This window comes from Sminthopsis crassicaudata, chromosome 3 (assembly GCF_048593235.1).
Source record: "Sminthopsis crassicaudata isolate SCR6 chromosome 3, ASM4859323v1, whole genome shotgun sequence".
Classification (NCBI taxonomy): Eukaryota; Metazoa; Chordata; class Mammalia; order Dasyuromorphia; family Dasyuridae; genus Sminthopsis; species Sminthopsis crassicaudata.
The window spans coordinates 397,017,637-397,089,725 of record NC_133619.1 but is presented as its reverse complement, the minus strand read 5'-3'; the positions used below and the strand labels follow the sequence as shown (position 1 = coordinate 397,089,725).

Genomic DNA, 72,089 nt, shown 5'->3' with positions numbered 1-72,089 from the left:
CTTGGCTACTGACAAGATATGTGGACTGAAAGAGACTTATAAGTCAAGGTTAGCACCAGAGTTGAAGGAGAGTGATACTCTGGACAGTAACAGGAAATTTTGACAAAAGGGCTGTGGTTTTTTTTGGGGGGAAGTAGTTTTTTTTTTTTATACTGTGCTTTGGACATGTTAAGTTTGAGATATCTTCCAGTTTGAAATAGTCAATAGGTAGTTGTAAGACTAAAGTGAAGTCTTTTGTGGTGGCAAAGAATTAGAAACTGAGGAGATGTCTATCAACTGGGGAATGACTGAACAAATCATGGTATAATGTGCTATAAGAAATGATAAACAGGAGAATTTAAGATCTCAGATCTGTGGAGAAGGAAGGAATTTGTGGCCAAAGAAGAACTGGAATACATTATTGAATACCAAATGGATAATTATGATTTTATTAAGTTAAAAAGATTTTGTACTAACAAAACCAATGCAGACAAGATTAAAAGGGAAGCAATAAACTGAGGAAAATTTTTTTACATTCAAGGGTTCTGGTAAAGCCTCATTTCTAAAATACATAGAGAATTGACTTTAATTTATAAGAATTCAAGCCATTCTCCAATTGATAAATGGCTAAAGGACATGAACAGACAATTTTTCTCTGAGGCAATTGGGGTTAAGTGACTTGCCCAGGGTCACACAGCTAAGAAGTATTAAATATTGTAGACCAGATTTGAACTCAGGTTCTCCTGACTTCAGGGCTGATACTCTATCCACTGCACCACCCAGCTACCCCCAAACAGATCATTTTCAGATGAAAATATTAAACTATTTCTTGTTATATGAAAAGGAGCTCAAAATCACTATTGATCAGAGAAATAAATAATTAAGACAATGCTGACGTACCATTATATACCTCTCAGATTGACTAAGATGACAGGAAAAGATAATGAAGAATGTTGGAGGAAAACAGATATTATACATTGTTGGTGGAGTTGTGAACTGATTCAACCATTCTGGAGAGCAATTTGAAACTATGCCCAAAGGGTTATCAAACTGTGCGCATACTCTTTGATCCAGCTCTCTACTGGGCTTGTATTCCAAAAAGAGCACAAAGAAGTGAAAGGTACCCACCTGTGCAAAAATGTTTATGGCAGCCCTCTTTGTAATGACAAGAAACTGGAAACTGAGTGGATTCCCATCAGTTAGAGAATAGCTGAATAAGTTATGGTGTATGAATATTATGGAATATTATTGTTCTGTTTTAAAAAATGATCAGCAGGATGATTTCAGAGAGGCCTGGAGAGACTTACAAGATCTGATGATAAGTGAAATGAGCAGAATTAGGAGATCATTATACATGGCAGCGTAAGATTATATGATGATCAATTCTGATGGACATGACTCTCTTCAACAATGAGATGATTCAGGCCAGTTGCAATGGTCTTGTGATAAAAAGAGCCAACTGCACCCAGAGATGGGACTGTAGGAACTGAATGTATATTTCTCTCTTTTTGGTTTTTTTGCTTACTTTTTTTTTCTTTCTCATTTTTTTTCCTTTTGGATCTGATTTTTGTTGTGAAGCATGATAATTGTGAAAATATGTATAGAAGAACTACTCATTTCTAACATATATTGGATTACTTGTCACCTAGGGGCGAATAGGGGGGAAAGGAGGGAAAAAATTTAGAACATAAGATTTTGTAAGGGTGATTGTTGAAAATTATCCATGTATATATTTTGAAAAAAAAAAGCTTTAACTAAAAAAATTGATCATATAAATTTGTAGTGAACTCAGTCAGCACAGTTGTATTACTATCTCCAGCTCTACTCAATAATCCATGAACAGCAGGCTGACAGTGGAAGTTATTTAGCCCTGGGGTTTGGCAATCATTAACCCAAAGCTAAGGGCAACTGGGTAACACAGTGGATAGAGCACTAGGTCTAGAGTCAGAAAGATTCATTTTCTTGAATTCAAATCCAGCCTCAGATACTTACTAGTTGTAGGACTCTGAGCAAGTCATTTAACCTTGTTTGCCTCCATTCCTCATTTATAAAATACACTGGAGAAAGAAATGGCAAACTAGTATCTTTGCCAAGAAAATCCCACATGGAGTCACAAATCATTAGACCGAACAACAACCCAAAATTAACACTGTCCTGGGCTATACTGGAAGGCCTGGTATCTACAGATATAATTGCTCCATTCATCTCTGCCTTGATAAGGCAATATCTGGACCACTGTGCTAAGTTTTGAGCACCATATTCTAGGAAAGGCACAGGCAAGGTAGACAACTTTCATAGGAAAGTGTTCAAGTAGTAAATGACCAAAGAAAGATGGAAAGAAGGAACTGGAGGTATTTAGCCTAAAGAAGGCAAGGTGAGAAATGGAAGGGAAGGGGAGGAACACAACAAAAATTTTAGGAAGTTGTCCTATGAAAGAGAGAGTTGAACTTGAGACAGATTTAGGATCATCACAAAGCAAAATTTTCAAATAGAGCTATTTGAAGTTGGCAGGCCAAGATGGCAGTCAGTGAACCTTTCATTAGAGGTCTCTTAAAGCAGACATTGCAGGGCCACTTGTTGAGAATATTGTTGAGAGGACTTTTAGTTAAGTCTTATTTAGACAGAGAGAGTCTTTAGTCATGTTTGGGACTGGGATTCAGTGATGGTCATCCTCTACATTCAGGAGGATAACAAAGAATGGTTGATTAGCAGGCTCAATGTGGCCCCCAGGAGAGTGTTCCCTTCCTTCCTTCCCATTTCTACTTGCCTCTGAGGGAAATTGTATGTTCCCTGTGTAGCTACAGAACAAAAAGTAAGAATCTGGACCCCTACAAACTCTGCCCAAGAGCTCAATTTATACCAGGAACTAGCTGCTAAGTAACACAACAAATAAAGTAAGGGAGCTTGAATAGAGATAGATTTGAGTTCAATCCATCTTTAGATATTTCCTAGCTTTGTGATCCTGAGCAAGTCTCTTAATTGTTGCCAAATGTAAAATAGAATCTCCTCCCTAAGGTTTTTGTGAGGATCAAATATTTGTAAAGTGCTTAACATAATGCCAAGAACTTGGTAAGCACAATATACATGCCTGCCTTTTATGTGCTAATGGGTACCAAGGGGCTAGTCCCATCCATAGTCTACCATATGACATTGGTGAACATGGAGACCTCATGGAGAATAACTGTGATCCAAAAACTGATAACTTCCTAGCAATCATCAGACCTTCATTTGCTTATTCAACAAGCATTAATAAAGTGCCTACCATATGAGAGAATATTTGATAATAGCATCTTCCAGGCTGTTTCCCCAGTGAAGTTCATAAGCCAGTCTTAGGGATTACAGGCAGTACTCCCCTTTTTTGATGATAGCCCCCAGAAAATGAGAGGTTTTGTAGGTCAGGTATATGGTAACATTATGAGATCTCACAGATATGTAGCCTCTTAAGGTTTGCAAAGCATTTTTTCTCACACCAACCCTATGGGGTAGATAGTGTGTATTTATTTCTTCTCATTTTATAGATAAGATCACTGAGGCTAAGGATTTCAAGGTTTTTTTTACTTTAGACAGAAGAGATGTTTAAAAGTAGGGGGCCTTCCTCCCCATATAGCAACAAATCAAAAAGCTCCAATGTATAAAAATCAGTCTTATATGTGTCAAATCGCTGGATCCTTGAAGGTGGAGTCACACTGCATGTCTAGAAAGAATTTCTCTAAAGGTATTTTCATCATGCCTTACACACACACACACACACACACACACACACACACACACACACACATACACACACACACATCCCACCCACCAGAGGAGGAATTTCCCCCAATCTCCAGGCCAGATCCTTTCATAAGGTTTGTGGCTGTCAACCATATTCCCATGCCCTACTCTGGCCATACTGAGAACATAATAATGAACTGCATAAAAACTTCAGAAGCAGACTCTGGGTTTGATGTCAGGAAAACCTTCCCAAGAATTAGGGAGACACTATAATGCAATAGACAGTGCACTTGATTTGGAGTGAGGAAAATGTCAAATCTTGATTTAGACATTTAGTAGTTGTATTTATCCTGGATAAATCACTTAACCTTTCTCAATTTCAGTTTCCCCATCTATAAAATGGAGATAAATAAGTACCTACTTCCTGAGTCTGACGTGAAGATCAGATGAGATAGTATAAGCAATGCACTTTCCAAGCCTTAAAATGCTACCTAAGTATTAGTTGTTTTTATTATTGCTGTTGTTGTCTATGGTTATTGTTGTGATCTATAAGTGTGATAGGTTGCTTCAAGAAGTAGTGACCTCCCTCTGATTGCAGATATTCAAACAGAAATTGGATGAAGGATTTCATGATCAAATATATATTGCATTGCTGAGATCCCTTCCACTTCAGGGAATTAGAATTCCATCTCAAGAAAAAGAAATGAAATGATTGTCTAAGGTTACATCACAAGTAAGTAGTAATGTCTGGACTTAAACCCAGGTGTCCCAATTGAGAATGTAATGCTATTTCTACTGAACACTGCATTACAGATAATGCTGGCTGAAGAAAATAGTGGCTGGTAGAACACTACAGAAAGACCAAGTATAAGAACGCCTGGCATTCATCCATTCATCCACTCAACAAATATTCATTGAGTGTTGTACTCTCACTAAGTTTCTGGCACTGTCTTCCTGATCTCTCTTCTCCTTTTGGAAGACAGTGATACTACTTCCAGCCCCATTGTTGAGTCTTCAATCCAGTAAGTGGAGACTTTTATCTGGCATTAATATGGTAGCCAGATAAGAAAATGGATAGATAATTTGAGAATTTGTTTTGTCTGATTGTGTACGAATATTATAAGAGCTTTGTTTTGTTTTCAGTGAGGTAGGGAAGTGAGAAAGAATATAAATGCTTAGAAATTAAAATAAAATAATTACTTTTTTAAAGTAAAAACAGGCAGTGGGATAAACTCATGTGTGGCTAGGCAAATCAATTCACCTGGGCCTCAGTTTCCTCATCTGTAAAATAAAAGGCCTGTATTTTCTTTTACAGCATGACTAATATGGAAATCTGTTTTGCCTGACTACACATGTATAACTTTTATCAAATTGTTTGCCTTCTCGGGTCAGCTAGGTGGTACAGTGGATAGAGCACCAGCCCTGAATTCAGGAGGACCGGAGTTAAAATCTGGTCTCAGACACTTAACACTTCCTAGCTGTGTGACCCTGGGCAAGTCACTTAACCCCAGCCTGGGGGGGGGAAGGGGGGAATTGTTTGCCTTCTCAATGAGGAGTATGGAGATAGAGTGTAGGAGAGGATTTGAAATATAAAAAATAAAGGTTAAAAAATTTTACATGTAATTTAAAAAGCAAAACATTAAAATAATACGGTTTTGTAAGTATACTTATTTTAATGCCAGAAAATTCAATTCTCCAGAGCACAAATCAGGATTCACAGGTATCCTGTGTAAATCACTGGTAAAAATTCAAGTCCTTTAATGGGATACACAATACACAATAAGGTATAGCTTTCAGACCCTCCCTAGGACACCCAAATACTTTGTTCAGGCTCTGATTACAATAATATAATGCAATACAACAAGAATTTTTTATTGACAATCTGATCAACAAAATTGAAAAGAATTCAGGGCTGACAGAGCCAAACAGCAGGATTTTTTAAAGGAGGTTAGAAAAGACAGCTGTTGAACATAAAGGCAAATGACTTGGGTTTACATCCTGCCTCAGATATTTACTAGCTCTGTGATTATGGGCATGTCATTAACCTCTCCGAGTTTCCATTTTCTTATATCCAAAATGAAAATGATAACATGTGTAACACCTCTCTTCTTCCCTCTCAAACTTGGGAGGAAAAAGCTTTAAAGCATTATGGAAGTTCGAGTTGTCATTATTCCATTTGGGGCACATTTAGTAGTGTATTGGAGCCAGCTCAAACTCACTTGTAACAGCTGATTGCTAAATTTTCAGGATGATGGAAATTGTCAAATATTACAAATCAGAGCTTAATTTGATTTTTTTGTTAATCACTTAAAGTGATAATGAAAATATTAATGATGCAGATTAAACTTTAAAATGTGTCCAATGTACATTCTTTTAAAGAGGGCTGCTTATAAAACATTCACCAGCTCAGTCCTGAGCACATCTTATCCTTTGAGGATACCAGTTGTGTTGGATATTCCCTCCTATCCATTTCCTTCATCTTCCATCTCCCTGTCAAAAGCAGAGCCCTGGGCTGGATAGACAGGGAGGACACAAATGCATCAGCCACCAGGATAGGCAGGGAATCCACAGAGGACAGGCAGCAAAGCTGCTGTCTCAGCCTCTGACCCTGGGTGAAGCAGAAGGCTTGCCGGGTGGGAATGAATGCATGTGCAATTGCAGGGCTGTGGGATGAGCTCATGGCTCTTTCTAAAGCCCTTATCTTGTGGTCTGATCTGGCCCTCTCTGCTCAGCTCCCAGTTGCTGTTCTGGAGGGGGAGGATTTGCTGGATGGAGATGGAGGTGAAAGGGATGGGCGAAGGGTGTGAGCTGATATGGCTTACACCTAGGGCTGCTCCTGGTTTAGCTCTCAGAGGTGCTGCTGCAGAGACCACGGGGGAGGAAGTGTCTGTGACTCCCACCCAGAATTAGCTCAGTACTGAAAAGGGAGCATCATTGATGCTGCTGAATATATTCAAAGTGAAACCTTTACCAGGCAGAAAGATGCACGGGGAGCATGCTGGACTGGCAGTCGGAAGCTCTGGCCTTTATTACAGGACCTTGAACCCTGTTGCTGTTGTTTGCCTTTGGAGCTTCAGTTTCCTCATTTGTGAAATGAGAACACTGGACTAGATGATCTCTTCCCTTTCACTTCCAAATCCTAAGGACTTTTCCAGGCAGCCCAGGATGCTGTGGTAAAGCAGAGCTTGCTGAGAGGAGACAGAGACTAAGACATGAGAGCTGGGGGTGCAAAAAAGAGGGAAAGTGATCTGCAAGACAGGAGTCAGAGAGGGTGGGACAATAATCATAATGATGTTATCTCTCATTTTTAATTGTGCTTTGTGTTGTATAAAGCCATCTCTCACTCCTATATGGCTGGTTTTAGGGGTTTTCAGTAGAGCCCAAGCAATCCTGTCAGCAAGCATGCAAGAAGTTCATGAAACTCAGACTTTGGGCCAAGAAACATCTGGGATGAAAGCAAGTGATATACCCCTCACTCCACAGCTACATTCCCAAAACCCCCTGCCACCAAGAGCATCCCAGTAAGAGTGCAGGGAATGGGGGCAAGCCCAACTGAACTGAACAGAGCAAGGTTCACAGGAAGTCCTCCTATATAGTTTTGGGCCTTTTCCTGTCCCAAAACTTTCAATGGATCACCATTGGTCACAGGATTGAATAATAAGTTCATAAGATCCAAAAATAGATAAATATGATGAATTTTCATAAAATCATAAGATCTAAAAGGGGCTATCTAATCTGATCCTCTTTATTTTATAGATAAAGAAACGGGCTTATTGATTTGCTCAAGTTAATATAGACAGAAGACTAGGCCTGGAGTCAGTAAGACTCATCTTCCAAAGTTCAAATCTGGCCTCAGACACTTATAAGCAAGTCACCTAACACTGTTTGCCTCAGTTTACTTATCTGTCAAATGAGCTGAAGAGGAAATGGCAAATGACTCCAGTATCTTTACCAAGAAAATCCCAAGTAGGGTCCTGAAGAACCTGAAAAAATTAAATAATACTAACAATAAAAAGTGAAAAGAATCAGAGGTAGTATTTGAAACCAAGACTTCTGACTATGGAGGCAAAAGGCTTTCTTTCCCCTGTGCTAAATTTTCACCATTCTTATTTTGGTATTTAAAGTTCTTGATTATCTAGTTCTAATTTTCATTTCTACCTTTATTTTCTCTGTAAATAAAACTGCTCCAACTAGAGTCCTCATTGTTTCCTGAATGTTGCTGTTCTTCAGTCATATGATCCCATTTGAGGCTTTCTTGATGGCTTGCTGTTTTCTTCTCCAGCTCTTTTGACATATGGGGAAACCGAGGCAAGCAGAGTAAGGTGACTTGCTCAGGGTTAGACAGCTAATAAGCATCTGAAGTTAGATTTGAACTTAAATCTTCTTGACACCAAACCCAGTAATCTATCTATGGTGCCACCTAGCTGCCCTATTTCCTGAATATATGTTGTTCATTCCTGCCTCTACCTTTGCTCACTGCATTCTATCTACCTGAACTGAGCTCTCAGGTCCTCTCCACCATTTCCATCCTATTCTCTCTTCTAAGTCCAGGACCTCCTTCCTCCCCACTCTGGCCTGCCTCAAGTAATCTTCCCTGATTATCTAAGTCCAGAGAACTCCTGTGCTTCCTCTATACTCCTGTGTGTGTTTTATCTGGCCCACCAATATACTATGTCATTTTGTGTATATGCTCTGTAAGTTCCTTGAGGACAAAAATTATGTTTAATTCACCTTTTGTATGAAGAAGAAGTTGGATATAATGCCCCAAACATATATATATAATCACACTAGAATGTAAGCACATTGAAGCTAAGGACTGTTCTGTTTTGTTTTGTCTTTGTATCTCAGCATTTAGGTGACACAGTAGGTAAAGTTCAGGGCCTGGAATCCGGATGATCTGAATTCATATCTGTTCTCAGATAATTATAGCTGTGATCCTCTACCCTTGTCTATCTCAATCCCTCATCTATAAAATGAATTGGAAAAGAAAATGGCAAACCACTTGAGTATAATTGCCAAGAAAACCCCAAATAGGGTTAAAAAGTCAGACATGACTAATCAATTAAACAACATGTCTTTGTATACCAAGCTCTCAGAACAGTACCTTGAATTAACTAATATTTGTTCACTTTATTAAGAATCCTGAATCTGAGGGTAGAAAATCTGGATCTGGATCCACTTAAGCAGACAAGACACATTTATTAAATGCTTATCATGTGCCAAGCATTGTGCCAATAACTGGAATAAAAAGAGGAGCACAGAGAAAGATAGTCCCTGCCCCCCAAGGAGTTTACATTCTAATGGGGAAAGACAATACTTCAAGAGAACTGAAAAGCAGGGAAGTCCTCAAGGGGATTTTCAGGATGTCTGAACCAGAAAGAGAACCACTTTGTACAATTCTCTTCTATTTTCTGGGCTTCTTTCTCTGTGTAATGAGAAAGCCTCAGGTCTCTTACTGCTCTTACAGTACAGTACAGTACTCTGAGTGCTCTCCATACTTGAACATTTTACAATCATTCTATGACTCTACCTGTTCTGCCGGTGGAACCGTCATGATGTCAGGCAGTGCTCATCTATGCACAGGTTGTACCCACAGGCTGGCCGGGGCAAGGACAGGCCCAGTCCATGTCCAATGGCCTAGTACAGAACAGCAGAAGCCAGAGCATGTTTATGAGCTGACTGACTGACTGGCTCTAGTCTGTGTCAGCAGCAGTGTGTACACTTTGATATGATCAGCTCACCTGGAAGGTGCTAATTGAGCTGATTAATTGAGCCAATTACCCTGGACTCCCAGGAGTGCTGTTAGCTCCTTCTGGCTCCAGGGGGCCAGGTGTGGAGGCTGCTCTCCCATCTGGCAAAGGGCCCTGTGCTCAGGCTCTTGTGGGACAGCAGGGACCTGAACTTCTCTCAGAGCCCAGGAAGTTAACATTCACTGATGATGGAGTCAAAGGAGAAATAGGAAGGAGATATGGGGTAGAGAAGCTTCTGCTGGGCTTGGGCAGCCAAGTGCCCCTTCCCTCCGAGAAGCTGGGAGGGACAAGGGAATGAAACATGTCTTCAAATGTGGGTGGGAGAGTTTTGAGTCTGATGAGGTCTTGAATGGCACCGAGCAGCTGTTCCTATTAGGGGGTGCCCAACTAAGGGTTCCCCCTTTTCTGAATGTGTGCGTATGAATATGTAACCGAATATGCATGAGTGAGCTTGAAAATGAGTGTGCCTAAGAATAAGTGTTTATGAATGTAAAAGAATGCGAGTGAGTACTGCATCTGAATTTGAATGTGAACACAGAGCACCTCCACACTCAATATTCCATCTCCTGCCTCCACACCTTTGCAAAGGCTGTTCCTCGCCCTCCTCCATGCTAAGAAGGCTCTCCTTATTCACCTCCATGTTTTGGAATCTCTTCAAAGCTTGGCTCAATTGTCACCTGCTGCATACAAGAGGTCTTTCTAAATTCCCCATGTGTTAGTGATCCATGCCTCCAAATGATTTTGTTCTCATTTTGTAGATATCTTGTATTATCTAAGTTCATATCATGTTTCCCAGCAGAAGAGACTGTTTTTGTCTTAATTTCTCTAACACCTAACACAGTGGCTCGTACATAGTTGTGCTTAAGAATTACTGTTGAGTTGAGTTAAATATAAACGAGCCTGAACCTGAGTGTATGAGCTTTAGTGTATATTCTCCTTTTATTAATCCCTTCCCTTAAACTGTCTTCCTGCCCTGGTCCAAGTTCCTGGGAACTGTCCGTAACCTCTCCAGGGAGATCCTGACTCTGCTCCTTAATAGTTCTGTGGCCTTAGGCTTCTTCACATCTCTGGGTTTCTGTTTCCTCATCTGTAAAATGAGAGCATTGGACTGGATGAGATCTAGGGCCTCTTCCAACTTTAAAGTTCTGTGATGCTACAATTTGCACCAAATACAGGGAAAAGAGCAAGTAGAGCCCATGTGTACTGGGGGGGGGGGGGCAGAAAAAGGCAGAGTCCTAGTCTGTGGAATGCTCCTCTTGCCCCATGGTGAGGACAAGGGAGCCTCCAGCCTCTGGAGTGTAGAGCCGAGTTTCTGAGTAGCCTGCCAGCCCAGAGCAATGACTCAGCCTCCAGGATCCTCTGCCACAGAGGGAGGAAAGGGGATGACTCATCAGCAGAGACACAGGGAAATCGGAAAGAAAAATGCAAGACCAGCAGATTCTCAACCTTTTGTCAGCATTTGGTACAAATGTTCTGACCCCTAATGAGCAGGGGGTAGCACTTAGAGGCTTGCAGTGCCTGGAAAAGTACTCTGGTCTGGGACCTGGTATACATCAAAGCCAATCATCCCTGTCCCTGAAAAGGGATCATCTTGTCTATGCCCCTGCCTCTGTCACTGTGGTCCTCAGAACAGAAGAAAGGCAGGGGAAGAAATGCAGTCTTGGGACATCTGTGATCAGGAAGTCTGCTCACTCTCTGCACTCTCCAAACACTCCCCTGATTGATGGGAGCATAATCTAATTAACAGGACCAGCCCAGGAACCCTGCTTCGTCCCATGCTATTTAAATCTACAGCATGATTTTCCTGCTGTGTCCCAAGAACATCCCTTGCCTATTCTTTCTCACTTCATCTTTTATTCTGGGGATGGGACTCAAATCAATGTCACCATTGCTGTAGCAATGATCCTAAGGCCAATAGTCAGTCAATTAGCATTTATTAGGCACCTACTATGTGCTAGGCAAAAAAAAAAAAAAAAAAAAAAAAAAAAAATTCCTTTCCCTCAAGGTGCTTATCCTTTAATGGGAGGGACAATATGTAAACAGCTATGTTGTTTGCAGATAAGATACATGCAGAAGGAATTAGATAATTGAAAGGCACTAATATTAAGGGAGTGTTAGGAAAAGTAGAACTTTATATGAGGCTTGAAGGAAGCCAAGAGGGAGAGTGATCACAGGGATTGCCCTATAGTGCCACCTGCCACCCTGGTGACTTCCCAGGCCCCTTTCTAGCTGCCATTTCCCTAATTGTACTGCCTGTCCCTTTAATTTAAATCCCTTGAGGACAGAGACTAGTTTTTGGTTTTGGGTCCCCAAGATTTGATAAATACTTAATAATTGATTGATTGATTGGCTCTGTGCCTATTACATTGTGTGTAATAGACATATTTTCATTCATTTATCCTATTTTAGCAAAACAGAGAAGGAAAGAATTAGAAACACTAAGTTAAAACTAAATGAACTTAAAACATACATCCTCAAGTCAGATAGTCTACAAGCATTTATTAATTGCTTCCTACTGACATGGGTGATTCTACATAATGGAGACTCAAAGAAAGACATAAATGGCCCCTTCTCTCATGTAGCTCACATTTTAATTGGGAGACAATATGTAAATAACCACGTACACATGTCACGTAGAGAGTAAATGGAATCTCAGAGGGAAGGTACTAGCAACTGGAGGGACCAGAAAAGATCTTCTCTTGAAGATGAAATTTGAGTCTTGAGGGAAGCCAGAGACAAGCCAGGACACAGAGGTGAGAATGAAGTGGCCTCCAGGCAGGGGAGACAGTGAATGAAAAAACCTAGAACTGAGATGCAGAGGTTCTTGTTGTAGGAACAGCGAGTGAGTTGTACTGTCTATGATGTCGTGTGGCTAGATCCTAGAGTGGAGAAAAGAGGCAAATGTAAGGAGACAAGACGGGTATTTAAGGAACCACGTCATAAAGGGTTTCAAAGTCAAACAGAGGAGCTTATATTTGATCATGGCAGGAGATGAGGGAGGGGAGGGAGGCAGCAATAGGGAGTTGCCAGAGGTCATTGAGCAGTGGGAAGAGGTGAAGGGGCGACACGATCAGACTTACACTTTAGGAGCATCATTTTGGCAGCTGAGTACAGAGGGTGGATTGTGGTGGAGAAAAAAGCAAAGCCGAAACCCAAGCTCTATTTCATGGATTCGAAAAACCAAGAGAATGTTTTCAATCAGCATCTCCTGACTCCAAACTCAGGGCTTTTCCCATGACACTTTTTCAGTTTATTAAATCCAATTCCAGGGTCTGAGTCGTCTCTAATATAGGAAAATTTTCCTAATTCCTGAATTTAGTTGAATTAATTCAAGTCAACAACTTTTGATTAAGCACCAGCTATGTACCCAGCATAATGCGAGGCACTATGGGAAATACAGAAACACATGATACAGTCCCTATCCTAGCTCAGAGTCACATCCAAGGGCCACTTCTAACTCAGTCTGTGAATCAACCAAAATTGACATACCTGATGCAATTAAATAGTATTCAGCCAAGCACAAGATGGAAGAGATATGACCAAACAATGGTTCATGTGAAAATGACCACATGACTCATGGGATGTAGTGAACAATAGGCCCTCTGGGAGAAAACAGTAGATATAGGATGTATGTGGAAAAAGGATCATGTGGCCTTAGGAGACCCTGTGGTACAATAAACTAAGTGTCCATCTTGGAGTCAGAGACCGAGGGTCAAACATGTCTCTGCAGTTCACTAATTATGAGGGACCTCCTCACTGTGCCTCAGTTTCTTCACCTATAAAATGGGAATAATCATGCATGTTCTACCTATCTCTCTGAGATGACTGTGAGCACTGAAAGAGTTAACATACTATATCTCTATCTTCACAGGGGAAAGGGTAATAAGTTTGAAGTCAGAAGACCTGGGTTCAAAACCTGACTCTGCTACTTAGCCATTGCGTGAACTTGGGCAAATAATTGCTCTGGGCCTCCATGGCAAATCACCCCAGTATTTTTGTCAAGAAAATCCCAGATGGGGCCTGTGTCTTCATTTGTAAACAATAAGGGGCATGAACTAGATGATTTCTAAAGCTTCCTAGTCTAAATCTATGATATTATGATATGATTCCAATTGCTTGTGAACTGCCTCTTTTCTCTAAGCAATTCCTATATTGTTTCTAACATTGTTTCTAACAATCCAAAGTCCAGTCCTTTGTTGACATTTGTTATTTTTTAAAAGTTGTATTGATGTCTATTGTTTTTCATATCACAGTTCTTTCCCTAAGTACCTTTCTAAAGAATCTTCATTTGTAACAAGGTGAGTTTAAAAAAAAAAAAAAAAAAAAAAAAAAAAAAAACAACCTGTAAATGTTTTCAATATTGGATATTCTAGTCCCCTAGCCACCACACCTTACCAATAGGAATATTTCATCAGCTCTTCTCAGAGCCAGTATTAGTCATGGCCTTTCATTTGAGTTCTAATGGCCAACACTTGATGAATCATGGCTGTTCTGTAGGCAACATTCAATCAATCCTAGATCTGCCCCAGATAGAATGGGGCTCTCTCAAGTCTATGTATTTTCAAGTACAATTTCAACAAATTATTTAGCCAATATTAAAAGTACAATAAGTGGCAAGAGAGTTGTCCTATATTTTCCATGGCCAACCCTAAGATGTCCAGAGGAATCAAGGAAAGCCCCATGTTGGGACCCCTTGGGTCTGCCACAGGACAACACAGTCAAGATTTACCTGGATTGGGAGGTCACAGATCCATCTGTATAATTAAGTATGTGCAAAGCACCATGCCAAGCAAGTGGAGAAGAATAAGTCGTACTAATTTATGGAAGAGGCTCCTTGAGAGAGTAAAGACCTGGGAACTAGCAGGAGCTAAGAAGAATACTTTGGAGCTCAAGACCTGAATAAGGGAATGTGAGGTGAGAAACTTTAGGGAGCCCAAAGGGCCATATTCTAAGAGATATCCTTAGCTCGGGGCTTTCTTCTAAGGACTGTGCAGGTTTGAGGAACTCTGGTGAGCTACCATCTGGTCTCTTCAGGGTCTAGAGAACAGGAGGAGGTATCCCTACTGCTTCTTTTTTTGATCATACTACATAGCCTCATCTTAGAAGCATGAAGGAAGCTGAGGAAAATCTCTTCCCTTTGATTCACCTAGATGTTTGACCAAAGTCATCTACTTATCTTTCCCTTACCCCTTTTCCCACCACTGCACATTTGCATAGGTCAGGGCCTCATGCCTGAGTATCTTTTCCTGTCAGGGTTGTCAGCTGGACTAGTATTTTATCACAAAACTGGGAGGACACTTTTACTCATATATTACAGATGTTTGGGGGTGGGGGAGTGTTAGATATTGTTTTTGGTAATCCTATCCCCAACTCATCACCACCTGTTGAAATCCTGTTATTTCAGAATCAGCTATAGCACTTCTTTCTATAAAACTTTCTGGATCCCTACCCCTCCCACCCATTCCCCACAATGTCTTCTCTCCCTCTTTACACTTTTCTAGACAATTTTACCTCCTTTGGTCCCGATTCTATCTTACATATTGCATTTCCCCATTGTTGTTATTGTTCATTTTTCAATTATGTCTGATGAGGTCCTGGGTCTCTGAGGTGGGCAGAGAAAGCCCAAAGGACTGATAAAATTACTCCCTGAGGCAAGCAAGAAAAAATGTTGATGGGGATCAGCTCAATCTTATAGTCCCACTCTCTGTAGAGGTCATGAGTAGCCCAACACGCTGTGTCCAGTTGGAAAGTCAAGTTATGTCAAACCCTTAGGGTTAAATTTTCCCTATAAATCTGCCCATGGCCCATGACATCTTTGCTGAATCCCTTTTGGGATTAGCTCACCATGGGTTCTGTTTCATGGTGTCTTTTCACCCCTTCCTCATGCCTCATGGTATCCTTCCTCTCATCCCCCTACCATGTCTCATGTTGTCTTTCTCTTTTTTATAGCTAATTAACTCTTTAGGATGCTAAACTCCTCTATGGATCTGCCAGTCAATGGCTCCCACCTATGGATATATTCCTTTAATGGATTTTTCCAAACTCCTTCCCTTGGTAACCCTATTGCTCTCCCAAATCTATTTCATATTTACCATTCCTGGCATCTATTGTATCTCTTCATTTTGTTTGTAACCTGTTTTCCTAAATAAACCTACCTTTTGCTAAAGAGAATTCATAAGGATTATTCCTTATGAATTCTTCACGTGACCAAACCCCAACACTTAGCCTCATCATTTGGTGCTGTACTGCAAACACATCAATGTCTGGTTCTTGGGATTCCATTTGGGATTTTCTTGGCAAAAATCCTAAAATGGTTTGCCATTTCCTTCTCTAAATCATTTTACAGATGAGGGAACTGAGGCAAACAGGGTTAAATGAGTTGACCAGGGTCACACAGTTAGTGAGTTTCTGAAGCCAGTTTTGAACTCAGCTTTTTCTCACTCCAGACCTATCACTGTTCCACATAGCTACCTGAATTCTTCCTACCAGACTCTAGATATTGCATTGTTTTTCCACATTGGAGGCAGGTAGATATCACAATGAATATGGGACCTGGCTTGGAGTTAGGAAGAACTGAGTTCAAATCCTGCCTTAAACTCTTACTAGCTATGTGACCCTATTCAAGTTACTTAAACTCTGCTCAGTTTCTTCATTTTAAAAATGGGGGTAATGCCATCAGCTATTGATGTTGTGAAGGCTGTAGTGAGGATCAAAGGGGATAACAATTGTAAAGCATTTAGCACAGTGCCTCAAACATAGTAAGCACTACATAAATGTGAGTTATTGTTATTATTATTACACTTTTATGCTGAGAGCAGGGGATCTTAAACTTTTTGTGTGTCCTGTAAAGTCTGCAGATAGACCCCTTCTTATAATTCTGCTTTTAAATGCATGAAATAAAATACATAGAATTAGAAGGGAAACTAATAATATTGAAATGCATTATATATGAATTACATAAATATATTAAAAACCACATTCACAGAACCCCAGATTAAGAATCTCTATTCTAAAGAATCTAATTTAGGATTTTGCACATTATCCTAGAGGTTTAGGTCACTGATTTTGCTTGTAAAAGGAAAATTGCTTTTCCTAATGCACTTTAGAACTTTAGGGATTTTCTGGAGTACTGAGGGGTTAAGTGATTTGCCCAGAGTCATACAACCAGTGGATGTCAGAGAAGAGACTTGAACCCAGGATTTACTTAAGACTGATCTTACTTAGAGACCAGCTTTCTATGTACTGTTACAGTTTGAAGAAGAAAAAAAAATCATTGAATTGAATAAAACATGGTCTGTGACTTCATGGAATTTGAAATTGCTCAGGGCGGAACAACATACACAAATAACTATAATACAAAATAATATAGGTGTACTTTAAAAAGTGTAAACAACATGCTCTGGGAAATATGAGAGGGGAAGGACTGGTGCACTCAGCTCAAAATCCATGAAACTACAATGATGATGGGGAGGTCCAGAGAAGGCTTAATGCAGGACGTGGCATTTAGGCTGTGTTTTAAGGAAGGTGCTTTAGCCACAGAAATAGTGTGAGCAAAGACAGAGTCGGAACAGAGAAAAGCAAAAGCAAATCACTCAGTTTAGCTAGAACAAAGCACAGGAAAGGGGGAGTTGTATATGATAAGACTAGAAAGGAAGCATGTGTTATATTGGGGAGGACCTTGAATGCCAGGTTAAGGCACCTAGTCATTATTTAATAGACAACAGGGAATCATTGAACTGCTCTGAGCAGAAGGAGTGCTCACAACAATGCATTAGGAAGATTAATCTGGCAGCAGCAGTAGAGGATGGATTGATTAGAGGAGAGAAGGAAGACTGGAGGCAGGGAGACTGGCTTCAGAAAGAAGGATTTTAGCCAAAAACGCATACATATAAACCATACAAACACTCTCTGGAGGGAAAGCTATATGAATTGGGCAAGCTAAAAACACATGGATCAGAGGAAGAATGTGGGGAGTGTGAACACTTGGCAAGGGGGAAGAATTGTCTGCCTCTACCAATTAATCAGGGAGGACTCCCTGGAAAGAGGGGGGAGGGAGGGAAACCTTACCAGAAACTGTTTCCAGAAAAAAAAAAAAGGCAAAGATTCGGGGAAGATGAGCTGGGAGAATGTGGTGTTGAGTCCCCACACCAAGAACCTTTAGGCTGCCATTAAACCCCAACTTTCACATTAATGATGCCCCAGTATATACTCTATAGTCTAACTCCACTGATCTCCTTGCAGTTTCTTATTCACAATATTCCATCTCTAACTTGTGTAGCTTTGTATAAGCTGTTCCCCCATTTCTGGAAGACAAGCCCTCCTCATCTCTGCTTCCTGGAACCCCTAGGTCTCTTCGAGTTTCAGTTTAAGTGCTCCACAGGCTTTTCCAAATTCCCAGCTCTACCCATTCTGTCGTTAAAGGCTTCCCTAGCCCAATAGGACCTTAATAAATGATTGTTGAATTGAACTCCAAGAGACTGTCGTGGAATTTCTGAGCTGGTTGGGGCCTTAGTCCAAATCCTACATTTTACAAAAGAGAAGGCGGCGCCAATAAGAAAGAAAAGTGAAGGTCATTTGATTACTTTATCAAAAGCTAGAATTAGAACCCAGATGCCTTGATTACAAATTTAGTCCTTTTCCCATCTATCCCTAGACTCCCTTCTTTTCTATTTCCTTCCCCTCCTCCCCCAACCAAAAAACAAATAAGCACTAATCTCGGAATTCTGTAGCTGCAGACTCTTTCCAAGAAATCCTAGAAAGACCCAGGGTGAAGGTTCCTTTATTCAGGGCATAGTAGCCAGCCTTCATCTCCCTTTGGGCTATTCTCCCAGAAACCCTGAGAGAGTGGAGGCACTGAAGAGCCAGACCTCAAGGGCATGACTAATCTCAGATTTGAAGAATCCACGAACTTGAAGGGAGAATATTGGAAGACTTCACTACAAGGAACCTTTCATTGCTCTCAGCTGCTTCTAAGCTAATCACGGGCATGATGGTATCTGCAAAGGGCAATTCAGATCCAATTTCATGCCCCTGCTGCTATGAGAGTCCCCCACCAGCTTCCAAAGAGAATGACCAAAACACAATGTGTCCAGAGAGGAAATGTAGTTACAAGGTTTCAGATGGTTTCTATGAGACCAGGTTTAAAGTAGGGCCAGACAGAAATTCTCCCCCTAAACTTCCTATAGGCATAGGGATGTAAGATTGGAAAGGGAAAGATGACACTATAGAAAGTGTAGAGTTTAAAGAGTTTGGGGATTTGAGGTCATTTAGCCCAGAGTTTTATTTTACAGATGGGAAAACTAAGGCCCTGAAATGTGAATTTATTTTCCCAGGAACATACAGGTAATTAATCAACACAGGCTCTCTCTGGATACTGATAAGGCTTTGGGATGCAAGGATAGTAAGAGAATCAAAAATATTCATTGATGCTTCCTTTATGACCTTGAGCAAGGCATTTAACCCCTCTAAGAGTCAGTCTACTCTTTTGGAAAATGAGAGGGTTAAACTAGATGGTCTGAGAACTCCCTTCCTGATCCAGAGTTCTACCTCTATGGAGCACATCCAAAGGAGAAGCAGCACATCAGGGAATTTGAATCCATGTCACATAGGCTGCTCTGGTTCTGAAAAGAGGGGCCACTGACTTAGAGGGAGGGTGAAGTTGGGCCTTCCTTACTCTGGAGTCACTTAGAGAGAATAAATAATGAAGCTTGGAGAAAGAATAAAGTATCTTTCAAAAAAGAAGTGAAATAGTGTAGATTAAGTACCCTATCTTGGATTGGGTGGAATAGCACAAAGAAAGAGGAATTTTTAAGGCATAAATTTCCATATAGCTACGGCAGAACGAGTATACTCAACTTATTTAACCTTTCTCAAAAACTTTTTAATAGGGGCCCACCAAAAAAACAAACAAAAAAAGGGCTATTTTTAAAATTGACTCACCGTAGTATTAGATTTGTTGTTATTGAATAAGAAGTACATAGTAGAAATAAGATACAGGGATAAAGGAACACTTCTCTAGCTAGCAAAGTTTTCAAAAGTCCTTCAGGGATCAGTGGTAGGAACAGTCATTTAATATCTTGATAAATTAACTGAAGGAGGGACTGTTCAGTGAAATCTGCATCTTCACATGAGAATAAACTCTTCTAGGTAATGAAAAACTAAGCCAATGGGGAAAGATTGACAGAGAATCTTATGAGTCCATGTGAGTGGGAAGAGAAGTGGCAGATGTTTTAACGTGGGCAAGTGTAAGTGAATGTATTTAGGGATTTTAAAAAACACAAACCACCTGCATAAAATCTAAAACTCTAATCCAGAAGGACTTGATGTCTGGACCCACACAGGTGGATAAGTAGAGGACATAACTAGCATACCACTCCCTTTAGTTTCCATTCTTTGCCATCCCCAAAAAAAGCCACTATAAATATTTTCATATGGCTGCATGCTTTTCCTCTTTCTTTGACTTTGAGGGTATAGATTTATTAATAACACTGAGTTAGAAAATATGCACAGTTAGGGGCAGCTAGATGGCGCAGTAGATAGAGCGCCAGTCCTGAAATCAGGAGTTCAAATCTGACCTCAGACATTTAATACTTCCTAGCTGTGTGACCCTGGGCAAGTCACTTAATCCCAATTGCCTCAGCAAAAACAAGAAGAAAGAAAATATACACAGTTTTATAATTTTTGGAACATGGGTGAACAAAGTATAGTATATGGATACAATGAAATGCAAAAAATACAATAGTATCATAAGAACTGTTGAAATAGACAGTTTCAGGTAGATGTAAATGAATTGAACAAATCAGGAGAACAATGTATAATATAACAATAACAATAATAAAAATAAACAACTTTAAAAGACTTAAGAGCTCTGATTGATACAATGATTAGCCACGATTTGAGTCTAATGATGAAGAATTCTATCTCCAACTGAAAGAGAGGTGATGGATTAACATGCAGAATAACATACACGTTTTTGGATGTGAGCTAATGTGGGAATTTATTTTTTGACTTATTTATTTTTACTAGGTTTTTGTTTCTCTGTTGGGTAGGGAGGAGGTTGGAAGGAGGGAGAGAGAAAGAGCTAAGAAGAAGAGAAAATAAAGGCCTGTTAATTAAAAAAATAAAATTTAAATTACTAGGCCACCAATACTATGAAAGGATTTTGTTTCAGAGAACAATATTTACTGACAATTTGTGATATTCCTATCATACAGAATTTCTAATCTATCTCATGCTGACCTCTCTTTGGCATTGCTTTAGCCTCTATTTCAAATCTCCTCTTGAGTCCTCTGGATTTGTTTGTCAGTAAATTCTTTGACTTGACCATTTGTCTATTTAACCTTTCAGAGCAAAGCTTAGTCTATCCTTTTGCCCTTACTATCTTGTTCATGAACCCTGGAATCTTCCCTTGTTCATCTTCCCTTATTACCTACACAGCTCCATCCCAGACCCTTGTGAAGAGGTTGTCTAAAACTTGAGAGTTAATAAGTCATAGGAGTAGGAGATAGAAATAGCCCATCTAGCCCTATTCCCTCATTTGATCAGTAAGAAAAGCAAGGCCCAAATGGTACAGCAAATGTGGACTTCTATCTCAGGATATTTATCTTAAAGCTGGCATGTCCAACAAGACCAATAGAACATTGAGCTTTCTTGAAAAGGACATTGGAAAAAACATAAAACACAATCCTTTCCTAACACATCCTAATATGTGGGTGTGGAGGAGGAAAAAAAAGCATTAGCAAAAGAGTAGTTTACTTGTTATCATGACAAAGCTCAAGATGACAACTTCTTAATCAAAAGAACAAAAACAAAAGGTGTACATTTTCAAATACTCCTTAACAGTCCTAATGAGATTTTCAAAGTTTATATGCTACTTCTTTCTGGTTAGATATCCAAATAAATAGTAATTAACACCTGAAGCTATTCTCTTCTCCATCTAGTCCTCTTCCAAATCTCTCAGGTCTTTGTTTCTAAGATTGGTATAAACAAGTAGTCACCACACTACCTCAAGATACAATGGTGCTAAAGAAGGATAAGGAAGGAAAGATAAAATAGCTAGTCATAGAAAGAAAGGGTTGATATTTGAGAATAAACTAAAGATTATGTCTTTTCATTGTGAAAAAGGAAAGCTCAAGAAGGCATATGATCAAAATCTATTATCTCATCGATAAAAGTTCATGGACTTGCACACAGAGATTAATGAATTCATGGACTCATTATTCCAGGAGATGGTACTTGTTAAAAAAAAAAAAAAAAAAAAAAAAAGGAAGAAAGAAAGAAAAAAAGAAATTAATCCAAACAGGTTTGAATCAATTTGTGAATGAAAAGACCAAACATGGCTATAGCTTTTCACATGAGCTAAGATAGAACAACTACTATTCACATGCATTTATAGCACCTTTCTTGGGAATACAGGATCCTGACCTGGCTGAACCATAGTCTGACTCAATATGGCAGTTCCTACATTCCTAGATTTCTTTCAAGTATACCCAAGAGCTGTTGGTCCAATGAGGAAACAGACTTAGAAACTATTACCAAGCCACAAAGTCTAATCACTAAAGTCCTCTTCCAGGGGAGAGAATAAACTGCACCATATTTTCCTATAATAAATCAAGCTCTCAACTTTTTACTGGAATTACCATCTAATCTGTTTAGTCCTCATTCAACATAAACATGTTAATCAACGACTATTCAATTCAATAGTTATTAAGCTCTTACAGTAGGTAGAGCAAGATGAGAGACCTTAGGGGAGATAGAAAAATATTCCCTACCTAAGCTAAAGCAATATAAATTATACACTGCTGCCCAACCCCTAACACAGCTAACAATAATACAAAGTAATATGTGGAAAAGTGCTCAAGGGAAGAGGAAACTAAGTGCTTTGTGAAATCCCTAGGGGAGAAAAATTGGTTTTGACTGTGGAGATGGGGGGGAAAAAACTTCTTGGAGAAAGCAGCACATCATCCAGGAATAAGGAAATGATAGTTCCCATTTTGGTCAGACCACATTTGAAATACTGGATAGAGCTCCACAAGCCAAAGTGGAAGAAAAACGTTGATTAATGGAGTGCATCTCAAAGAGAGTGTCTAAGATAGTGAAGGCACTGGTGCTCATGCCATATTAAGATTTATTCAAGAAAGTAAGGTATTTAAACCTAGAGGAGATCTAGGGAGGACTTCACACCTTTCAGCATCAAGTATTCTGTGAGAGAGTGATTAACCTAAAGCAGAATTAGGAATAACTGGTTAAAAAAATTACAAGGAAGCAAATTTCTGCTTGATGTAAGGAAACACTTACTAGAGATTAGAGATACCTCAAAGTAAAAATAGGCTTATGTGGGAGGTAATGGGTTACTCTTCACTGGAGGTCTTAAAGTAGCAGTGAATGTTCACTTGTTGACTGTGTAAAAGGTATTTCTTTTCAGATATGAGTTGGTCTGCATGGGTACAAGAGTCCCTTCTAAGAAATACATGTATATAAGCTTTATACATATATATATGTGTATATATGCATATATACATATATATGTATATGTATGCATATATATACGCATACAAATACATGTATGTGTATGTGTGTCTATACATACATATTCTTTTCTATTTGTGTCCTATGGTTAAGTGGAATATCAGAAGACCTAGATTTAAACTCCATTTATGACACTATTATGTGACTTTATGTACACATTATTTCTTTTCCAAGGACCCCAATTTGCTCACCTAGAGATTTGCTCACTATCTAAGATTCTATAAGGAAGTAGTAATATTTGAGTTGGGCTTTCAAGGAAGACTAGCAACTCAATGTGTGAGATGAGGAAGGAAGGAAGGACATTCTAGAAATATAGAGTATAGCATAAACAAAAAATTGGAGGGAAAGAATAGAATTTGTATGGTGGCTGGAGAATACTTTAATGGGAAATAATAGAAATGAAGGGAAATAGTATGAGATGAATCTAAGAAAGTGAGTTTATGCCAAATTGTGGAGCGTTTAGTTTAAACTTGCCCTGGTAGACAACAAGGAAGGAAGATTAGTCAGCTAGGAGGTATCATGGATAAAAGAAAGGGACTTAGAGCCAAAAACACCATTCTACTTCAAATTTGGCCTAAGAGATTTACTAGCAGTGTTACTCAGAGAAAGTTACAACCTCTCTGACTCAAATTTTTTTAAATTAATCAAACAAGGATAACAACCCCTAGCTCAAAGAGTTGATGCAAAGATCAAATGAGATAACATATATAAAGCATTTTGCAAACCAAAAGCACTATATAGATATTAGCTTTTATTATTAGTCTTGCAAGTTATAGTGGATGATTTGGAAAATGGTAGCTGGAAGATTTGTTGAAAGGTTGTTATAATATAGTCAGATGATAAAATATGACCCTCTAAGCTGGTGTCATTGGAAATACAGAAGAAGGGACAGGTGCTAAAGCTTCTGTAGCAGTAAAATAACATTGTGTTCAAGAACACATACCAAGACCCTACTCTTATACCTTATCCTAGGATATAAGTGATAATGGGTTCTCACAGGCTGTGCCAATGGGTCACAGATTTAGAGTTGGAAGAAATTTTAGATGTCATCTAATGTAACCTCTCATTTCACAGGTGAGCAAATTGAGGTCCTTGAAACATAAACAATTATGTGCAAAGTCACCTAATAGTATCAGAAATGAGGTTTTGAACATAGATCCTCTGATGGTCTAGTCAACAATAGGACACAAATGGAAAAGTGTGTTATGTATATATACACACACATATTACATAAATTATGTGTTTGTATGTTTATCAATACATATAGTATATATATATATATTATTAACAGTATGCATGGACATGGATTTGTATATATATATATATATATATTATTGAGAGAGAAAGGAAGGAAGGAAGGAAGGAAGGAAGGAAGGAAGGAAGGAAGGAAGGAAGGAAGGAAGGAAGGAAGGAAGGAAGGAAGGAAGGAAGGAAGGAAGAGAAAGAAAAAGAAAGAAAGAGAGAGAGAGAAAGAAAGAAAGAAAGAAAGAAAGAAAGAAAGAAAGAAAGAGAGAGAGAGAGAGAGAGAGAAGAAAGAAAGAAAGAAAGAAAGAAAGAAAGAAAGAAAGAAAGAAAGAAAGAAAGAAAGAAAGAAAGAAAGAAAGAAAGAAAGAAAGAAAGAAAGAAAGAAAGAAAGAAAGAAAGAAAGAAAGAAAGAAAGAAAGAAAGAAAGAGAGAGAGAGGGAGAGAGAGAAAGAGAGAGAGAGAGAGAGAGAGAGAGAGAGGAATGAAGGAAGGAAGAAAGACAGATTTTTGTTATTTCAGTCATGTCTGACTCTTCATAACCCCATTTGGGGGTTTTCCTGGCAAAGATACTAAAGCAGTTTGCCATTTCCTTCTCCAGATTATTTTACTGATAAAGAACAGAAGCGAACAGTTAAGTGACTTGTCCAGGGTCACATAGCTAGTAAGGGACTGAGGACAGATTTGAACTCAGGAAGATGAGGCTTCCTAATTCCAAGCTATATATGTGTGTGTATATGTATATATGTGTGTGTATTTATAGATACATACTATATATACCCATAAATATATGTAGATATACTATAGATTTATATATGCAATATATGTAAATGTATCATGTATATATGAAAGGTAGCTAGGTGGAACAGTGGATAGTGCCCAACATGGAGTCAAATCTGGCTTCAGATACTTACTAGCTGTGTGAGACCCCTGGACAAGTTACTCACTTAATTCCATTTGCCTCAATTTCCTCATCTGTAAAATGAGCTGGAGAAGTAATGACAAATCACTCCAATGTCTTTGCCAATAAAATGCCAATAACATATATATATATATATATATATACACAAGCACTGACACACTCCCTTAGTAGAATTAAACTACATTAATGTGTGAATTTCTTAAGAGTAGGGATGGTTTTTTGTCTTTCTATCCCTAGCACTTACTATAATGCTTTGAAAACAGTGTTAAATAAATGTTTCATTCATTTATTGCTTTGGAGCCCAAGGATCTACATTTGAATCTCTTGCTAGATGACACAACTACTATTTTACTATTCTGTGCTTCTCTTCCCCATCTGTAAGATGAAGGGGTTAGTTCAGATGGCCTTTAAAGTCTTTTCTGGCTCTAAATCCACGACCCTGTGATCCTCATTGCTCAATCTTTCTGACCTTTCACTTTTTTCTAATCAAGCTCTTTATTTCTCCATGTGAAAAGAGTCTGCACTACCAGAGCCAGAAGATTATTGTGAATAACAAAGGAGAAAATGGTTTCAATAAAGCACATAAATGACAGCTTTTATCATTTTTTTAAGAGGAATATAAAGTGCTATGAGATCATATGGGACCATACCTGGCTCATCCAAAAGGCTGACTAGGCCTGAGCTCTGGCCTCCAAGGCTAAACACCTACATCTCTGGCTAAAATGAAGCCATTTTCTTACATCCTCCTAACCTTGTCTTATAGTTGTCATATGAGTAAGAGAATATTACTCTTTTTGTCTGCCAACCAATCTTCATTCAGCATGATTTCAGGGCTTTTCATCATCCGGGCTACCCTCAACTGGACGATAAAACTAAGATTCCCTGAACTCTGAGAGATTCCTTATTAGCCATCAGGTTAAGTTCAAACTCATTTGTCTGGCACTGCAGCACCCCCAGAGTGGTATCCTCCTAAACTTTCTATCCCCATCACTCTCTCCAACAGACAGTTGTCCCTTCATTGTCCCAGGAGACACCAGAGTAGGAGCACAGTATCCACCAGGACATCAATCTCTGTCCCATCCCCAATCCTCCCCTTGAATCACCAAGGAAGGGATGGCTGACCACCTGTGGTGTATGAGTAGGAAGGAGATACACATATGTTTCCTTATCTAATTTTGTCACTGAATTCCTAGTCCTTCAACCACAGCCATGTACAAATGTGAGTGAGCCAGAAACAGCTTTGGCAACATCTACCTCTCGGGATGATCTGCATACATGACTTCTGCTCCATTAGCATGAATAACTGAGAATTGCCAATGGTACTCTACAAACTATACCATCCCATCCTGAGAGCACCAAGAGGCTAGATCTACATCACACAAGGTATCTTGGTAAAAGTTTCAGAAAAACTCACATGCTATCATCTACATTAAACATCTGGACAGAAGCATGGCTGAACTGTTCCACATCCCTCCCAGATGTTCGGTTGTTTCAGAGCCAGAGCACAGGAGTGATGGGGACAGAGTGAGTCAGTTACTGAGGGTGTTGGCTGGTGATGGCACAGTAGGACTCATCCTCTCCGCCCTCTCAGGCTCCCCCAAACCATTGTGCAGGAATGAGAGACGTAATGTGAGCTGCCAGAGGAGGGGGAGCCAAGCCCCAGATCTCATCAGAAGCAGCATTGTTATTTTTAGTGCCGTAATCAAGAGTGGGGCCCGCCTCTGGATCGGCTCAGGCTGTCTGGGCCGTGTGGGGCTGTTATAAATGGAACAGCTCATACAGCAATCAGTAGCAGCGGGCGAGGGGGCGCAAGGCAGGGCAGGCAGCTGCCGCATCTGAAGAATTGAAGGCAGAGAGAGGGGAGAAGGAAGAGAAGGCCTGGAGGGAGCAGCCTCTCTAGATCAGGCCTGTCGATGCACCCAGAGCCCAGGTAGACTGTTGAGACATTCAGGAAAGGACAGGTTTCCTAGGGAGTCTTACTATGAGAGGAGAAGGGGATTGACCACAAGCTGCAATATCAGGGCTGCCAGGAAGGACCACTTGCCCCCAAAGCACTTCCTCTCTGTACCCATCACATTATTTGGCATTCCACCATTACAGATTCATTGAAAGAACCAGAATCAGCGGACTGGAGACCTGGATTTAAAGTCAGGAAATTTGGGGTTCAAATTTCATCCAAGGTATTAAGTAGGTGATCTTGGAAAAGTCATATAACCTTTCTTAGCCTTAATTTTCTCATTGGAAATAACCTAACCTCACAGGGTTATTACAACAATCTAATGAAATTGTATATGTCAGGTGCTTTGCAGAAATTAAATTGCCACATAAACATCAATGAAGATTTTTGTCAATTATTAGTTTCATGGAATAGGGGCTAGGGAGAGAGCCTCAGAGTCAGGAAGATTCAAGTTTCTGTCACATGCTGGCTATGATACCCTGGATAAGTCATATTACTTCTCACTTTTATAAATTAGAAAGAAGTTTCTGATTTTCATTGGTAGAGGGAGTTTCTTATTGGGAGTTCTCTAAATTGCTAAAATCACAGGTTTGCTTAAAAACAATTATTAACTAACAATAATAGCATATAAAGGCTATAAATCTATAAAGAACATGTTAAAATGTGCAAAGTGCCTTACAAATATTATTTAATTTTATCCTCACCCCAAACCATAGGAAGTAGATTCTTCTATGATCCTCATTTTACATATGAGGATACCGAGACAAAGTCTAAGTATCACAGGTTCACACTATTAATGTCTGAGGCTGCTTATGAACTCAGGCCCTGATCACAGTCCAGTAGTAGGTGACTAGTCTAGTGACTACCTATCTTTATATAATTAATAATAAGATTATAATTATTCTAGCTAGTCTGAACCCCTGAAATCTAGAACTATTTATTAGGGGCAAGTGTGACCAATTTGCCAAGGCAAAGCAAACAAGGCAGCAAGCAAGAGTTCTGTTTCATCTGAGACTTTCAAACATCAGATCTGCTAAGTAGTCTCTGCTCAGGAATACATCGGTTTAAATGACTTCTGAGATCCTCACCAACACGGTGAGTCTATGATGCTGTTATTTACCTCTTCATTACCACAATCAAGAAGGCAGTACAATTGAGCTGTGAGAACAAGAAGGCAGCAGCTGCTCACAGTAACCTAAATAAAGGTATCAGTATCACAACCATTTAGAGGCTCCCTATTAACAGGAAGAACCAAGGCCATCGGACTGCCGTCCTTAACCTGGTTTTACAATCCAACTGTGTTCAAGCGAAGGATGTTGAAAGGAAGGAAAATAAGAAAAATTAGATGAGACCGGGAGGCTATTTACCAAATGAACTTCCTTATGTTATTATAACTCTTGTGATGTCCTTGACCCTGAAGAAATTCCCACCCATTAGGATGTACTAGGATGTACTAGAAACTACTTAAAGTGTGTGTATGTGTGTGTATACACATACATACATATATGATTGTATGTATATATAAAGTTTCATAACAAACCTAATATGAAGGATGGGTAGTGATGATATTCTGCCATAAGGTCAGCAATAATAATCCTGATTTCATGCTTTGAGCCCTACTTTATTCTTGTAAGAAATCCCAGTCCCTTACCATTGGGTCAGACATCAGTGTACCCTGACCAGCTCCAGATAAATGCAACTCCCTCCTTTCTTTGTAAAGATGGAGGGCTGTTAGCATTCAAACTCCCTCATAACTGGACTCCCTCCTATCTTTTCAATTTCCTTTTACCTCACTCCCTGTTATATACTATTCAATCAGTGACTTGGTCTCTTGGCTATTCCATGAATAAAATACTCCATTTCTCAGCTCTCTCCCATATTTGGAATGTTTTCCGTTATCTCCACCAACTAAGCTTGCTGGCTTGCTTGAAGTCCCAACTAAAATCCCACCTTCTACAGAAAGCCTTTCTTAATCCTTCTTAATTCTAGAGCATTCCCTCTATTAATTATTTCCCATTTATCTTGTATGTTATTTAGTATATATTTGTTTTTAGGTTGTCTCTCCCACTGGGTTGTGGGCTCTTCAAGGGCAGGGACTATCTTTTGCCTTTTTTTCTATCCCCAGAACTTAGCACAATTTCTGGTCCATAGTAAGTGCTTAATAAATGTTGGCTGATTGGTATATTGGTTATTTTTATCTGAACTACTTTGCTTTTCTCTTTCTTTTTTAATCTCTTTAATCTCTTTTTCTAATCAAGGGGAAACAGGATTGCATTGAGAATTTTAAGCCAGACGTATTCTCTGCATAGCATAGTAGAAAGAGCCTTGAACTCCAAATCAGAAAATCTGAAGTCAAGCACTATTACTAACCTTTCCTTGCTTTATACTAGGGGCCAAGGGACTTTCTCTCTGGAACTCGTCTTTCTCATCAGTAAAACGGAAATCATAATAGCTGCACTACCTACTTCACAAGGTTATTATTGTAAGATCAGCACTTTGTAAATCTTAAAGCAATATATCATTATTTTTATTTCTTAGAACACCAGTGAAGAGCAGTACCCAGAATCCCTGGATATTCTCAATGTTCTGACTTCCAAACAATGTCTCTGGCTTATCTTGGAGAGGTCAGTATCATCATCAACAAACAGTCGGCACTCAAGCGACTATAATAAAGATGACAATACTACCTAAACTAATCTATTTATTTAGTGCTATATCAATCAGACTACCAAGAAACTATTTCAATGACCTAGAAAAATAACAACAAAATTCATATGAAAGAACGAAAGGTCAAATATTTAAAGGGAATTAATGAAAAAAAAAATCAAATGAAGGTGGCCTAGCTGTACCTGATCTAAAACTATATTATAAAGCAGTGGTCACCAAAACCATTTGGTATTGGCTAAGGAATAGACTAGTTGATCAATGGAATAGGTTAGGTTCACAGGACAAAAATAATCAATAACTATAGCAATCCAGTATTTGACAAACCCAAAGACCCCAGCTTTTGAGATAAGAATTCACCATTTGACAAAAACTGCTGGACAATATGGCAGAAACTAGGCATGGACCCACACTTAACACCATACCCCAAGATAAAATCAAAATGGATCCATGATTTAGGCATAAAGAATGAGATTATAAATAAATTAGAGGAACATAGTATAGTTTACCTCTCAGACTTGTGAAGGAGGAAGGAATTTGTGATCAAAGAACAACTAGAGATCATTATTGATCACAAAACAAAAAATTTTGATTATATCAAATTAAAAAGCCTTTGTACAAATAAAACGAATGCAAAAAAGATTAGAAGGGAAGTAACAAACTGGGAAAACATTTTTACAGTTAAAGGTTCTGATAAAGGTTTCGTTTCCAAAATATATGGAGAATTGGCTTTAATTTATAAGAAATCAAGCCATTCTCCAATTGATAAATGGTCAAAGGATATGAACAGACAATTTTCAGGTGATTAAATTGAAACTATTTCTAGTCATATGAAAGAGTGTTCCAAATCACTATTGATCAGAAAAATGCAAATTAAGACAAGTCTGAGATAGCACTACACACCTGTCAGATTGGCTAAGATGACAGGCACAAATAATGATGAATGTTGGAGGGGATGTGGGAAAACTGGGACACTGATACATTGTTGGTGGAGTTGTGAAAGAATCCAGCCATTCTGGAAAGCAATTTGGAACTATGCCCAAAAAGTTATCAAAATGTGCATACCCTTTGACCCAGCAGTGTTACTACTGGGCTTATATCCCAAGGAAATACTAAAGAAGGGAAAGGGACCTGTATGTGCCAAAATGTTTGTGGCAGCCCTTTTCATAGTGGCTAGAAGCTGGAAAATGAATGGATGTCCATCAGTTGGAGAATGGTTGGATAAATTATGGTATATGAATGTTATGGAATATTATTGTTCTGTAAGAAATGACCAACAGGAGGAATACAGAGAGGCTTGGAGAGACTTACATCAACTGACGCTGAGTGAAACGAGCAGAACTAGGAGATCATTATACACTTCAACAATGATACTGTATGAGGATGTATTCTGATGGAAGTGGATATCTTCAACATAGAGAAGAGCTAATCCAATTCCAATTGATCAATGATGGACAGAATCAGCTACATCCAGAAAAGGAACACTGGGAAATGAGTGTAAACTGTGAGCATTGTTTTGTTTTGTTTTGTTTTGTTTTTCTTCCCAGATTATTTTTAGCTTCCAAATACAATTCTTCCTTTGCAACAACAACAACAAAATTCGGTTATGCACATATATATTGTACCTAGGATATACTATAAGATATGTAATATGTATGGGAATACCTGCCACCTAGGGGAGAGAGTGGAGGGAAGGAGGGGAAAAATTTGGAACAGAAGGGAGTACAACGGATAATGTTGTAAAAAAAAATTACCTATGAATATGTACTGTCAAAGAAAATATTATAATTATAAAAAAAATTTTTTAAATTAAAAAAAAAGAAATACTAAAGAAGGGAAAGGGACCTGTATGTGCCAACATGTTTGTGGCAGCTCTTTTTGTAGTGGCTAGAAACTGGAAAATGAATGGATGTCCATCAATTGGAGAATGGTTGGATAAATTATGGTATATGAATGGTATGGAATATTATTGTTCTGTAAGAAATGACCAACAGGAGGAATACAGAGAGGCTTGGAGAGACTTACATGAACTGATGTTGAGTGAAATGAGCAGAACCAGGAGATCATTATACACTTCAACAACAATACTATAGTATACTTTTAGAAGAAGCAAGAATCAATTTCAGGTCATCTTGATCTCATTATAGTAAACTTTCTGCTAAACAATACTGTTAAATGTACCCTTCTAATAATATGATTATATTTATACATTCCTATGTGAGCAAATGAAGGATGTATTCTGATAGAAGTGGATATCTTCGTCAAAAAAGAAGATCTAATTCAGTTCCAATTGATCAGTAATGGACAGAATCAGCTACACCCACAGAAGGAACATTGAGAAATGAATGTGGACTACTTGCATTTTTGTTTTTGTTTTTCTTCCCAGGTTATTTTCCCCTTCTAAATCCAATTCTTCTTGTGCAACAAGAGAACTGTTCTACACACATATATTGTATCTAGGATATACTATAACATAGTTAACATGTATAAGACTGCCTGCCATTTAGGGGAAGGGAGGGAAGGGAAAAGTCAGAACAGAAGTGAGTGCAAGAGATGTTGTAAAAAATTACCCAGACATATATTCTTTCAATTAAAAGTTGTAATAATAAAAAAGATAAAGGAATGTTAAAAAAAAAAAAAAAAACAGTGGGCACTTGATAAGAACAGAGCACCATTCTAGACACTTGGTACCAAAAAAAAAAAAAGAATAAGCCATGATCCCTGCCTTCAACAAAAGACTGAAAAAGTTTTTAAATTCATTTTTAATTAAAGCTTATTTTATTTTCAAAACATGTGCATAGATAATTTTCAACATTCACCCTTGAAAAACCTTGTGTTCCAAGTTTTTCTCCTTCCTTTTCCCTACCCACTCTCCTAGATGGCAAGTAATCCAATATATGTTAAACATGAGAAGTTTTTCTACATATATTTCCACATTTATCATGCTGCACAAGAAAAAAATCAAAAAGGATAAGAAAGAGAAATAAAACAAAAAGCAATCAAATAGCAACAAAAAAAGGTGCATATGGCTCTCTTCATCACAAGACCATTTGAATTGGCCTGAATCACCTGGTTATTGAAAAGTCACACCCATAAGAATTGATCATTGTATAATCTTGATGCTATTTATAATGGTCTCTTTGTTTTGCTCATTTCACTACCATCAGTTCATGTAAGTCTCTCCAGGCCTCTCTGAAACCACCCTCCTGATCATTTCTTATAGAACAATAATATTCCATAACATTCATATATCATAACTTATTCAGCCATTCTCCACCTGATGGGCATCCACTCAGTTTCCCGTTTCTTGCCACTACAAAAAGGGCTGCCACAAACATTTTCACATGTACAGGTCCCTTTCTTTTTTTGATAATCTCTTTGGGATATAAGCCCAATAGAAACACTGCTAGATCAAAGGGTATGAAAAGTTTGGTAACTTTTTGAGCATAGTTCTAAATTGCTCTCCAGAATGGCTGGATCAGTTCACTAACTTCACCAACAGTACTTTAGTGTCTCAGTTTTCCCACATCCCCTCCAACATTCATTATTATCTTTTCCTGGACTTATAATAAAGTTAAGGAGATAAGATATACACATCTAAAGATTCGCCTCTTAAAATCTTGTTTCCAACCTCATTATTCCACTGAAACTGCTCTCTACAAAGTTATTAAAAATCTCTTAGGTGCCAAATCCAATAGCTTTTTCTCAATCCTTGTTCTTGTACTCTTTGCAACCTTGATATAATGATTATTTTTTCTTCCTTGGCAATTTCTTCCCTCTAGGCTTTTGGGGTACCACTTTCTCCTGGTTCTCCTACCTATCAAATTATTCCTTTTCTGTCTCCATTGATGGATCCTCCTCCAGATTATCCCCTTTAACTCCAAGTCCCTAAGGATTCTGTCCTGGGCCCTCAGCTTCTCAGCTCCCATGGATTTAATTATCTTCTTCATATTGATGTAATTACCATCTCTATGCTGATGCTTTTCTGTTGACCTCCAATCTCACATCTTCAACAGCCCTTCTAACATCTCAAACTGGATGTAATCATCTTAAAGTCAGTGTGTCCAAAATAGGACTATTATCTTTCCTCCTGGTTCCTCCAACTTCTACCTTCTCTAGTATTACAGAAGGCAACACCATCCTCCCGTCCCTCAGATTCATAACCTAGGAATAATCCCAGATTCCTCACTACTTCTCATCCCTCATAACACTGCTATCCACTCTAGTTCAAATCCTCATCACCTCACACCTGGGGGTTTTTTGCTTGTGGGTAGGGCAACTTGGCTAAAGTCTCTCCTCAATCCAATCCATCCTCTATGTAATAGCTAGAGTGATTTTCAATCATGTCATACCCCTACTCAATAAACATCAGCTTCTCCCTATTCTCCCTGGAGCTGATACAAAATGTTCTGTTTGGTATCAAAGGCCTTCATAACCTAGCCATGTCCTACCTTTGTAGTGTTCTTATACTTTACTCCCCAGTACATATTCTTCCTCCAGTCATGCTGGCCTCCTGACTGTCCCACAAATGAGACATTTCATCTCCCAAGGGTATTCATTTCTCTGGCTGTCCCCCATGTCTGGAACACTCTCCCTGCTCCACTTAGACCGCTGACCTCACTGGCTTTCTTTACATATCAGATGAATCCCTTCCTTCATCAATGCTCTTAAGTGTGCCTTCCCTCTCTAATAGCTTCATATTTATCCAATATATATCTTGAGATATATACTTATGTGTATGTGTATCAGTATGTATGTATATATACACACATATGGATATGATATCTGACACATAGGAGGTATTTAATAAATGTTTACTGATTGATTATTGATATGTTCCTTGGCTGAATTATAACTAAAGAATCCTAGAATGTTCAAATTGGGAAGGGACTAAGAGATCATGTAATCCAACAACTTCATTTGACAGATAAGGAACCACTGTCTAGAGACAGAAGTGACTCACAAAAGGTCATATTGAGCTCATACCAGGGCCAAAACTAGAATCCAGGATACTGAGGTTTTTTTACTATCCACACTGCTACCTTCCCCTTGCTCCCATGGGATGCTCTTCAGTCAGTAAAGCAGCTCCCAGAAGACTTCCTGAGTTCAAAGCTACCCCCACCCCACTTCCCCACTTCCCCACTCCCCACAAGCCACAGCTTTGCAGCAACTCCCAGAGCTCAGTTCTGGCTGCCTGCTAGTTGGGAGGGTGGAAACTGGGAATGTTTATTGAATTCGTGTACAAGCATAAATCTATGTCGACCTGCTTCAGAGCAACGTTCAGCTGCCAGACATGCTGTCTCAAGAAGCACGCTTGACTGCCCGCCCCAGAACCTTTCTAATGCACCAGTATGACAGACGCAGTCCTGACAAGCCTGACACCTTGTATGATGGGGGATCTTAAGAAGTCATTCCATCCAGTCCCCTGTCTTCCTTCCACCAAACCAGCATCCACAGCAAGTGCAGGTCTTCAGACTGGCATATTGACAAAAAAACAACAAGAATAATTGTAACATATTTATAGAGAGCTTTAAAGTTTACAAAGCATTTCACAAGTTTCACCTCACTTTATTCTTACAACAATTAGAAGGCAGGTGCTATTATTATTGTCTCTATTTTACAGATGAGGAAACTGAGACAGTCAATAAGAATTTATTAAGAGCTTATTGTGTGCCAGGCACTGTACTAAGAGTTGGGTATGTAAATAAAAGTAAAAAGAGAGACCATTCTATCCTCAAGGAGTTTATATTAAAATAGTGAAAGGGAACTGAACATAGAGATAAGACAGTGAATAAATTGGCTGGATGGGGGATGAGATGGGAGGGGGGAGAGACATGGCAGAGGAAGTCTGGTTTACAGTCCAGAGAAGAATAGGACATGACTAGCCTAGGTAGCCATCTTAAATGGAGGTTATTCAAGGAGCCATTCAATAGGAAAGAGGGGTCACAGGTATGAAGGGCATTTCCCAGGAGAAATTCCAGAGCTGAAGTGATCTTTCAAAATTTTCTGGGCTATGAGTCTGGATTGCACCCTAGTAAGAAAATGATAGGGGTTAAGCGACCAGGGTCACACAACTAATATGTATCTGAGACCAAACTTGACTCCAGGTGCAATGCTCTATCTACCCTGCTATCTAGACCACATTTGCAAGACCAGAAGCTGAAGAAGATAGAAATATTGTCTCCTTTCCATAGCACAGATATGTCTCAGCCACATGAATACAAGATAGTTCCAAAATCGCTCTCCAGAATGGCTGGAGCAGTTCACCGACTCCACCAACAGTGTTTTAGTGCCTCAGTTTTCCCACATCCCCTCCATCATTCATTATTATCTTTTCCTGGACTGATAATAAAGTTAAGGAAATAAAATATACACATCTAAAGATCCACCTCTTAAAATCTGGCTTCCAACCACATCATTCCACTGAAACTGCTCTCTACAAAGTTATTAAAGATCTCTTAAGAATTGAGGGAGAGAGAGAGAGAGAGAGAGAGAGAGAGAGAGAGAGAGAGAGAGAGAGGGAGGGAGGGAGAAAGAAAGTGTGTGTGTGTGTGGGTGGGTGTGTGGGTGTGTGGGTGTGTGTGTGGGTGTGTGGGTGTGTGGGTGTGTGGGTGTGTGTGCAGGCCCCTGAATTTTACAGTTATAAGATCACTGGTAACCTTGGGGAGAGCAATTTCACTTGTGATGAGGTCAGAATCTCAGCATCCTTACTGTGGTCAAATGTCCCTGCTCCCAAAAAGGAGGGGTTGGAAAACACATATTGACCTTTTTCTCCCCTAATCAGGTTAACCAGACAGATGTTTAACAAGGTGGCAGGTTAAGAAAAGCACCACACACATATCCACCTCCAGCTTTCAGGGTTTCCAAATTTCGTGCTCACTGAGAGCTGTCATATGGCGGAGCCATGTCATGTTGGTGTGGGCTGGAGGCACAACTCATGTTTCCCCAACACCTCAAAATGCAGAATGCTCATCTGCTGTCTGACAGTCTCAGTGTTCGTCTGCCTGCCAAGCACGCACCTAGCACGTTGCAGATGGGTCTGGGGGGAAACACTGAATCACTGCTACACTGCTGTGCAGTTTGCAGCTGCTGAACCTAAGCATTCTGGCCCCCACCACAACTAGATCTCTAGGAGGAAGGTCACCCTCAGCTATCAGATAGAGAACTAAGGCAAGGCAAGTGTGCCCCATCACATCCAGAAGGATGGCAGGATTATGATGTCATTGGTCCCCTTCAAGAACTAAGGACAGACAACAGGATTAAGCAAAGGGAAAAATAAAATGAAAAGCCAAGCCCTGTGACTTCATAGCTCTGTCACTAACACCAGTGGGCTGTGTGACTCTGAATATAGCTCATGCCTTCAGTTGGAAAAAGATGGAAGAAGCGGTCCATACATCCCTAAGCCCAGTATTCGGAGTCACAGTGACTGCTAGGAGAATTCAAAAGAGGGTTTCTTATATGTGGAGTTAAGAGGAAACTACAGGGAAGAGAGAAAGAGAAAGTAGAGTTGAGAGAGTAGAGAGTCAAGACAGAGCTTTGAGATATACTCATAATTTGGGAGGCAGTAGAGGAGGGAATTGAATGATGATCCAACAAAGGAGACTAAAAGGAAGTAAGCATGAAAAGGAGAACCAAGAAGATGGTCCACAGTGTCAAAGGCTGCAGGGAGATCAAGAAGGATGAGAATTGAGAAAAGGCCCCTGGGGCAGCTAGGTGGTGTAGTAGATACAGTTCTGACTCTGGAATTACCTGAACTGGAATTTGGTCTCAGATACTTACTAACTGTATGACCCTGGGCAAGTCACTTAAGCTGGATTGTTAAGAAGGGGAAAGAGAGAAATAGAGATGGGGTGGGGAGAGAGAGAGAGAGAGAGAGAGACAGACAGAGACAAAGAGAGGGAGAGAAAGAGAGACAAAGACAGACAGAAAAAGAAAGAAGGGGGAGAGAGAGAGAAAGAGACAGAGAAGGAGGGAGAGAGGAAGGGAAAGAGGGAAGGAGGGAGGGAGAGAGGGGGGGAGGGAGGGAGGGAGAGAGGGAGAGAGAGAGCAGGCCCCTGGATTTTACAGTTATAAGATCACTAGTAACCTTGGGGAGAGCAGTTTCACTTGTGATGAGGTCAGAAGTCAGATGAAAAGGGGTTGGAAGCAAGTGAATGGAAAGGAAGCGAAAGTAACAGAACAAGAAAGCTTTTTCTAAGAGTTTAACTGTGAACTGGAGGAGAAATATAGGACAATAGCTTGAGGGGATAATAGAATCAAGTGTGTGTCTGTTTTTGTTTTGTTTTTAAAGGGGAAAACCTGTGCATGTTCATAGGCAACAAGGAAGAAGATAGTGTATTGGGAAATATTAAAAATTAGAAGGGGGTCATGGGAGCAAAATGCTAGAGAATAATTTTTTGCCCTTGGAAGCCCTTTACCCCCTTAAAATATTGAAGAACCCCCACAAAGAATGTCAGGTCATGTAAGTTATATCTATTAATATTTATTAAGTTAGAAATTAAAACACTTTAGTATTATTATTGAAAATAATTTTGACACTGAAGACCACCTGAAGAGGTCTCAAGAATCCCAGGGGCTCTCAGACCACACTTTAAGAACTACTGCTAGAGGAAATGGGATCAAAGGTAAAAGTAGAAGGGTTGGCCTGTATGGGAAAAAGAACCATGTCATCATCAGAGACTAAAGGACACCATGATCTCCAAAGAATATTAATTACAAATGGCTGAACAAGATATCTATAGCACTATTGTGCTATAAAAAATGACAAACAAGATAATTTCAGAAAAACCTGGAAAGACTTATATGAACTGATGCAAAATAAAATAGAACTTTATATACATGGTGACAGCAATATTGTGGTCTGATCAAGTATAAATGACTTTTCTAATTCCTAAAGATTCCTAAAGAAAAAAACTGATGGAATCTGAATGAAGACAAAAACATACTATTTTCACTTTATTACATGGAGGTTTTTAATCTGTGTTTTCTTTCAAAACATGACTAACATGGAAAATATATTTTGCATGATTGCACATATATAAAATCTATCAAATTGTTTACCATCTCAGAAGAGGGAAGAAAGAGGAGAGAATTTGGAAGTAAAAATTCTTTTAAATTTCAAGCAATTGGAAAAAATTTTAATTTAAAAAATATTAATAACAGGGGACTCCATGGTGAGGATAAGCTAGCTATAGTTTATTATCAATTATCAAAAACATATGATAAGGGACTTTTAAAAAAATTATCCTTTACTTACATGCCTGAAAAAAGAGATAGGGGAGTTATGTAGCATGCAAAAGGAATAAGAGGCAACTATTTTCTAAGAAATATTAAAAGATACTCCAAAGGTCTTCATGATTTGGTATAGATGTTCTGTGATGGATTTGTAAAATGATTGGGACAAGAATGGCACACAAACATAATAATGACCAAGAGTAGAACTTTTTTAAAAAGGCTAGCAATCACTGATTTCAGACAAAATTAGATAAAATAGATTCAATCAAAAGAGAAAAAATAGGGAAACTATACTGTCAGCTATATTAATCAATATTGTTTTAGACTATTTAAAATAACTAGACAGTATAAGATTGGAATATTGCTATGGCATAGTAAATGATGAGTTGATGGAATTAGAAAAATATGGAAAGAATTGGACTTATGAAGGATTATCCAACTTTGGAGAAACACAGGACAAACAAGTTTAATAGTTTTACATAGTTTTTTATATTTGTGTGTGTGTGTGTGTGTGTGTGTGTGTGTGTGTGTGTGTGTGTGTGTATCCTGCTAAACTGTAGCCTTCTTGGGGAAGGTATAGAGGAGAAAGGGGAAAAGAAAGACAATCTACAAGGAAGCAAAAAAAAGAGGAACTGCTCTGAACACAATATGCAGTCTTTATTATATAGGCTTTCTTGAAATGGAAATTTATTGTCTCACACATTTTGAATCTTTTCTTATGTTCTGCTGTGTACATGGAAATTTTTTCTTTTTCTATTTTTTCTATCTTGAAATAAATTTTTTTAAGTTGTATAGGATGAGAATGTATCCATAAGTCATGATCTGCACCAGTGGAAGAGGTGTCTACTTATGTCACTTTGAAATATCCAAGTGTTGAAGTCTGTTTATTGTCCACACCTAAAATGTACCCCCTTATCATTTGAAAATCTCATTTGGAATCTTTCTTGGACAAGTATAGTTTGTTTTTGTTTGTTTTTTTTTAATTCATTAGCTCACTAATTTTGTATTCAAAGGACTTTGTTTCAAACTTTGTCTCTAACATTTATACAAGATCTGAGCAATCTTGGCCAAATCACTTGGCCTCTATTTATTTTTTTAATAGTATTTTAATTTTTCAAATACATGTAAAATAGTTTTCAACATTCATTTTTGTAAACCTTTGTAAAATTTTGAGATGGCCTCTGAGATCCCTTCCAGTTTGGGTTTCTATGCTGGTGATCCTTTAAGATCCACATCAATTATAACCTCCTTCCTGAAGCCTTCCCAGATTATCCTTAGATGAAAATGATTTTTTTCCCCAAAGTTTTTTGGAATACCCTCCTTTGTCCTTATATATTGTATTCTATGTAGCAGAATTCTTTGTGTATATGGCCCCATTAAATTGTTAAACTCTCGGAGGGTAGAAAATATTGTTTCTTATCTTTGTATCCCCCAAAGCAGACATTTAACACATGTTTATTGAATTAAATGTAGGAAACTTGGTTTTGGGTGGCTCCCATTCTAATTACAGAAAGTCAGTCTTAAGAGGAAGTCAACCTGAGGTACACAGTGAGATTAAGGAGGATAAAAGACAAGTCCAATAACAACTGGGGGTGTGGCAAAGGCAGGCCAGCTGGGAGAGTTAGGAAAAGCTCAGAGGCCTTGAGAGGAAAAGGCAAGATCCTCTACAAGGATGATTTATTATCAGGACAAGATCCAAGAATGAGACTTCCTGCCACTGAAGGACAAAAGTATACAAGCTAAGACTTGAAGAAATAGAAATGGGGAAATGGGAGCTGTTTTCTCAGTAACACATCTCCCAGGAAATCATTCTTTGCTCAGAAACCTCTAAATTCCCCATTATGAGTAGGATCAAACCAAACTTGCAGAACATGCAAGATCCTATGTAATCTGGCATCCCTAGAACTAGCACTTCTAGTGTGAGGGCTTGTCGAGCCCTCTTCAGGGCTGCTCATCCATCTTTGGTGTCCACTTTTCACTCAATTTTCAGCCATGGCTCAGCATCTGTACCATATATAGTGGCTACACCCTGATAAAATCATCTCCAAAGATGGGCTAAACCAGATGGACCTTAGACCAGTCAGTGAGTTAGAGGGATATCTCCCCAAACATGTGAAGATTTTCCTGGCAGCACAAGTATATGAGAAAAATTTATTCCAATGTCTATGAAACCATCTAAAGCAGGTGCTATGGAGTGCTTAGAACTTCATCAGCCATCGAAGATGCCAAGATTATCCACAGAATTTTGGACTTTCACCAATCATCTTGACTTTCATCTTGCCACTCTGCTTTAATGCCTCTAGAAGAGAAAGGGAAGCTCTCTACTTGCAACTCTACCTCTTAAATCTAATTCACACACAAGTCAAGACATTGCCCCATGATGTCATTGGTCCTCGGCCATGATATAATTGCCCCTCTTTGAAAATGAAGGACAAATAATGACAATCTGGTCTCACCTTGCAGCAACGCAATCTTATTTCTCACAAATACCTCTCTACCTCATATACACTGATCTAATCTAGGAAAATACATCTATAATTTGATCTGAAGAGTCCAGAAGGACATCTTTCTTACTCAACCATTAGTTAGTGTTTTTCCTCTGTATATTAAGCAATTTGCTCTCTTTTAAGTGAAAATTGCCTGGAGGGGAAGACATTAATTTATTACATTTCAAAGGGAAAGAGCTTACCTGATGTTTTTCAATTTCTTCCTCTGTGATATTGAGCAAGTTACTTCCTGGCCTCAGTTTCCCCATCTGGAAAATTTAAAAGTTGGTTCAAATAGACTCTGAATTGTCTTATAGCTCTAGTTCTATTCTGAACCTGAAAAATTAGAGCAGCAGAAAGAAGTTGCCTTCAGATTGCCTGCCCTTCAGTAATTTAAGGGGACCCCAGAAGATAAAGAGTTGACTGTTAATGAGTCTATATTTATAAGATCACACACACACACACACACACACACACACACACACACACACACAAACTCCATCTACCCATCTACTTCCATGGGTCAGAGCATTTGAAGTATCTACTGTGACCCCCAACCCCTCATCCAATTCTAGAGTACACTTCTAGAAAATTCTCTCTATCTTAAAATTCTGTTGATTATAATTCATCTTCACTTAAATCCAAATGTTGAAGAGGAATCAAATATCCTAAACTCCAAACCCAAAACCCACTCAGGGATTTCTCTCAATTATCTCCCAAACATACTATGTTCTTAAGTTCATTCTTGCCTTTGGAACTTAATTCAATGCTGTCTGACCCTTCTTTCTCCCCACCACCATAGGCATGCCTCCTCTGATCCTTCCAACCTTTCCAAAACCCAGATTCTCTATGATGGCTTTTCAGACTATTCAGCAGGACCAATTTCCCTCTGAATTCTTAATGCACCTAAACTCCAATTATACCATACAATCTAATTATAAACTCTGCAGGCATTTCTAAAACATGATATATGTATACTGACTATAGTCCCCATCACTCTTCAACTGGAACTTGAACCTGCCCCCTGGAATGTGGGATTCCAAAGGATGAACTTTCACCTTCTCTGGTCCAGAACCATACATATCACACCATTTCCAAACTATACTTCTAGATGCACACCTCCCCCCATCCTTTGCAGTGCCCATTATGGATTGTTTTCCCTCATTAGAATGTAAGGTCCTAAAGGGCAGGAGGGACTGTCCTTTGGGGAGGGGCAATTGAAACGAAGTGATTTGTCCAGGATCACACAGAAAGTACTTGAGGCTGTATTTGAAATTGAGAACTCCTGACTTCAGACCTAATGCTCTATCCACTGCACCACCTAGCTGCCCCTGTCTGACTTGATTATATTTATCTCTCCAGCACAAGGCACAGGACCAGGCACATGGTAAATTTTAATAAATGCTTTTTCATTCACTCATTCATATCTTTTATGCTGTTCCACAGCTTTTTCAGAAAACATCAACCTTCTCCAGTAAAATTGAATGATAAAGTATTAAATTGACACAGGAGGATCCTGCTATAACCAAAAGAACCCTAGACTGAGAATCAGGAGACTTGAGTTGGGATCCAGTTCTATTACTTATTTACTAACTGTATGACCTTTCCCTTCCCTGAACTTCAAATTCCTCATCTGCAAAATGAAGGGAGTAGATGACATGATTTTCTCTAAATCCCATGAGCTTCTGACTTGAACTTGTTCAGTGAGGAAGGAAAGAGACAAATACAGATGAAAGCAACCTTTTGGAGGAGAATGCAGGGGGAGGATGATGTCAAAGGGAATATAGGGCCATATATGCAGAAAAAAATATAACACCTTCTATTTGTAGGAAACCTGAGATAGCAGCTCAGAATCTTCTGGTGCTATAGAAATGAGATGGAAACTGTCCTCCTCTCACAGATGTTTAATAAAGAGAAAGGGAACTGAAGCCTAGATATATTATAGCCCAGCCCTGGTCACACAATAAGGAAGGAAACAGTCAGTCTAGCTGTCGTGGATTCTTTCCATTTACTTAAACTGTTTTTCCACCTAAGGTGTCTAGCAGGTGTTTCATTCCACAAATATTTATTGAATACTCTATGTTCAGCACTTTGGACACAAGAAAAGATTCCTACTGCCCAGGACTTTGCTAGCTAGATAGTTTGCTATCTAAGGCAATGCCATGGCAGTAATAAAAAGGGACACCATAGTTAAAAAGAAGGAATATTTCTCTCATTTCACACTGCTTCAAGGTAAGTAAATTAAAACTATCCTGTATTGGCATGAGCTAACATTATATTCCCCATTACTGTAGATATTGAAGAAAGTCTGGATGACCTCTTGTGAAGGATATTGAAGAGGGAATTTCTATTCAGGCATGGATTAGATTAGAATTCTGAAGTGATCTTTATGTTTCGAGATTTCATGCTTCTGAGCAGTACAGATAGTAAGTGTTGGAGGAGATCTAAAGGAGTTAATTCATTGTGAACTAGGATAATCAAAGAAGGATTCATGGAGGAAAAGTTACATGAACTGGATCCTAAAGGACATATAAACTTTGAAAAAATATAGAGGAAGTTCCAAAAGGAAGGTGTAGAGACAGAGAAATGGAAACGGAAATATCATGTAAAGGGGAAAAGGAAGAGACTGACATTGCTAGAAAAGAGTAATGTTGTAAGATACAAGATTAAGAGACAGATATATGATACAGTGGATATATTCAGGAAGACTCATTTTCCTGAGTTCAAATCTGTCCTCAGGTATTAACTGTGTGACCATGGGCAACTCACTTAACCCTGTTTGCCTTAGTTCTTCATCTATAAAATGAACTGAAGAAGGAAATTGCAAATTGCTCTAGTATTTCTGCCAAAAAAATTCCAAGTCTTTTGGAGAGTCAGACATGGTTGAAAAATTACTTCATAAGAACAGGAGACAAAATTATTTGGGTAGCATAGAAGCCTAGTTTACCTTGTTGGAGCCTGCCTCAGATCCTGCTTCATTTTGCTCCTTCCCTGTAGATCCAGAATTCCTCCCTCTGGGGCTTATTTCCTTCCTCATTATACCTATGCCTAGATGTACCATAGACTAGTTTTCTAGAGCTCCAGTAGGTAGGTGTGTGAATGCTTTTAGAAGGAATGCTTTAGCCCCCTTTTCCTTTTCTGCTTTCTCCTGGGAACTTTGATACACTAACTGTAAATAGAAGAACACAGAGCAGAATTTCAAGGAAATGGATTTCAAAGATGCTGTTGAAGGAGTCTACATATTAACAGATTGTTTATCTTGCCCACTTACCCTGATAGCATGAGACCAACTTCACAGATTTTAGGGCCTGAGATCATAGCATTTAGAAACAGAAAATACCTTAGAGATAACATAGTTCAACCTTTCATTTTAGAGATGAGAAAACAAAAGAGACTGTGCTAGATCAGGCATTAGAGACTCCATGTTTAAATACTAGTTTTATTACTATCTATGCTACCTCAGGAAAGTCATTTAGACTCTCAGGTCTCAGCTTCTTCATCCATAAGGTGAAGAGCTTGGACAAGATGATCTCTAAGCCCCTTTCTAGTTACAAAATCCCAAGATTCTAATGACCCCTTCTTCTTCCAACCAACTCAGCTGCCAGCCCTGTCCAAGGTGCTGAATTAGAGAACTAGACTTTTCTATAAACATTTTGGAGGGCTAAGTTATTCTCAGAAAAAGAGAACCTACTAGAATGTTGTTTGTGTCTTCTTGGACCTGAGATTTCTACATCAATCTCCACTGCCCTACTTTCTGCCTCTCTGGATAGCCACTTCTCTCACCCAAGAGGCCATAAAGAGCTCAGCTGTGATTCACTCTCTATGAAGACAGCAGGGTCAAACTGTAGTTGGGGAGCAAAGGAGGTGTGAGAGGAGACATATAGTCCATCCATCTTCAATCTTCTCTGGCTTCTTATTTCTGACATTGCAACTGCAAAGAAAGGACATTAGTAAAGAGTAATAATGTGACAGGGTTGTAGAGGGGACAACAGGCACTATAGCATCCTTACCTGACTTGGAAGATCGTCCTTAAGCTCTCTTAGCCCACTCAGAAAAGAGGAATAAATATCCAGAAAATTAATAACAATAATTACAGTAGTAATAATGTTTCACATTTATCTGTTACTCTAATATTTAGAAAGCACTTTGTATATATTTTCATTTAATCCTAATGATAATTCTGTGAGGTGAATAGAAGGTAGTTTCTTCATTTTACAAATGAGAAAACAAGCTTAGTTTCCTTAAATTATTGAAGTCCCCTGTATTTCTCAATACCAAAAGTTATTATTCTGTACTCTCAGAAGCAGTTCCATTTTATTTAGGACTGTCTCATAAAAACATTGCCAAATCTAGCTAAGCAACCTCCAGCCCATCTTGGTTAGGATTGAAATGTGCATATCATCCTGGTTACTGATACCATATTTACCAGATTGGTATCAACCACAGGAGTTGGGTGAGATTGCCTACAGTTGTATATTAAATTGTTGTTTAGTCATTTGATTGTGTCCAATTCTTAGAGACTCTGTGAACCATAGCACACCAGTACTGTTCATGGAGTTTTCTTGGTAAAGATTCTGGAACAGTTTGCCATTTTATTCTTCACTGGGTTAAGGCCAATGAAGATTAAGTGATGTGTTCAGGATCATACATCTATATATCTGAGGTCAGATTTGAATTCGGATCTTCCTGACTTTGGGCTTAATATTCTATCAAGCATAGTACCATGCACAGAAGACAGAAATATAAAAATCAAAAGACTCCTTGCCCTCAAAGAGTTCATATTCTAGTAGGAAAAGATAATCAACATAGGGTGTGGTGACCAGGAAGAGGTATTTTAATTTATGAAGTCATAGAAATGATGGTAGAATCATAGGATATTTGACTGAAACTTTCCTTCTAGGAAGGCAGGGTTGATGTATTGCCAAAACAAGAGGTAGAAGGCAAGGAGGAAAGAAGTATGAATCACAGAGGAAACTGATGGATTTATAAAATGTTAAGTCTGAGGTTACCTAGATTTGGTGAACTCTCATCAACCAGGTCACAAAGTATAAAATAAATTGTTTAGCCAGAGATTGGAAAAAAGTTGGAATGCCATCATTATTCCCTGAAAGACTGAGACATCACATCCCCAATTCACTGAAGAAAAAAATTTCATGAGGAAAAATAGAAGGGTAGTCAGTGGGCTGAGAGACAAGTTCTAGACATGGCTCTGCCACAAACTCGTGTTATTTCAGTAAGATCACCACTTTGGGCTCAGTATTCTTCAGTGAAGAGGAGAGTCTGAAAGGTGCTTTAGAGATCTAAATTTGGGTAATATTAGGTTCCTAAGAACTTTCTCACTTTGAGGTGAGGGTCGATTGAAGAACCTACCTTCTTCAATGGTTTTGGAAAATGAAAGAAATGGGAAAGGGGAGATTATTCAACATCAGTGCATTATGACAAGTTATCTAAGAGGTGCTCTGGGAAACTACTGGGCACACTGCTCAAGTCAATCCAGAATGAGTCCAAATTTACTAAAGTCTACTCTGTGCCAGCACTATGTTAGGGACTCCAACTCCTTCTTCCTAAGGGGGAAAAACATCCTACTAAAGGGCTCATAGAATATGTCAAGAAGGGAAAAAAGAATCACAGAAACTCAGAGGGAGAAGAGACTATCAGGATATTCCAGTAAATAGGGAACTTAAACTTGGAATTCAACAAGAACTGATTATGGCAGACATTGTCATGAAATACAAAGAAAGACAAAATCAGACCCTGCTTTCAAGGAATTCACACTTTAATGGGGAAACAAAATACAAAACTACATGCAAACAAAACATATGTAAAATAAGTTGGAGACAGTCAACAAAAAGGAAAAAACCCTAGCATTAAAATGAATCGGGAAAGCCTTGTAAAAGGAAGGATTTTTTTTAGCTGAGACTTAAAGGAAGTCAGGGATGCCAAGAACCAGAGATGAGGAGGGAATTTCAGTAATATGGAATGGCTAGTGAAATACTTGTAGTCTGAAGATGAAGTATCTTTTATAAAGAAAAACAAGGAGGCCAATGCCACTATATTGCAGAATATATGGGGGAGAATAAAGCGTTAGACTGGAAAAGTAGAAGGAGGCAGTTATGAAGGGCACTGAATGCCAAAGAGACCATTTTATATTTGATCCTGGATGTTACAGCAAGCCATTGGAGTTCATTAACTTAAGGAGTGATGGAATCAGACCTGAACATAAGGAAGATGAATTTAAGAGCTGAGTGGAGGATGGAATTTAGACAGGATGACTAATCAATAGTCTGTTACAATGGTCCAAGTGCCGTGATAGGGAGCTGTACCTTGGTGCAATGTCAAAGGGGAAAAGAGGGCTTTTTGACATGGAGTCAAGAGAAATTCCAGGTGTCCATCAATGGGGAAATGACTGGATAAATTATAGTATATGAAGGTAATAGAATATTATTGTTCTGTAAGAAATAATGAACAGGTTGGTTTCAGAAAAGCCTGGAAAGACTTTCCTGAACTGATACTAAGTGAAGTGAACAGTACCAAAAGAACATTGTACACAATAACAAGATTATATGATAATCAACTGTGATTAATTTGGCCCTTCTCAACAATGAAGTGATTCAAGGAAATAATAGACTTGGAATGGAAAATGCCACCCACATCCAAAAAGAAAGCACTATGGAGAATGAATAAGGATCAAAGAACACTATTTTCCCCATTTTTGTTGGCTTTTCTTTCTCATGGTTTTCCCTTTTGTTCTAATTTTTCTTTCACAACATGACAAATATGGAAATATGTTTAAAAGAATTATACATAATTGCTTGCTGTCTTGGGGAGAGAGGAGGCAAAGGAGGAAAGGAGAAAAATTGAAACTCAAAATCTTACAAAAATGAATGTTGAAAACTATCTTCACGTGTATTTGGAAAAATAAAATACTATTAAATGAAAAAATAAAGGAAGAATCTAGGCTTCAACACTTCTACACTGAACAAGTTACTTAATCTCTAAAATCCTTTATCCCTTTCTAAAAAAAATTGGAATAACATCACCCATAATACCCATCTCACTGGGTTGTCATGAAAAATATACTTTACAAACCTTAAAATGCTATATAAATGTGAGTCTGGGGATTGGTAGTTCACCCTCCTACCTCAGGTGCTTACTACCTAATGAGGCAGGCTAGTCCATTGACAACTTTAAATAATAAGGACTATGGACTTACTTCATAAACCCTGTCTAGATTTCCATTTCTTTCTGCGGAGTGGGAGAAGCTAGGGTTCTGATTCCATCAGAGGATCTTCCAAAGTGTGTCTAGAAAGATGGATCATGACAAATACAACATCAGGCCAGTGATGAAGGCTAAGCAGCAGAAGCTATAGGTTCAAGAATCAGCTCAGAAGGAAGAGATCGTGCAATTGTGAGTAATTCACTTTGCCACTCCAAGCTCTATTTCCCCAGATAAACAGTGTGGATAACCATTTCTGCCCTTACAAGACTTCATGAATTGTAAGTTAAGATGAAAGAAACAATTAAGAATTGTTTCTATCTGTATTTGGTCTTACAGTTTATAAGGGAGATTGTCCTTCAGTCATTTTTCAGTCATGTTCAACTTTTTGTGACCATTATAATGGGAAAGGAACATTTTCCCCTTTTTTGAAGTCACAATTTGAATGGAAACCAATAATAAAAAGCAAGTTCTTTGGGGGGTAGGTGGTTTTTCAATTGTATCTTGGTCTCTCCAGTGCCTAATGTAGTACCTAATAGAGAATTGTTGTTGAGTTTTTTAGTAGTAGTGTCCATTATGACCTCATATGAGGTTTTCTTGGCAGAGATATTGGAGTGATTTGCCATTTCTTTCTCCAGCTCATTTTACAGATGAGGAAACTGAGGCAAACAAGTATAACTCGGGGTCACACAATTAGTAAGTGTCAGAGTTGAAATCAGAAAGATGAGTCATGTAGAAAACACCTAAGCAGCAAAATGAGTCTAATGAACCAGAGATCTCCATGAGGTCTTCAAAAATTTGGACATTTAGAACTCTTATTTTCCAACCCCTTTATTTTTAAAGAGTTAACTTTATTTTTTTTAATTTTCAATAATATTTTATTTTTCCAAATACATGTAAAGATAGTTTTCAACATTCATTTCTATAAGAATTTATGTTCCAAATTTTTCTCCCTTCCTCTCTTACCTCCCCCCTTCCCAAGATAACAAGTAATCTGATATAGGTTAAATATGTATAATTCTTTTAAATGCATTTCCACATTTCTCATGTTGTACATGAAAAATTATGCTAAAAAGGGAAAAAAACCATGAGAGAAAAAACAAAAAAATGAAAATACTTTGTTCTGATCCACATTCAAGTTTCATAGTCCTCTCTCTGAAAGCAAATGTCATTTTCCATCCCAAGTGCATTAGAATTACCTTGCATCACCGCATTATTGAAAAAAGACAAGTTCATCACAGTTGATCATCACATAATATTGCTATTACTATGTGAAATGTTCTCTAGATTCTGCTCCCTTTGCTCAGCATCAGTTCATGTAAGTCTTTCCAGGCTTTTCTGAAATCAACCTGCTCATCATTTCTTATTTAACAATAAAATTCCATTACCTTCATGTACTATAACTTATTCAGCCATTCCCCAGCTGGATATCCACTGAATTTTCTTTTCTTTTCCACTACAAAAAGCCAACCCTTTTATTTTGAAGAGGAGAAAACCAAGGCTCAGAGTGGGCAAGGTGGTAGGACAAGGTCACACAGATGCCAACAGTCCTAACTACAAGACTTTCTTTCCTTCCTTGTCTAGTACTGGGAGGTTTACAGACTCCTTTACATTTATCTTACTGCATATGCTGCCTCATCTCACTATGTTGCTTTTCCCAGTTGGTCAAAAACATCTAGGCTTAAAGATCCATATCTGAGAAGGAACTCTGAGATCATTGAGATGAGGCTCTCATTTAACAGATTTCTGAGAAAATTAATTCATAGGATCACAAATTTAGTAAATATTTGAAGCAGAATTTGAACCCAGATTTTTCCTAACTCCAAGTCCCACACTCTAGCTACTACGCTATGCAATTTCAATAGGATCAGGAAAGAATTGTGGTGGAGGGAGAGGTGAAAAGGGTATGATTCCTACCACCTGGCTAGGGAGGACATGGAGCAGGAGGGTGGGGAGGCCATAGAGAAACTGGGGTGACAGGAGGAGTCACTGCTATTACAGAAATCACGTTCCTCAGCAACTTACATGGTGCGAATCAGTCTCTGTGACCCGGATAAAGGAAGATAGGGGGATGGAGTGACAGAATATTTGCCAGGGATGTGAATAGAGAGCATTGGGGGAGGAAGTGAGAAAGAGGCTGGAGAGAGAGTACTGAATCCCACTTTCCAGTGTTTAACCCCAGGCTGGCTTTCCTCTTCCCACTCAGCCTTCTCCTTGGCCACCTCCTCCCACTCTCAACCCATCTGTGCTCAGCAGCCTCATTCTCATTTAACTATTCATGAAGCAATAAGGGTAAGGTAGGGAATTCTGCTATCCAAAGACATTCTATACAACTAAAATCCTCTTACAACTAATCTCATTGGAAACAGGAAAATTATGTAGGAGGAAGTGGCTCTCTATGGTGGAGAACTAGATTGTAAGCATCTGTCCTGTGCCTCTGTATCCCCATAGCACTTAACATGGGTGGCTATTTAAATGTCCTCCACCAATTCCTCCATAGGCATCCATCAGCCTCCTTCAGGAAAAGTCACCTCACCTTCCTTTTCCCCAACAACCTACTCAAATCAAGCATGACTGACAGTTAACAAATGCCTTGTAAGAGATAAATAAATGATAGATAGATACAAGGATTTGTTAAGCACCTACTGTGTGGCATACATTATACATTTTATAAAAATCTTATTTGATCCTCACAACAACCTATAAATTAGGTTCTATTATTCTCCCTATTTTACAGTTGAAACCAAAGCAGAAAGAAGTTGAGAGATATAGTTAGGAAGTGCTTGAAGCAGGATTTAAAATTTAGGTTTTCCTGACTCAGCCCTCTAGGCTGGCTCTAGAGTCATATGCCCTGAGTTCAAATCTAGACTCAGACAATCACTAGCTTGTGATCCTGGTCAAGTAGCTTAACCCTGCTTGTCTCAGTTTCCTCATTTGTAAAAATGAGCTAGAGAAGGAAATGGCAAACCACTTCAGTATCTTTGCCAAGAAAACCCAAAATAGAATCACAAAGAGTTGAACCCAACTGATTGACTAAATAACAACAGCTCTCTATTCACTGGGCAAACTAGCTAGATAGAGCTTTTATTTCTCTGTTTATAATTAATAATATATTGATAGTATTTTATCTTTTCCAATTACATGTAAAGATAGTTTTCAACATTCTTTTTTTAAGATTTTGAGCTTCAAATTTTTTCTCCATTTCTCTCTTCCCTTTCCTCCTCCCCAAGAAAATATCTGATACAGCTATATATATATATATATATATATATATATATACAATCATGTTAAACATATTTCCATATTACCCATATTGTGAAAGAAGAATCAGAATAAACAGGAAAAACTGCAAGAAAGAAAAAAAAATTTAAGTGAAAATAGTATGCTTCTATCTGTATTCAGTTTTCATAATTCTTTCTCTGGACTTGCAAAGAAGTCATATTCCAAAAGACTTGTGAATTGTCTTGGATCACTGCATTGCTGAGAAAAGCCAAACCTACCACAGTTGATTATCGTACATTCTTGCTATGTACAATATTCTCCTGATTCTGCTCATTTCACTCAGTATCAGTTCATGTAAGTCTTTCCATACTTTTCTGAAGTCAGCCTTTCTTACAGAACAATAATATTCCATTACATTCATATACCACAATTGGTTCAGCCATTCCTCCAATTGATGGGAATCCTTTTGATTTTCAATTCTTTGCCACAACAACAACAACAACAAACAAACAAACAAACAAAAAAGGTAGCTATAAATCTTTTTGTACATGTGGGTCCTTTTCCCTTTTTATGATCTTTTTGGGATACAGTCCTAGTGGTGATATTGCTGAATCAAAGGATATTCACAGTTTGATAGTCCTTTGATATTCACAGTTTCAAATTGCTCTCCAGAATGGTTGGATCAGTTCACAACTCCACCAACAATGTATTAGTATCCCAATTTTCACACACCCCCTCCAATATTTACCATTTTCTTTTTTCAAACAGAACACTTATTAATTGTTTACTATGTTCCAGCACCATGTTAAGTTTTGGAGGTATAAATATAAAAAAAATAATAACACAGCCTTCACTCACAAAAAACTTATATTCTAATAAGGGAAGACAAAACTTAGAAGGGAACTACAAAGTATGTGTGAGGTGAGGAAATGAATGAGATCTAAATCAGGAAAAAGGATAATCATGTTTTGTTGCTGAGGAAGGAGAGCAGTGCAGAGAATAAATTAAATTGGAAGTGAAGTGAGCTTAGCTGGGCCAGCGCCTCATGAAATTGCAAACCACACCAAAAATTGTTCAATCAGAACAGCAGATTCTCACTAAAGTTTATTCAAAAAAGGTAAGGATAAGCACTGGAGTAGGTCATCTAATCCAATACCTTCACTTCTGGTGAAAGGAAACTAAGTCACAATACAGAAGTTCCATAACTCACTCATGCCTATGGTCACACAATCAATAATAGGGAAAGCTGAGACCAGGATGCAGCTGTCACCAGACCCCTGAGTGCTGACAAATCACTTTCTCTTTCTCTTTCAACTACAGTTTCCCCATCTGAAGAAGGTAGAAGAGTGAGGTCCTTTCCACCTCCATAATTTTTTATTGTTGTTCTTCTGTGACTCTAGAAGTGGTTTCCATGTTACAACAGGACTCAGTTGTTTTGGATTATTGGATATTCTCTCTGGGGAGTAATCTTACATAGTAGACTTTCCCTGATTAATATCCAAATAACAGTCACTGTTTCATTTTCAATAGAGAATGAAAGGGCCTAATTATTCATTATTTGTATTTTGAGCAGAGAGAACTATAGGAAAGTTCTCTTCATAGTTCTTGCGTTGTGACAATTAGGAACAACACCTAGATTGCTACCTAAATGCCAACCTCATTCTCCTCCAAATCTTCTGTAGACATCCCATCTCCCTCCAGATAAAAATCCTCTCATCTCCCTTCCCAGCAACAGCCCACTCACATCACATAAGACCTGTCAGTTGACAAATCCTGCTGACCTGTCAATTTTACCTTTTCAATCTCTCCAGATGTGTCATTTCCTCTATTCTCACTGCCCCCATCCAAGAATAGACCCTACTTCATCATCTATTCTGTTAGTCCCCTAACAAGTCATCCTGGCTCTGTTTCCAATCTTTCTTCTGTCTCATTCATCCTTCAAACACTATAGAACACTGTCATGCCTTTATTTAAAAATCTTCAGTGGCTCTCCTATTGTTTCCTGAGCTGGATTCAAATTCTATCTGTAATTCAAGGCCTTCCACAATCTGCTATAACTATACCTTTCCAATCTTGTCCAGTCCTATTGTCCAAATAATCTAGAATTCATCCACATTGAATTATTCTATCCCTACTACATGCTCCATGCTCTCTTAGAGTTTAAAAAAAGACCCTGATTTTGAATCCTGCCTTGGACCCTGGATAAATCATTTAACTTCTCTCAAGCTGTCTCTAATCTGTAAAATGAAGGAGATTGAACTTGATGACATGGTCCCTTCTAGGTTTGAATCTTTGATCCTCTATATATTTTCTCACAACACATGGGATCCCTCCTTATCTATGTCTGTTAGTCCTATCTACCCTTTAAAGCTTTTCTCAAATGTCTTCCTCTTTAAAAAGTCTTCTCTGATTTCCTCTATTGGTGATTACATTCCTCCCTGGTTCTCACATGAAATTTAGTTTTGCATCTCTCTAAATCACTGGCCATGTAATATTGTGTATCATAATTATCTGTGTGGCATCTTATCTCCCTGTTAGACCATAGCCTTCATGAAAGCAGGGGTATTATTTATATAAGCTTTGTAGTACACACAACATCAGCAAAAGATCTATTTAATTAATAAAAGTGCATTGAATCCAATTGCTGAACATAAAAGACAGTAGAATAAGAATAATTTCTAAAAGTATGCTCACTACAACAAAATTGCACAATTATTAAACATTGTAGAAAGATGTTCCATGTACTAGTTTAATAGAATCTTATTGGTAATGAGTTCAAATGTTAAATTAAAAATAGCTTTAGAATTATCTTCTATTTTTACAAGTAGCCAATATAAGAAATTGCCATATCTCTGCCCAGAGGTATAACTAAGGGAAAATAGGCAAAATGTTATCCCAATAACAACATTTGAGGAAATGCTGGAAAAATGTGCTCCTCACCCTAAGATGATACAGATCTTTCTTTCTCAATGAAATCCAGAAAGAGATCATAGTTCCCAAAGCTTTCACTTTATCAACCCATTCCCCCTTGAGACATGTAGTGTGGGTGGAAGGTGGGGAAGATTGGACAGAAAGACAGACATCATGGTAGTTGAGAAAGAAAAGGGGAAGTTGGGGGTTGGAGGAGGCCAGAGAGTAGAATCACTGGTGATGGAGGTAGGAGGATGAAAGGGAAAGGATGAGTTGTCCCCGCTACTCCCTTAACTATATCACCATGTAACTAGCTTGACTACTGTAACTTTATACCCATTGCTTAGCAAAGAGATTTGCATGTAGGAGATGTCTAATAAACATTTTTATGTTCATTGTTCATTGTATTATTAATTAATATTAGTAAAATATTAATTAATAGCAATAATTAATGTCAAAATATTAATTAATATATAATGAAAATAAATATTCATTAATCCAGTACCTTACTCACAGTCTTTTCTTTTACCACTCATCCCTCTTTGGTTACTCAACTCTCCCCACTTTCTCTAAGACCATGATCTCTGACTCTAATCAGCCTCCATGTATGCTACATGACCATCTCTAGGTCTATGGACCCAGAAGAGTGATCTTTCCTCAGTCTTCCTTCTGTGTCCCTCCTCTCCCTGCCTTGCACAAAACTTCTTTCTGCAGTTCAATCCTTCTCTTGACCTGAGGTGGGGGTGGGGGTGGGGGGAAAAATGCCCTCTAAGCCACCACCTGCTGTTTCTGCCTCATTGCAAAGAAAGGCTCATTGAACATGGCAAGTCACTCTGTGGCTTGGGCTGGAGGGGACCAGAGTCAGCTGAGGCTGACTGACTCGATGGCCCTAGACACTTTGTACTGAGAATTAGACATGGGAAGGGGTAGAGAATAGGGGAGGTATGAAGAATGGGGGAAGGGTGAATAATAGGTATGAGGTAGGGGCAGAATGTGGTGGAGAGAAGAAGGGGACCTGTATCTCAAATCTAGCCCTTTATCACTCAGTGCTCCATTACCTTCCCCTCTCAGTCAACACCAAATTTATCCCGGTCAACCTGAGAGGGCTGACAAGCAATCAAATTACATGAACAATTATTAAATACCTACTGCATGCAAGACATTGAATCAGGTATGGAAGGAACTAAAGATCAATATTCCAATGGAGGTCCCTACCTTCAAATAGTTTACAATCTGGGAAGAGGTCACAAATAACCAAAATAGAGGATAAATTGTGATCATTTCAGGGTAGAGGTTACATAGTGAATAAGAAAAATGTAATAAAAAGGAGGGATAGCTAGGTGACTCAGTGAATAGAGCATTGACTTTAGAGTCAGGAGGACATGAATTCAAATCCAGCTTCAGACACTTGACACTTACTAGCTGTGTAACCCCAAGCAAGTCACTTAACCTTGATCAGATTGATCAGAAAAAAAAAAAAGAAAAAAGGAAAAAAAAAGGAAGAAGAAGAAGAAATTAGGGGATTAGATGGGCTAAAATAAGACAATTAAGAGAAATGAAAGACAACTATGGGATGCTGTATTACTCTTATTCACAGATTACAGGAAAGATAGGGATAAACCTATCCCCAGAACTTGTTGATTTCATCCTTAATGTCAGCCTTGAAGATCTCTATCTTTCCTAATCAGCTCCTTCCTCTCTATAATCAGTCCTCACCCCATCAGGAAAACTGTCCCCACAAACTTCAGGGAGTACAGAATGCTCATCCAGGGCTCCAAACCCCAAGTAAGGGTATAGGTTCCTTTCCACCAAAAAAACAATGTGAATACAGAGATAGAGATAGATAGACAGACAGACAGACATATAATCTCCCCTCTTGTGAGCCACTGATCAGTCAGGGTTTCAGGCCCCTACTCTTCTTACCCCCTCTGTCACCTTTGTTACAAGAGTACAGAAAGTAGTTCCCCCAGGACACGGGGAAAATACCCCAGTGCCCCAAAGGGGAGTAGAATCCCTCCACCTGTTGGCAGCCATTTTACTGGCTGGATTGGAGCCTCTTTTCCTCCACTTTGTGGTCTGTTCTGATGCTGCTCTGGGAAGCCCCTACCTCATATTCAATTAGCTTCAGAGAGGAGATGACATAACTCTTTCTGGGCAATGGAGGGAGACAGGAAAGTTAGGGGGGGTCAGCTCTGAGGCTGATTAAGCTTGCAACTATATCTCAATTGAGGAAAACCCCAAATGATTGCATTTTTCTTAGGCGTAAAAGAGGAAGAAGAGATCCCCTGTGACCTGAGCCCCTGAATACTCTTTTTTCTTGGCTTGGAGAGAACTGACCTCCACATTACCAGCTTTATAAAAATAATAAACAGGTTTGGCTTGGTACCTCTGCAGCTTGTATGATTGCATTTTCAAATGCCATCTTCCACCTCAAGAATGGGAGGTGGATGGAAAGTGGAATTAACTTACCACAAAGAATCCATCTCAGCACCCTCACTTGGGGGGGTGAGTGTGTGTATGATGCCTCCTTCCCTCTCACTGCCCAAAGTCCCAATCACAGCAGCTCGCCTTCTCAGAGTGATGGTCGGAGCACTCAGGGCTCATCAGCCCTGACCTAGTTTGGAGCTGCTGAGGTCTAGGAGAATGTGGCCAGCAGAGCTCATCAGAGCTAGGTTCAGTCTCCACTCTCCCTCAGCTCTCTATGAAGCAAGGGACTTCATGGGCAGCAGCTAAAGACGCAAAGGAATGGAGAATAGGGCAGGAAGGGAGGGAAGCTTTGCAAGACATCTGAGTCCCTTCTGGGGGCTGGAGCCCTGGACAAGAATGCCAGTCCCTCTCCAGATGGGACAGAAGGGAAAAAGGACGGTTCTTTACTGAGGTGAGTAAAGAGCAGATAGGAAAAGGCTCCGTTTCTCAAGATTCAGAGGCTCCAGAAAGCAGAAGTGAGTTTAGAAATTAACAAACTCACTGTTTTCTAATAAGGGTAATTCCCCTTGATCTGGTAATAGATGGGGGCTTGAGAGGGGAAATCCCTTGTATGGGCAAGACCATAGGCCTGCCCTCTGGCCCCCAAGATAAACCCCTTGCTAATAATGTACATTAAATACCAAAAGTCCCAGGCTGGTCCACTTTAGGATTCTCAGTTCTCCTTTCCCCTTCTCACTAGCAACAGCCATGGCAGCTACAAGCACATGTCATGTTGTTTCTCTAAGCCTGCTGAATGAGCAGCTCTTGCTGCTCAGTGGCCTCTCTCTTCCAAATAGCTCTCTTTGGGGGTCCATGGGGACTAACCAAGATCAGGTGGGGCTGTTAGCAAGGAACTCACCAGGAGGAACCAGGACCCACGGCCATCCCCATGCATGGTCCCTGGGAAGGACCTCCACTGACTACAGGGGAACTCCTGATTATCCTTATTACAGAGGGATGAAGAAATTGAGACTCTTTAAAGTAAACTGCTTGCCAGGGTCACATAGACAATAGAATCCCAGGAGGATTTAAACCCAAGTTCTCCAACTTCAGACTCTTCATTTTTCTCTTGACCCAATTCCCTGCTGAGGTAAAGAAGGAACATGGTGCGATCAGCTCTTTGGTATCCAGAGATGGTTAGGGTTCAGGAAGTTGGGGGTAATAGAAACATGGACGGTGACCCCTGACTCTTTGGTTTAAATTTGTCAACCCCTTATAGCCCTGTCTGACATTTCTTCCCCAGTCTATCCCAAAGACAAATGTAAGCATGCTTGACTAATGCAGGGACACCTAAAACCTAAGCCTGACAGGTTTGTATAGTCCCATGGAAGTCCTGAACCGTCCTTCACACACAACTTAGCTTCCTCAAGTGTAGCCTCCTCCGCATATGACATACACAAGCCCTCATGTTCTAGGCTGAAGCAAATATGTTCTCATAGCGGCCTCAGGTATTGCTGGCAGTGCCCCCATGCCCTCCCTTTGCAGAGCTGGCTGAGAACCGTTGCCAGAGATTTTCTGCCTCCCTGCTCCCTGCTCCTGTTCTCTGGGCCTGGGGCAATTAGGAAGCATTGACCTCTAAGTGTCTCACAGATGAGTTGGCCTGAGCCTCCACTTGTCCTCTCGATCCCCTAGTATCCTTTTGGTTCCATTCCCCCTTCTACACCTTTCCTCCCCACCCCCCATCCCTAACTTCTTGCTGCTGATTAGAATAGCAAAAGATAATAAAAGACTGTTTGCTATGTTTAACAAGGGCATTTCACAGCTTGGTTGCTAATAAGAGGGCAAAGATACTGATTAAAAAGGGGAGGTGTGAACTTTGTGGGTAAAACATTGGGGGAGGGGGAATAAGCAATTAGACCCTTCCTACTTCAGTCTCAAATGTGGAACATTATATGCTCAGAAACTACCTCCTCCAGGAAGCTTGCCCTGGTTAACTCTGCCTTAGTCTGGACTGGGACTCATCAGATCTGAGGTTAGGCCAACAAAGGATCACAGAAGATTGTATAAAATAGAAAATTTTCTGCTCAGATAAACTTAATGCAATTAGAACTAGAAGGAAAATAGTTACCTGAGGAAAATCTTTGCAGCAAATTTCTCCAATCTCTAATCTCTAAATTACATCTAATCTCTAAAATACATAAAGAAACTACATAATAAATATGAACAAGAGCCATTCCCCAATAGATAACCAACTGGTCAAATAATACAAAAGAAGAAAGACAAGGTATCCATAATCATATGACAAAAAGAATGTTCCAATTGCTCCTAGTTAAAGAAGTCTGAGATTCTGGCTCAGAGCCACCAGAGCTGAAAAGATAACAAAAAAATAAATAAAATAACAATCTGTTTTGTTTTTTCAAAAATCTGAGGTCAAGTCCTGTCTCTACCATTTTTTTTAATAGTTTTACCCAGAACAATTTTCTCTGGGTCTCAATTTCCTCATCTGTAAAATAAAGGTGATAGTTCCCTTTTTGCTTATATCACAAAGTTGTGAGACTCAAAAAAGACCATGTATGTGGAAGTGCTTTTTAACCTATGGAAGCTATTTTTAGAATTCCTGCCTTCCTTAAGGCCCTCCCTGTTTCTTCATCTGGGTGTTTCAGGGCTAGACTGAATGGTCCACATTCTTCTCGCTTCTTCAGTAGCTCAGTTCAGTTCCTCTCTTCCTCCCTCCCTGCACTGGGTTTTGGGTTTTTGGGGTTTGTTTTTTGGCTGATAACACCACTCAAATTTACTCCACTGTCTGGGATTCCTTCTCCTTTCACTCCCCCTAGGCAGCATAAACACAAAGAACCAGATGGGTGAATGAAGGAGAAGTGAAAGTAACCAGTCTGGCGACTGTAACAGCCTCCATGTCTGTGCTCTAAAGACTGGCCTGGGACAGTTCAGAGAGTTTTTTCACCTCACTAACTGCAGCGTAATGGATTTTTCAGTCAGTCAAGAGGTATTTATTAAACCCTTAATATGTGCCAGGTTCCGTACTAGACACTAGAGATATAAACAAAGGTAAAAACAATCCCTGCCCTCAAGGAGCTTATATTCTAATGGGAGAGACAACCCATAACAATTATGTCCAAACATGATCCATATAGGATCAAGTGGGGGTAATGGCAAAAGTAAGAAATTAACATTAAAGAGGACCCAGAAAGACTTTCTACAGGAGGTGGGATTTAAGCTGAATCATGGAAAAATCCAGAGAAGCCAGAAGACAGAATGAAAAAGGAGAGCCAAGGAAAAGACATGGAAATCTCTCACAAAAAAAAAAGGCTTACTGAGGCAAATAATAGCAACCACAATATCAATACTCATAAAAATAGTTCACAGCCATAGAGAACTAAAGGATTTGCTAAATATTTCCTGTATACTATCTCATTTGACCTTCCCAACAACCTTGTTAAATAAATACTATTAATAATGGGACAGCCAGATAATAAAGAGCCCACCTGGGATCAGAAGGAGCTGAGTTCAAATCCAATCTCAGACACTAGTTGTGTGACCCTGTAAAGTCATTTAACTGCAATTGACTCCAAAAAATCGTTTGTTTGTTTTTTTTTTAATTTTAATGTTAATATCTTCATTTTAAAGATAAAGAAGACGAGGTTTAGAAACATCGATGACTTGTTTAGGATCTTACAGCTAATACGTGTCTGAGGCAGAAATCAAATCCACATGTTCCTAACTCCCAATTCAACACTGTCCACTGTGCCACACCCAAAAAGCAGCCATGTGCCACATTGGTGAAGGGATTAACCGTGCCAGTGAATTCCTGAATCCCTTTTAGGTATTATTTCTTCACTTTTAGATTCTTTCTTGTCCCCCCATTTTACATATAGTTTGCCCTTAAGAAAATTTTATTTTTCTGTTATGGGTTTGTCTGCTCCATGTGGAGGGACAGAGAGGATAGATGAGAAGTGAAAGAGAAAGAAGAGAGGAAAATAAAATGGTAGAATGGCTCTACTACTTTCTAGCAAATCCGTCAGCTTTTCTGGGCCTTAATTTGCCCCCACTCTAATAAGGGGCTACAACTCCCTCCCCAAACCCAGCAAGAGGGTTTTATGAATACAGAGTCCTTGGTTCAAAAAAGGAGGGTGTATCAGGACAATTAGGAAAGGATCTAATATGCCCAGCCAAGAGGCTCTCCAGGGGTGGAAATGACAGATTCTCCCAAAGCATCCTCTGTACTAAAAGGGAATCTTCAGGACTGGGGAAGAGGGCCAAGACAAGAAAGAAGCCTCTGGTTAGTTTGGCCGACATCACTGTGCCAAGAATCTCCGCCAAACTGATCCCAGGAGATACCAGAGATTTCTGGGACCCAGAGGTAATCAGCAGAATTTGCAAGAAGTCAATCAGGCTCCCTGAAAGGAAAAACTTCCTAACAATTGGCTATCCAACAGTGAGGCCTCCTTGGCCGGAGGTCAAAGAGGTCCTCAGTCCAAGTCTGGATGACCTTGTCAGGGACATCCTTGGGAGGATTCCTACGCAAGTGCTAGATGAACTCTGAGAATTCTGAGGACACTGAGATTCAAAGATTCTTTCTTCCTGGATCCATCCAGACACATTTCTCAGAACTGCCTACTGGGACTCTCCACAGAAAGGAGTCACATCCTGAATACTAGGGGCTATTTGAAAGGAAGTGTGATGTTTTGAAATCAAAGGCCCAAAGGCTGTAATTCTGGTTCTGCTACTTACTCCCTCTGTGATCTTCACCAATTCACCCAGCAACTCCAGAACTCAGTTTCCTCATCTGTCAAATCTGGGACTTGTCCTCTGTGATTCTTACCATATCTAAGAAACCCTTCAGACCTAAATGCCATATGTTCCTATGGAAATAGCTGCCCAGGGATAACTAATTCTGTGTGTGTGTGTGTGTGTGTGTGTGTGTGTGTGTGTGTGTGTGTGTCTGTATTTCTCTCTACCACTCTCTCTCTGTCTCTGTTTCTGTCTGTCAGTCTCTGTCTCTGTCTCTTCTCTCTCTCTCTCTCTCTCTCTCTCTCTCTCTCTCTCTCTCTCTCTCTCTCACACACACACACACACACACACACACACACACACACACACACACACACGGATATAGACAGAAAAAAGAAATGTAATCATTCTCTCAATGGAGAATAAGTGGACAGAAGCAGCTTCAGCCCAACCTCCTAGACAGAACCAGAGGGTCATCCTCTTCAATTTGGCAAGGTCCTTATGTCCTTCACTAGCTTGGGCTCAGTCCCACTGTGCACTGGTTTTGGTTGATACAGCCACTCAAATCTGTTCTGTTGCCTGGGATTCCTTCCCCCTTCTTCTCCCCCATTCATAATACAAACACACAGAACCAGAAGGGTAAATGAAGGAGAAATAAGGGTATCTAGGAAAAGCCTGTTGGGGGATTTCCCAGTGGAACTAAGGGACCTAGACCTTTTACCTCCCAACTGGACCCACTTGTCCCTGAGTAGTGCTTCCTCCCATGGGAGGATGAACCAAGCTTTGATGCCCCACAGCCTGGCTATAATAAGGAAGCACAGTTGGGAGGAGACAGGGCAGCTGGGACCTTTTGCCAGACCCATCCAGCTGGGGTGGGTGACCCTGAGCACTCAGAGCATCTGCCTAATAGGATGTGGCACTTTGGCCTCCATGGTGTTATAAATATCCTATGTCACAGTAACTGGGTCTGACACCCGCTCCCAGACACATGTGCGTGCTCCCTGGTGCCCACCACCACCCCAACCCCTCACTGCACTTTAGAACCCTGCCAGCTCCATTCTCCGATACAAGAGGCAAGGGCATAAGAGGCAGCTTCACACTGCTAATGTCATAGTGAAATCCTCCTCTTGATACCTAACTAGACACTTTCTCCAGAGAATGGCAGTAGAGTAGAAGGGAGCCCTCCCAGACAGTTGGGATAACTTAGGCAAAGGATCAGTTATGATTTAGGAAGAATTACATTTGAAAGGGGCAGGAAGAGAGAAAAGCAACTAGTGGGAAAGCAGTTTAGCTTGTACCTGGAAGAAGAGGGGGTTCTATGCATAAACAGAATAAACAGAACAGATCAATGAAGAACTTTGGGAAATGGCTCTTCCCACTTTGTCCAGTCCTCTTGATCTTGGCTTGGGGATGCACAGCTAGTGACAGGTGAGATGAGGATCACTCCTAACAGATTATATAGCCACAAATACCTGTCTTCCCCTTTTTTTACCTGGCTAAAAATCACTGATATAGTTCTCCTTCCTCCCAGCCCTGCCAAATTGTTCCAGATTAAAGATTTCTTTTACTTACCATGATAGAGGAAGAAGCTGGAAACTCTAGAACAAGGTATAGAAAGGTACCAAAATCTCTACAACATTAGCTAGTAAACCTTCCCTTGCAAGGCCACATCCAAGAACTCTGATCTCAACTTAGCATGGAAAGAGGAAAAGTTCATTTTGGACTTGAAGGGAAAAAATACATTATCATCCTCACCACCATTTCATGTTATCAAGTAACTAAGTAACAAAGCTATGTACAACTAAATTTTCATTTCTGCTTTCTATACTTTAAACCTTGAGATTTTCTCACCCTGTACTAAAGCAGCTTTGCATTCTAAGCATGTGGTGTGCCTATTACAGAGGAAGGAGATTGGGATTAGTCACAGAATCAGAATCATAGAATCTTAGCATTGGAAGAAACCTCAGGGGCCAACATGAGGGGGCTGGATTCAACCTCCCACACAACTGAACACAAATCTCTACTCCCTCCCTCGATATAGGGCCATCTAGTCTCCGCCTGAAGTCCCTTCAGTGACATACTTCCAAGTCTATTCCATTGTGGGAAAGCTCTCATAATGATTTGGTAGTGTGCACTCTCTCCTTTTCCCCCTCCCTCCTTTGTCTCTCTCTGTCTTTGTATGTGTGTGTCTCTGTCTCTCTCTTTTTTTCTCTCTGTTTCTCTGTCTCTGTCTCTGTCTGTGTGTGTGTGTGTCTCTCTCTGTGTGTCTCTGTCTCTCTGTCTCTCTCTCTCTCTCTCTGTTTCTCCCCCACTCTGTCTCTCTCTGTCTCTGTCTCTTTCTCTCTCTCCCTCTCCCTTTCTTCTTCTTCCTTTCTTCCCCTCCCCCACCTCAATTTCTACCCACTGTTCCTGGCTGTCTTCTGAGACCAAGGAGAAAAAAGCTAATCCCTCTTCTATATGATAATCCTTCACATGCCAAAAGATATTTATTATGTATGCTCTGAGTCTTCTCTTCTCTCTCCACCACATGGAGACCCTTTCTCACTCACATAGCATGGACATGAGGTTATCACCATCTTGGTGAACACTTAAAAAGGAAGCTTTTCCTTCACGATACACTTCAACTGATAATAATGGAAATGACTAGAGGTAAAATTCAGGTTGCCTCTGTTTGGGAGAATTCTTGAGACTTTTGTCAAGCTCATTGCAGAGAGAACCAAAAGAATGAGAACACACAGCACCTACCTTTATGAAGCTTACAACTTAATGGGGAAAACAGGACAGTTACTCAGGAAACAATAAAAAAATCATGGAGTTATTAGGAACCTTAGAAATCCCTTAGTGAAGACATGGAGAGGTCCAGAGAACCAGTTAGTGACAATCAATTAAATACTTCCTGAGGATACAAGACAAAGAGGAAACAAGTCTGTCCTCAAAGAGCTTACAATTGGTGGGGGAGAGAAAAATGACATGAGTGGTATCAGAACCTAAGATTCTGCTGTATAGTCTAGAGCTCTTTCCACAGCTCAGATTGTCTTTCTAAGATATGTAAGCATTTAATAGTATGGCTGGACTAAGTTGGCTGTCATTCATTTCTTTACTCATTCATTCCATATTTAGTAAGCACATGTGTGCTTACTATTATTTAAAACATTATTATGCTAAGTGTTAGAGGTGCAAAGACAAAAGCAAACCAGCTCCCATCTTTTGAGTGCCATTGGATACTGCTGGAAATATTGAAAGGTTCAAAACTAGTCAGTTTTAGGGGCTTAGATCTGCTTGAGGAGGGGCCACCTTGTGCCCCCTGGCAACAATCCAGTAGAACAGATTATTTATACACATGGGAAACTTGGTTCCAGAACTCTATCAGCTTTTGCTTCCATTCTCTCTTTTATCTTCCTCAATCCTCTTGCCTTGTCCTTTTCCTCCCTGTTTCTGCTGACACACTGGGAGCCAATAATCACACCACAGTCAGACACATATAATTAAGCCCAAGTTATCCATAGTGTCAAATTAAGCATAGATGGTACTCCAGAAAGCTTCAGAGATCTAAGTTGTTCCATGAGAGAGATGTGGAGAGAAAGGTCCAGGAGACCAGGGGAACAGTTTACTCATTGATGGAAAGGTGAGGTTGCACATTGCCTACTTTTGTGGAGGTGTGCGTCGAAATGGAGAATAAGTGACTCAATCTCCTTATACTGCCAGTAAAGTGTATCCTAGCTGCCCTAATGAGATTGTAAAAAGGGGGGGGGGGATTGCTTTTCTGCTGTGACTGATTATTCTATGTATATCAATTTTCCCTTCTGAACTATAAAACAGTCTTTGGGGTACAACAAGTAAATTTCTCAGCCCCTGATGATGTTAACATCATAAGTCATAGATTTAGACTTAGTCCAACCCTATCATTTTATATATGAGGAAACTCAAGACCTCAAGAGGTTTAGTGATTTGTCCAGGGTCATACAGGTTCTAAAAATTGGTGTAGGGATTTTAACCCAGATCTTCTAGTTACAAATTGAACTGACTTTCTGTTGCACCCTGTTTTCCACTAACTTAAAGGTGAGGAGGTAGGTGCAGCCTGTTTTGATATATTGTCTTTTCAGGGCCCTAACAGAAGCAATGTAACATTAAAACTAGATGGGGGTGGAGGTGGGGCAGAGGAGAGAAGGTGGAGGTAAATTCCAGTGAATAAACAAGATTAGAACAAAGATAGAAAGAGCACTAGATATAGAATGGGAAATTTTTTAACCTTATTTTGTTTTCTTTACATGAGAAGAAGGAAATTATTCCTCACCTGGACAAAAAAAAAAGACTAAAGAAAAATCCCTAAAAAAAATAAAAGAGAGAGAGAGAGAGAGAGAGAAAGAGAGAGAGAGAGAAAGAGAGAGAGAGAGAGAGAGAGAGAGAGAGAGAGAGAGAGAGAGAGAGAGAGAGAGAGAGAGAAGGAGGGAGAGAAGGAGGGAGAGAGAAAGGGAGGGAGAAAGGAAGGAAGGAAGGAAGGAACAAACTAGTGGCAATTACCAGAACATCCTCCATCCTTTAGCCCAATTAGAAAGAGAGTGACAGAACAAGAATTGAGGCAGCACATGATAAATGGGAAAGGCATTGGACTTGGAATTAGAAGACTTGAATTCAAGTCTTGGCTTGGTGATTTATTGTTTATATTTATAACTGTCATTTGTATAGCACTTCAAAGTTTACCAAGGATTTTGCATATATAAAGATGTAGTCTTTGGTTTCCCACTCCCACTCCATACTTCAAGTAGTAGGCCAAGTCCCAGAGCATGGTTACTGCTTTCCTTAATCTTCTAGAGGTCACCTAGAGAGAGGATGGGAGTACCTGATACTATAGAACATGAACCCCTATCCAGCATGTTCCCCCAATATCAATTAAGTTAAGTAAGCCAAATCAAGAGAGCGTTTGTACATAGCAATAACAATATCATGTGGTGATCAACTATAATAGACTTGACTTTTCTCTTTTTTTTTTTTTCTTTTTGGCTGAGGCAATTGGGATTAAGTGACTTGCTCAGGGTCACACAGCTATGAAGTGTTAAGTGTCTGAGGCTAAATTTGAACTCAGGTCCTCTTGACTTCAGGGTGGTACTCTATCTACTGCCCCACCCAGATGCCCCTGACTTGACTCTTCTCAACAGTGAAATGATTCAAGGCAATTTCAATAGAATTGGGAATTTGGATGAAAAATGCTATCTACATCCAGAGAGAGAACTATAGAGACTGAATGTGAATCAAAAAATAGTATTTTCACATTTTTTGTTTGTTCATTTACTTTTTCATTCTTGTAGTTTTTTCACTTTTGGTCTGGTTTTTCTTGCACAATATGACAAATGTGGAAATATATTTAAAAGAATTGTACATTTCTAATTTATATCAGATTGTTTACTATCTTGGGGAAGGGGAAAGTAAGGAAGAGAAGGAGAAAATTTGGGAACACAAAGTTTTACAAAAATGAATGTTGATGTAAAATGTATGGGATTGCCTGTCATCTAGGGGAGGGAGTAGAGGGAGAGAGGGGAAAATGTGGAAAAATGAATACAAGGGATAATGTTATTTTAAAAATTACTCATGCATATATACTGTCAAAAAATTATAATTATAAAATTAGTTTTTAAAAAAAAATTTTAAAATGAATGTTGAAAAATTATCTTTAGATGAATTTGGGAAAATGAAATTCTATTGAAAGTTGGAAAAAAAAGTCCAAAAAAAAAGCTGAAATGCAACAAAGAAAGAAAACCAATATACCATGTATTAACAACCACATGGTGATCAGGTGAGAGAGGAACTCCCCTATCCAGCAGGCTTATGCATTTCATTCTCCTTACTTAAAGTTGTCAAGAGAGAGAAAGAGCTTTCTTGTTGGTTTGAGATTTTTCTATGCACACTCAGCACAACAGCTCAGCAGCCAATTAATAGCTTTTTTTAGTCACCACACAATAAATAGAAAACAAACATCAAACATCTGAGCATGCTATTACTATGGGAAAGGTAACATCCCATCATACACTTCTGGAAGCAGACTCACCAAAGCCCCATATGAATGGAATAGCCCAAGGATCTGCCATTGACCCTGTACTCCTCAGTTTTCTTTGGGTCTATAAATATGATTTCAGTGGTATTTGTTGTTATTCAATTGGTTTTCAGATATTTTTTATTTTATTTTATTTTGTTTATTTATTTATTTTTGCTGAGGCAATTGGGGTTAAGTGACTTGCCCAGGGTCACACAGCTAGGAAGAGTTAATGTTGGAAACCAGACATTTGAACTCAGATCCTCCTAACTTCAGGGCTGGTGCTCTATCCACTGTACTATCTAACTGCCCCATCAGGTATGTTTTACTCTGTGACACTATTTGTAGTTTTCTTGGCAAAAAAACCTGGAATGGTTAACCATTTCTTTATCTAGATCATTTTACAGACTAGGAAAATAAGACAAACAGAATTATGTGACTTGCTGAGGGTAACACAGCTAGGAAGTAACTGGGGTCACATTTGAACTCAGAAAGCAGTCTTCCTGACTCAAGGCCCTGTCCATTGCACCACCTAACTGCCCCTTTACTGATTCTGTAAACTCTAGATAAAGAAATTCTCTCTACTATTGTAATTGGCAACTCTTCCTACAACTTAAAGTCTTCAAAAGCTGCCTGGAATACTGAGAAGTCAAGCCACTTGATATCACACAACTAACAGAATCAAGATTGAACTCAGATCTTCTTGATTCCAAGTCTTTTCCAATATATACCTCTTCTTTCTCTAGCTTCTTAATATTTTTATGCTCCTTTTTCTAACTTGGATAAGTTTCCCATTACAGGCTCCCTCTTAACATGAAATGCCCAGATATGCTATATGTACCTGTTATTTCTCCAAGCCTTTACCCCCACTCTGGTAGAAATTAAAAACTTTAGTTCAGCCAGTTCCTACTGAAGGTAACCATTTATACTTTCAAGCATTTAGGTTCACAAAGCACAAGACATAAAACATTTTTATTTACATGTTAAAGAATACAGAAAGTACTTGTAAAAAAGCCTATAAAAAAATCAAGACCTCCCATAAGGAAAGAGAAATAAATAAATAAATACCTACTGTGTGCCTGGCATTCTGCTAAACACTTTACAAATATTATCTTATTTGGTCCTGATTAGGTTTTATGATGTTTGGCACTGGTTACCTGGATCACCCAGAATGGGTCACTTGGTGTTGAGTCTCTCCCTTAGTTTTCTGATCTATAAAATGAAAGGTTTAGGTAGAAGTGATACTTGTTTGTACTTCTGAGCACCCTCCCACCTCTGTTTTTGCAAAGGTACAGGTGACTATGGGTGTAAAGCACTGTCTATAATATCACACTTGATCTACATTTCAGTTATATTTATCTAATTGGCTATTTTTTCCTCTTTTCTTTTCTTCAATCTAAAAGAAAAAGAAAGAAGTGGTATATATTAGAAAATGTAGGTGAAATGAAAATACATGTAATTTTTATTGTGACATGATCTGAAAATGACGCATTTACTATTTTAGCCTTTCTGCATTTGATTTGAGGGTTATATGCCCTTATACATGGACAATTTTTTATGTAGAATCCATGTGTCACTGAGAAAAAAGTATGTCTTTTCTGTCCCCATTCACTTATCTCCAAAGTCCTATCATACCTAACTTTTCTAAAAAAAAAAAAAAAAAAAATTACCTCCTTAACTTCTTTCTTGTTTATTTTGTGGCTCGATTTATCCAGTTCTGATAGAGCGAAGTTGAGATTCCCCACTAGTATAGTTTTGCTGTCTATTTCTTTTTGCAGCTCTCTTAACTTCTCCCGTAGGAATTTAGATGCTATATTACTCGGATATATGTTTAGTATTGATATTACTTCATTATCTATGGTACCCTTTAGCAAAATGTAGTTTCCTTCCTTATCTCTGTTAATTAGATCTGTTTTTTGCTTTTGCTTAATCTGAGATCAGGATTACTACCCCTGCTTTTTTAAAATTCAGCTGAAATATAATAGATTTTGCTGCAGACTTTTACCTTCACTCTGTATGTATCACACTACTTTAAATGTATTTTTTGTAAACAACATATTGAAGGAGTCTAGTTTTTAATTCAGACTGCTATCTGCTTCCATTTAAAGGGAGACTTCAGGGCAGCTAGGTGGCACAGTGGATAGAGCACCAGCCTTGAATTCAGGAGAACCCGAGTTCAAATCTGATCTTAGACACTTAGCACTTCCTAGCTGTGTGACGCTGGGCAAAAAAAAAATAAATAAATAAATAAATAAAGGGAGACTTCATCCCATTCACATTAACAGTTAAAATTACTAACTTTGTATTTCCCCACTATCTTTTTCCCCAAGTTATACTTTTTTCTTTCCTTTCCCTTTTTTTCTTCTCACCAGTCTTTTGATTCTGACCACCACCTCCCTCAATCTGCCCTCCCCTTTTACAATTTCTCCCCCCTGAATCATTTGCCAGGAACTTTGCAGAGTAGGTTCCTGTCCAGGGACAAGTTGGACTACAGGGCCTGGAGATCCCTTAGATTCTGTGATTTCATGATTCCACAAACATTAATCCTAGGTTTAAGGAGGTCCCTGAATATGGAAAAACTGGGACACTAATACATTGTTGATGGAGCTGTGAACTAATCACAACTCTAGAATTCTCTCTTTTTTTTTCTTCAACATTTTTTTATTTATAATTTTTTTCACAGTATATATGCATGATTATTTTTGGTTTTGTTTTTTGGGTTTTTTTTGTTTTTTTCCTGAGGCTGGGGTTAAGTGACTTGCCCAGAGTCACACAGCGAGGAAGTGTTAAGTGTCTGAGACCAGATTTGAACTCGGGTCCTCCTGAATTCAGGGCTGGTGCTCTATCCACTGCGCCACCTAACTGCCCCTTTTTTTTGTTTTTGTTTTTGTTTTTTTTGTTTTTTTCATGATTAATTTTTTAAATAACATTATCCCTTGTATTCATTTTTCCAAATTATCCCCTCCCTCCCTCTACTCCCTCCCCTTGATGACAGGCAATCCCATACATTTTATATGTGTTACAGTATAACCTAGATACAATATATGTGTGTAAATACCATTTTCTTGTTGCACATTAAGTATTAGATTCCGAAGGTGTAAGTAACCTGGGTAGATAGACAGTAGTGCTAACAATTTACATTCACTTCCCAGTGTTCCTTCTCTGGGTGTAGTTATTTCTGTCCATCATTGATCAACTGGAAGTGAACAACTCTAGAATTCTCAAGAGCAATTTGGCACTATACTCAAGAGCTATCAAACTGTGTATACTCTTTGACCCAGAAGTGAATCTCCTGGGCCTATATCCCAAAAAGATTTTTTAAAAAGGGAAAAGAATCCACATGTGCAAAAATGTTTGTGGCAGCCCTCTTTGTAGTGGCAAGGAACTGGAAATTGAGTGGATGTCCATCAGTTGGAGAATGGCTGAATAAGCTGTGGTATGTGAATGTTATGGAATATTATTGCTCTGTAAGAAATGACCAACAGGATGATTTCAGAGAGGCTTGGAGAGACTTACATGAACTGATGCTGAGTGAAATGAGCAGAACCAGGAGATCATTGTACATGGCAATAGCAAGATTGCATGATGATCAGTTCTGATGGATGTGGCTCTCTTCAATGAAATAATTAAGGTCACTTCCAATGATCTTGTAATGAAGAGGGCTATCAACACCCAGAGAGAGGACTGTGGGGACTGAGTGTTTGCATAGTATTGTTTTGTTGCTGTTGTTTGCTTGTATTTTGTTTTCTTTCTCATTTTTTTTCCTTTTTGATTTGATTTTTTCCTGTACAGCATGATAATTGTGTAAATACATATGGAAGAATTACACATGTTTAACATATGTTACATTACTTGCCATTTGGGGGGGGCATCAGAGGGAAAGTAAGGAGAAAAAAATTTGGAACACAAGATTTTGCAAGGATAAATCTTGAAAACTATATATGTATATGTTTTGAAAATAAAAAAGCTTTATTTAAAAAAAAAAAAAAGGATGTCCCAGGTTCACAAACTACACAATGAATGCAATCCAATCCAATAAACATTTATTTGGTGTCTACTGTGAGGGGGTACTGTGCTAAATAC

At 39.1% G+C, this 72,089-nt stretch overlaps 1 long non-coding RNA gene across 3 annotated transcripts; it reads right to left on the bottom strand.

The window, feature by feature from the left end:
* Positions 1-12,027: 12,027 nt before the first annotated feature.
* On the bottom strand, positions 12,028-63,879 carry LOC141559589 (uncharacterized). Of its 3 annotated transcripts, none has more exons than XR_012487505.1 (3): positions 63,551-63,879; positions 41,679-41,744; positions 12,028-12,322 (listed from the first exon to the last, which is right to left on the bottom strand). It is a non-coding gene; the product is annotated as an uncharacterized LOC141559589 (long non-coding RNA). The 3 variants fall into 3 exon arrangements; XR_012487503.1 differs by lacking the exon at positions 63,551-63,879 and adding an exon at positions 44,423-44,708; XR_012487504.1 differs by lacking the exons at positions 12,028-12,322; positions 63,551-63,879 and adding exons at positions 35,143-35,230; positions 44,423-44,708.
* Between the last annotated feature and the right edge of the window lie 8,210 nt (positions 63,880-72,089).